Here is a 72,089-nt window from a genome sequence, read left to right on the forward strand (position 1 = left end):
TGGTATTCTTGATTATTGTGTTTTGTATTTTTATTCCACTTTGAATACTGGGAGATTATGATTATATTCATTGCACTTCTACATAAGTTCTAGCATTTTTTGGATCTCACGTATTCCCTTTCTTGATTTTGACCAAGTTTGCTTGTTTCAATATGTTCTCAAGTAACTCAGAAGCAGTCTTGGCAAGAATACTTATAAGTCTTTAGGCATGTGACAATGCCTTTGCTCTCAGATTTGGTTGATAGTATAACTGGTCTGAAAATCTAGTTCAAAATAATTTTCCTTGGATCTTTGAAAGTACTGCCCCATTGTCTTCTTGCATAAAGTTTTCTGGATAAGGAATCTAATACCACCCTAAGTATTGGTTTGGTTGTTAATTTGTTTTGTATACAATCTCTTCTCCCAAATTCTACCCTGGAAACTTTTAAGATCTCTTATTTCTTTACCTTTGAATTTTGACTTTTAAAACAAAATATCTAATTCATTGCTTAAGAGCTGCTGTTTATAATTAGATAATTGTCATGAAACTATTTTTTTTATCTTTGCTTGAAAACTTACTTTTATATGAGCTAGAATTCATTATCACCTGGATCCTATGTACTCTTGATTTAAATTCCATCTTACAAACGACAGAGCTAAGGGAATTTCTGGACTTGGTGCTGTGAACTCAGCATAGTCCTTGTCAGACTATTGGAATGGCTTTGTCAGTTGAAGACTGGATAATTTTTATCCTTAAATTAGTTATTTTTTGGGTACTTTCACACAACATATGGATATTACAGTGCAACATCAGAGAAGGCAAGCCTGGCATTATGCTGTCAATGTGCAGAATGAACCTTCAACTTGACTCAGCTACAAGAGCCAGAATCAGTGGCTATCCATAATTAGGTGTATAGTCAGGTCTCAAATGTATCATAATTTTATTTATTCTTCTCAAACTTGGAATAAATTTTAGTTTTCAATCATCTAAAATGTGTGTGTCTGTCTTTGCTGAATCTGCTTGGTACTCAGAAGGCCCCTTTTGTCTAAAGATTTATGATATTCAAGGGTTCTGGGACATTTTCTTCTTTATCATAAAAATATGATGTAGAATCAACACTCAAACTCAAAGTCTTAATTTTTCTAGTCATTTTATTCAACCTGTTTAAAGAAGATTTCTCTGATATATTTGCTTGGATTGCAAATTACCACCATGGGTTGCTGTCGCTCTGCACATGGTGGGAAAAGGAAAATGATGTGGGTTTTTCCTCTTTAGCCTACATTTTTTTTTAAAATTTTATTTTATTTTTAAACCTCAAACACTGTATTAGTTTTGCCAAACATCAAAACGAATCCGCCACAGGTATACATGTGCTCCCCATCCTGAACCCTCCTCCCTCCTCCCTCCCCACACCATCCCTCTAGGTCGTCCCAGTGCACCAGCCCCAAGCATCCAGTATCGTGCATCGAACCTGGACTGGCAACTCGTTTCATACATGATATTACACATGTTTCAATGCCATTCTCCCAAATCTTCCCACCCTCTCCCTCTCCCACAGAGTCCATAAGACTGTTCTATACATCAGTGTCTCTTTTGCTGTCTTGTACACAGGGTTATTGTTACCATCTTTCTAAATTCCATATATATGCGTTAGTATACTGTATTGGTGTTTTTCTTTCTGGCTTACTTCACTCTGTATAATAGGCTCCAGTTTCATCCACCTCATTAGAACTGATTCAAACGTGTTCTTTTTAATGGCTGAGTAGTATTCCATTGTGTATATGTACCACAGCTTTCTTATCCATTCATCTGCTGATGGACATCTAGGTTGCTTCCATGTCCTGGCTATTATAAACAGTGCTGCAATGAACATTGGGGTACATGTGTCTCTTTCCCTTCTGGTTTCCTCAGTGTGTATGCCCAGCAGTGGGATTGCTGGATCATAAGGCAGTTCTATTTTCAGTTTTTTAAGGAATCTCCACACTGTTCTCCATAGTTAGCCTACATATTTTAATATCTGCTTCTCACTCCCCCTTCTGAGCTTGGGGACCCTAGAGAAAAGAAAGGAGACTAAATCCTACTCTTATTGCAGCCTCCACCTAGGCATATTCCTAACTTCATTATCTTTTTAGCAGTTAACATGCTTTTCTTCAATTTCTATTTTCCAGAAATTTGTTGAACTCTCTAGAATGTTATGGCTTCTCCCCCAAGCTAATCTCCTCTTGCTTTGGTTTGATTCCTTTGAGGTTATTTTTATGGCCTCTCCTAAGAAAGCTTAAATGATATCTATTTTTATTTTGTTTAAATTTCTTAATATAAAGTGAATGCCTTTTTCCCCTGCACTTAATTTTATCCTGGAAAACACTAATTTCATATGAGTTTTCACTGTAGTCTTGATAATGGAGATATTGGTATTCACTCCTGAGAGAGATATAGATGCTATGCTTATGAAAACAACCAGTACCTAATTGCTTCTTTTTTATGCAATTAGTAACAAAATACTTTTCACACCTCCTTCAAAAGTTTTGATATTCTTTTAATGCACAGGAATATTTTTAATTTATGAGCTCCGTGTAAAAGGAGAGAAAAATGTAAAATTAATGGTAATGTTTTACAAAAGTTATTGCTATGTGCTAAGCCTGTTTTTCTGTTGGCTGGGAGTATTGTGTAGATAATAAATCCCCATCAGTGATTTAGCATGTATAAAACACATCAATCCTTTTTATTATAATTTTTTGAACCTTGACATTTATGATAATTTCCTCATATCTACTTAAACCTCTTTCTCTTATGATTGAATTATAAAGTGGATTTTTTGCCCTTGTTGGCTTATCTCATTAGCATATGTTTATCATATATTTTGAAGGTAATCACCATTTTGGAATTTGCACGCAACATTGAATGGATTCCCTAGTCTTAAAAGGTGTGAAGATAAAGGCAACAGTGTCACCCCTCCCCAGTCTAATCCTTAACACCTTGAAAGATTACAAAAGACATTTTGTCACTTGGGTCAATTGGCAAGGATAACATGCCCCCCATCACGTGTCCACAGTTAGTCCGGGAAGGGAGAAGAAATGATGGGAACAGATTTTTACAGGCTCCTCATTTTCAGTGCCTCTGTTTGTTGTCCATCAATCTGTGTCCTGACTTCTAGACTTAAGAAAGCATAGTATCCTAATTGATATTTATAACTGGAAAATCTAGTGATTTACCATTCTCAGAATGACAGCTTGATGTGAAAAAATAATTTAAAAGGAATCATTTTTGAGATTCTAATTATTAAGTAAATTGATAAGGGAGACTCATATTTGGTTAGTGTCCAAGTAATTAAAGTGGCTGCCTCCTTCTTCATTCATGAACTTATACATATGAAGCAGGAGCTAATACTCTTGCTATCATTAAAGATGAATGTGAATCTCCAGAAGATGTTGACATGACTTCTGAATTCTCAAAAAATTGCTACTGAACAGGTACATGATTTTACCATTTATTTGTGTTGTAGAGTACTACACTATTTGCTGTCCTTTGTCAATTTTCAGTATGCTCAGAATGTATTAGTTTACAGAATGTAACAAATCAGAAGTAAATTGTAATACATTTTCTTTGTTTCTTCTATACAGTGTTTTTGCTGTTAGTGGTTTTTGTTGTTCCACTAGAAATCTTGGATTAGTTTATTAAGGAACACAAATTATAGAAAATAATTTTGACACATTACATATATTTGAACTATAATCCTATTAGAGTATTTGAAGAATAGGATTTAAAAATAATGATCTATATGCTGCATAAGGATGAGAATAACTCCAATTTAAGATATCAGCCATACTGGTTTGATAATGTTTAATAATTATTTTCCTCATGGTATTTCTAATTCTTGTAAAAGTCACAGCATATGTAAAACTTTCTAATTTGCTAGTCTTAAAAGCAAGATAGAAAGAATGAGAGAGTCAGACAAAGTGGTCATTGAACACCTTTCTACTGAAGGCTATTCTGTTCTAGGCACTCTGTTAGGTACTGGAAATATAATGCCAAAAACTGTATCTTGCTTCCAAAAACTTACAGTTCAGTGGAGCAGCCAGATGAAATAAAAGCAGGAAAAGAAATAAGAATAATCACAAAATGGTAAATGAAATAAAGAAACCAACAATGTTAATAGTTACCAAAGTAGTGATGGTACAAACTGATTTTTAAATAGACTCTTTGGGGAAAGACTGTCTAAAGAAATTACATTAATGCTGAGACACCAAGACTGACAAGGAGTTAACCATGCCAGTGGCATGTGTAGAGACTGGGAGGTAGGGCTGAGTTTGTAATATCAGTGGACTTATCAGAAGCTGTTGTGGCCAATATCCATGAGCAAAGGAAGAGAGGAGGACATAGAACCATAGCAGAGGGCAGGGAATTCATGAAAAGGCTGAATATTCAATGGCCAGATCATATATAAAAATAAATCTTTGACCTCAAAACCTGCAGCAATCTACCCAGAAAACCAACCCCTTATCTATAATAAACAACCCAGGAAGCCAGCCTGGTATAAATTAGACTTGTAGGAAGCCAGATTGTTATCTCCAGTGACAGTCCAGGAAGCTAAATGATGGCTCCTGTAATAATAGGCTCCAAATGGCCAGGACTTGATTAATAACTTAATAACTGACAGGTTTCTTTCTAATCCCCCCTCCAATTAAGCACCAAGCAGAGAAAGCCAAATATGCATCCATAACCAATTGCATGGGATGCTTCTCTTTTAGTAAGACTGTAGTTTTCCCATTCTCACAGCCTTCATCAAAGACTTCCTTTTTTCCATTACAAAACCTTTCCACTACTCTTCCTGTTTGAGTCTCTGCTCAAATGCAGCTGACTTACTTGCAATAGCATGTTCAGAATAAATAGCCTGATTTGTCTCATAAGAGATGACATAATTTAAGGTAACTCTGTCTGGAATAAGATACTGGAGAGAAATTATGTAAGGTGGGTAGGGAAGACCTAGCTAAGAAGGTGAATATAGTTGTATCCACAACACAGAATAACTCAGCCACTGAAAATATGTTTATAGGACACTAAAAGAAGTTAACATCATTACTCTTCAGTGAAATGCAAATCAAAAATAGAATGAGATACCATTTCACGTCCAAAAGAATGGATAATGGATAAAACAAAAAATTCTGAAAATGATGGTGAGGACCTGAGAATAATTGGAACTAACCCACTCTGTTGGTGAGGATGTAAGATGCTATAACCACTTTGAAAAACGTGATTTCTATAAAGGTAAATACACTCAGTGACTCAGTAATGAAAACGTATGTCCACAATATGGCTTGTACAAGAGTTTTCATATAGCATCCTTACAAGCTGGAAACTACTGCATGTTCTTCAATAGGAGAAAGTGCAAATTAGCTATAGTATATTCTCTTTGCAGTGCCATGGACTGTAGTCTACCAGGCCCATCTGTCCATGGAATTCTCCAGGCAACAATACTGGAGTGGGTAGCCATTCCCTTCTCCAGAGGATCTTTCCAATCCAGGGATTGAACACAGGTCTCCCACGCTGCAGGCACATTCTTTACTATCTGAACCACCAGGGAAGCCCCATACAAAAGAATACTACTCATTAATGAAAAGGAACAAACTACCATATCCAACACCATGATCAAATCTTAAAAATGTTAGATTGAACTAAAGAAGCCAGACTCAAAAGAATCCATGCGGTACAATAAATATTCCATTTATATGAAATTCAAGTCCAGCCAAAAACATTCTATGGTAATAAAAATCAGCAAGTTGATACCTCTGAAGTGGTGGTGGTTCTAATTGTCTAGAGAGAAGGATAAGAGAAATTTCTAAGGGTGCTGATGGTTATGTTTTATATTTTGATTTAAGCTTTTGGTATGTGGATGTATACACATGGCAAGTCATTGAGCTGTGCATTTTTATTGTATATGAGATAGACTATTATAATAATCAGATCAGATCAGATCAGTCGCTCAGTCGTGTCCGACTCTTTGCGACCCCATGAATCGCAGTACGCCAGGCCTCCCTGTCCATCACCAACTCCCGGAGTTCACTCAGACTCACGTCCATTGAATCAGTGATGCCGTCCAGCCATCTCATCCTCTGTCGTCCCCTTCTCCTCCTCTGTCGTCCCCTTCTCCTCTTGCCCCCAATCCCTCCCAGCATCAGAGTCTTTTCCAATGAGTCAACTCTTTGCATGAGGTGGCCAAAGTACTGGAGTTTCAGCTTTAGCATCATTCCTTCCAAAGAAATCCCAGGGCTGATCTCCTTCAGAATGGACTGGTTGGATCTCCTTGCAGTCCAAGGGACCCTCAAGAGTCTTCTCCAACACCACAGTTCAAAGGCATCGATTCTTCGGCACTCAGCCTTCTTCACAGTCCAACTCTCACATCCATACATGACCACAGGAAAAACCATAGCCTTGACTAGACGAACCTTTGTTGGCAAAGTAATGTCTCTGCTTTTGAATATGCTATCTAGGTTGGTCATAACTTTCCTTCCAAGGAGTAAGCGTCTTGTAATTTCATGGCTGCAGTCACCATCTGCAGTGATTTTGGAGCCCAGAAAAATAAAGTCTGACACTGTTTCCACTGTTTCCCCATCTATTTCCCATGAAGTGATGGGACTGGATGCCATGATCTTCGTTTTCTGAATGTTGAGCTTTAAGCCAACTTTTCACTCTCCACTTTCACTTTCATCAAGAGGCTTTTGAGTTCCTCTTCACTTTCTGCCATAAGGGTGGTGTCATCTGCATATCTGAGGTTATTGATATTTCTCCCGGCAATCTTGATTCCAGCTTGTGTTTCTTCCAGTCCAGCGTTTCTCATGATGTACTCTGCATATAAGTTAAATAAGCAGGGTGACAATATACAGCCTTGATGTACTCCTTTTCCTATTTGAAACCAGTCTGTTGTTCCATTTCCAGTTTTAACTGTTGCTTCCTGACCTGCATACAAATTTCTCAAGAGGCAGATCAGGTGGTCTGGTATTCCCATCTCTGTCAGAATTTTCCACAGTTTATTGTGATCCACACAGTCAAAGGCTTTGGCATAGTCAATAAAGCAGAAATAGATGTCTTTCTGCAACTTTCTGCTTTTTCCATGATCCAGCGGATGTTGGCAATTTGATCTCTGGTTCCTCTGCCTTTTCTAAAACCAGCTTGAACATCAGGAAGTTCACGGTTCACATATTGCTGAAGCCTGGCTTGGAGAATTTTGAGCATTACTTTACTAGTGTGTGAGATGAGTGCAATTGTGCACTGGTTTGAGCATTCTTTGGCATTGGCTTTCTTTGGGATTGGAATGAAAACTGACCTTTTCCAGTCCTGTGGCCACTGCTGAGTTTTCCAAATTTGCTGATGTATTGAGTGCAGCACTTTCACAGCATCATCTTTCAGGATTTGGAATAGCTCAACTGGAATTCTATCACCTCCACTAGCTGTTCGTAGTGATGCTTTCTAAGGCCCACTTGACTTCACATTCCAGGATATCTGGCTCTAGGTCAGTGATCACACCATCGTGATTATCTGGGTAGGACACTATAAACTAAAAGTTAATTTGGAAAAGAAAAAAATGATTTTTATAGGGGAAAATGTTTGCTATAAACTTGTCAGTAAATGAGAGAGCTACAAACTTGAATGTACAGTAGGAACTGATATTTTACTGTGCTGTGCTTAGTTGCTCAGTCATGTCTGACTCTTTGTGACCCTGTGGATTGTAGCCTGCCAAGCTCCTTTATCCATAGGATTCTCTAGGCAAGAATACTGGAGTGGGTTGCCATGCTCTCCTCCGAGGGATCTTCCCAACTCAGGGATCAAACCCAAGTCTCCTACACTGCAGTCAGATTCTTTACCATCTGAGCCACCAGGGAAGCCTAAGAATACTGAAGTGGGTAGCCTATCCCTTTTCCAGGGGATTTTCCCAACCCAGGAATCTAACTGGGGTCGCCTGCATTGCAGGCAGATTCTTATCAATTTAGCTACCAGGGAAGCCCCATGACCTAATCCTAATCCATGTGGAATGAATGGAAATAACAGAATTTGAGGAAATGTGCTGTGATGCTAATTGTGATTAACATTGTTGCTGGTAGGATTATTGGTGATTTTTATTAAACATGATTATTTTAGGTAGCTGATCAACTATTAATAATTTAAAGGAGAGTATCAAAAGAAAAAATACATGTAATAAATATTATATTTTATTTAAACTTTCAACCTATAAATATGTATTTATTTCCTAGATTTTTCTTGAAAAGTACAGCTTTTTTTTTTTTTAAGTTCTGCTAATAGGAGTTTTTTTTTTTTTTTTCTTGTCATAAAAACTATTTTGCTTTGGCTTCTTTAGTAAGGATTTAAAGAGGTTTGGAAACAATCAGTACAGATTATTATGATTAAAAAAGTGATTATACCCACACTTAACTCAATAGCAAATTTTAATTACTTGTCTTTATCAAGTCTTTCCAAAGAATTCAAATTATTTTTATAGACTCAATAGCTCTCCTTTCATACTCATATTTTCTTGGTTTATGTGACATGTAATTATACTCCATAAACACATTAATAGGTACAACTGGCATAAATGAGTTTGTGAATAAATAACCTTATTCTGGTGAGCATACAAATCAACCAGTGAGAGGAGACTTTGTAAATATGTCAGAGAAAGGTTTGCCAGCCACGAGCAAGCTCAGTATCCTCTGGCTTTAGTCAGTATGCTTTACAGAGAAAATGAAGAGTGCTGATTAATCCAGCAAGTCTGTTAAGTGGGTATCAGTTAAGAAAACTTCTATTTCCAGCAATGATTATAATTTTCTAATCAGGAAAAGCAGGCATTTACATTATTTAAAGCTTACATTATTAGTGTCAAAGTTATTAATACAAGTAAAAACCATTTAAAAATGATTTTTGAATGAACTCTGTAAATTCTGAAACTTTGTGAGACTACTGCATGTTCTTAGGACTCATTTGACATACGTTTACCTCTGAATTTTGGGGAAGGGGGACACATAAAGGACATTGGTAAATTCTTTAGATCATGAGTTGAAATTCTTCAAGGACAGAATGTTGAGGATCTACACTGAAGAAAGCTTTGGGATGATGGCTTTCAGGAAATATGACAATATATCCTTAGCCCAGGGATAGTGTGTGAACTTCTGCCTGGCTCGGACCGTAGCAGAAGGACGGGTTGGAAGTGAGGAATAATCCATGCTAAAAAGTGTATGGCTTTGGGACGAGCCAGTTGGGGCTTGCACTCCTAGCTTTTCCAGTTTGCTTTGTCATGCACTTTGGGAACTTCACTTTATGAGCCTAAATCCTGACCTGTAAAATTTCAAGTATAATTATCCAAATTAGAGTTGCTAGTATAAGGCTAAAATGAGATAATTTATCTAAAAGTTAAGAGAAGTGTTCAGTGCACTGAAAATGCTTAAAAAATCATTCTCATCCCTCCAACCCTACTCCATCCTAAATGTCCTTCAAAAGTGTTGAGCCAAATGAGTGGCCTTATACCTTTTTTGTGAGGTTTTATTTGTACCTCTTAAGTGGTCAGTGCAAAGAAATAGAGGAAAACAATAGAATGGGAAAGACTAGAGATCTCTTCAAGAAAATGAGATACCAAGGGAACATTTCATGCAAAGATGGGCTAAATAATGGACAGATATGGTATGGACCTAACAGAAGCAGAAGATATTAAGAAGAGGTAGCAAGAATACGTAGAACAACTGTACAAAAAAGATCTTCACGACCCAGATAATCATGATGGTGTGATCACTTTCCTAGAGCCAGACATCCTGGAATGTGAAGTCAAGTGGGCCTTAGGAAGCATCACTATGAACAAAGCTAGTGGAGGTGATGGAATTCCAGTTGAGCTACTTCAAATCCTAAAAGATGATGCTGTGAAAGTGCTGCACTCCATATGCCAGCAAATTTGGAAAACTCAGCAGTGGCCACAGGACTGGAAAAGGTCAGTTTCACTCCAATCCCTAAGAAAGGCAATGCCAAAGAATGCTCAAACCAGTGCACAATTTCACTCATTTCAAATGCTAATGAAGTAATGCTCAAAATTCTCCAAGACAGACTTCAACAATACGTGAAACATGAACTTCCAGATGTTCAAGCTGGTTTTAGAAAAGGCAGAGAAACCAGAGATCAAATTGCCAACATCACTGGATCATCAAAAAAGCAAGGGAGTTCCAGAAGAAACATCTATTTCTGCTTTATTGACTATGCCAAAGCCTTTGACTGTGTGGATCACAATAAACTGTGGAAAATTCTGAAAGGGATAGGAATACCAGACCACCTGACCTGCCTCTTGAGAAATCTGTATGCAGGTCAAGAAGCAACAGTTAGAACTGGACATGGACCAACAGACTGGTTCCAAATAGGAAAAGGAGTACGTCAAGGCTGTATATGGTCACCATGCTTATTTAACTTATATGCAGAGTACATCATGAGAAACGCTGGGCTGGATGAAGCACAAGCTGGAATCAAGATTGCTGGGAGAAATATCAATAACCTCAGATATGCAGATGACACCACCCTTATGGCAGAAAGTGAAGAGGAACTAAAAAGCCTCTTGATGAAAGTGAAAGTGGAGAGTGAAAAAGTTGGCTTAAAGCTCAACATTCAGAAAACGAAGATCATGGCATCCAGTCCCATCAATTCATGGCAAATAGATAGAGAAACAGTGGAAACAGTGACAGACTATTTTTTTGGGCTCCAAAATCACTGCAGATGGTGACTTCAGTCATGAAATTAAAAGATGCTTACTCCTTGGAAGAAAAGTTATGACCAATCTAGACAGCATGTTAAAAAGCAGAGACATTACTTTACCAACAAAGGTCCATCTAGTCAAGTCTATGGTTTTTCCTGTGGTCATGTATGGCTATGAGAGTTGGACTATAAAGACCGTTGAGAGCTGAAGAATTGATGCTTTTGAACTGTGGTATTGGAGAAGACTCTTGAGCGTCCCTTGGACTGCAAGGAGATCCAACCAGTCCATCCTAAAGGAAATCAGTTCTGAATATTCATTGAAAGGAACGATGTTGAAGCTGAAACTCCAATACTTTGGCCATCTGATGCGAAGAACTGACTCATTTGAAAAGACCCTGATGCTGGGAAAGATTGAGGGTGGGAGGAGAATTGGATGACAGAGGATGAGATGGTTGGATGGCATTACCGACTCAATGGACATGAGTTTGGGTATGCTCTGGGAGTTCGTGATAGACAGGGATGCCTGGCGTGCTGCAGTCCATGCGGTAGCAAAGAATCAGACATGACTGAGCAACTGAACTGAACTGATGTGAGGCTATCCCCCATGTGTTCCTGAGATATACAGGCAAATTTTCTCATTGGTTTAACTTATGAAACAAAGATTTTTCAGGGTGAGAGAAACCAGACAGCATGCACACCTGTTTGCTTTCTCTCCTTCTGTTTACTGATCAACTCAGGGTACTGCTGAGCTTTGTGCCTCCCCCATGCCCTAGAACTCCTTCACCCAAGTAGCATTTATTGGTTTCCTATGAATAACTCCTGTGGACACTTTGAGTGCTTATTTTCCTCTAAGGATATTTGAGACTTTATCTTCTTGACACTTTCTGTTCTTTGGCTTCCATAACAAGTCTTCTGCTTTACTTCCTGCCCTCTTGTGGCTAAATTTTAATCTCTGTTTATTGACAATGCTTTCTTGACTCATTTCATTATTACTGTTATTTGCCAAGCTACTTTTCTAACTCTGACATGTCATTTTCCTGAATGATCTTACAGATTGCCATAGGTTGTACCCAAAACTTGGTGTGAACTAGAGATTATTTAGAATTTAAGATCCTTATATTTCCCTGCCTACTGAAATCAACAACATCAGATCAGATCAGTCGCTCAGTCATGTCCTACTCTTTGCGACCCCATGAATCGCAGCACGCCAGGCCTCCCTGTCCATCACCAACTCCCAGAGTTCACTCAGACTCATGTCCATCGAGTCAGTGATGCCATCCAGCCATCTCATCCTCTGTCGTCGCCTTCTCCTCCTGCCCCCAATCCCTCCCAGCATCAGAGTCTTTTCCAATGAGTCAACTCTTCGCATGAGGTGGCCAAAGTACTGGAGTTTCAGCTTTAGCATCATTCCTTCCAAAGAAATCCCAGGGCTGATCTCCTTCAGAATGGACTGGTTGGGTCTCCTTGCAGTCCAAGGGACTCTCAAGAGTCTTCTCCAACACCACAGTTCAAAAGCATCAATTCTTTGGCGCTCAGCCTTCTTCACAGTCCAACTCTCACATCCATACATGACCACAGGAAAAACCATAGCCTTGACTGGACGAACCTTTGTTGGCAAAGTAATGTCTCTGCTTTTGAATATGCTATCTAGGTTGGTCATAACTTTCCTTCCAAGGAGTAAGCGTCTTTTAATTTCATGGCTGCAGTCACCATTTTCAGTGATTTTGGAGCCCCCCAAAATAAAGTCTGACACTGTTTCCACTGTTTCCCCATCTATTTCCCATGAAGTGATGGGACCGGATGCCATGATCTTCATTTTCTGAATGTTGAGCTTTAAGCCAACCTTTTCACTCTCCACTTTCACTTTCATCAAGAGGCTTTTGAGTTCCTCTTCACTTTCTGCCATAAGGGTGGTGTCATCTGCATATCTGAGGTTATTGATATTTCTCCCGGCAATCTTGATTCCAGCTTGTGTTTCTTCCAGCCCAGCGTTTCTCATGATGTACTCTGCATAGAAGTTAAATAAACAGGGTGACAATATACAGCCTTGACGTACTCCTTTTCCTATTTGGAACTCGTCTGTTGTTTCATGTCCAGTTCTAACTGTTGCTTCCTGACCTGCATACAAATTTCTCAAGAGGCAGATCAGGTGGTCTGATATTCTCATCTCTTTAGAATTTTCCACAGTTTATTGTGATCCACACAGTCAATAAACTGAAACACATTCTTGTTTCTCAGCTCTATCTTTATTTACCCATTTTAGGAAAATAGTACTTCCTGTATTTCCTATTTTGTTGAATGACAAATCAACAAATTGTTAGGGGAAGCACACTGACTGAAACCACCCACCCTGGCCAGGCACCATAGTAACCATTTGCATGAATTGTTTTGTAACAGGAGGTCCTGGTAAGGAACACAGAACTAATAAGCCACCACCAGCAGGAAGAGTTCGAGAAAGATCGAAAGAAGACACCACATGTTTGACCACCTCCCAGAATCCTCACTGGCATCCATCTTGGCTGAACAAGGCATGAACCACTGGGAAGGACTCTGGGTCAGGTAAACTAATCCCATCACCATAAAACCTGAGAGTGCAGCCACATGGCAGAGCAGTTCTCCTGGGTTCCATTACCCTACTGCTCTCAGCCTAGGGGCCCTTTCCCAATAAAATCTCTTGCTTTGTCAGCACATATGTCTCCTTGAACAATTCACTTCTGAATATTAGACGAGAGCCCAGTTTTGGGCCCTGGAAGGGGTCCACCTTCCTGCAACAAATGGTAACTCTGGCAGGGAGTCTTCTTTGCTGCGACTGACATCCTGACCACTCGGGGTACTCAGGGACCAGCTTGCCCACCAACGGACCAGACCCAGCAGCCACACCTGGGACCCTTTAGTCCCTGGTCTCTTCCTGATGTGGGCAACTGCCAGAGTACCCTGACTGGGTAAGGAACAAGAGACTCTATTGACTTCTCTCCCCTTCCTTCTCTTTTCCCTCTCCTTAACCCTTCCTATCCTTCCCCTTTTTTCTAGTCCCCTGGTCCCAGACGCAGGAATCTGGTCGAAGGGCCTCAGCCTGAGCTGAGGATTGGAGACTGGTCATCTCCTCTTGGCAGAGAAACTGAATTCTGGTTCTGTTCTGGTCTGGTTTCTGGTAGGGCCAAGTTCCAGTCCTCCCTTCTCTGGAGGCCCAGGGTAAAGTCTCATAATGCCTGGGTATCTGCAGGTGGCAGGAGATGTCAGTAAGCCCACCCCTTTTGCCCTCCTCTCCTGCCTCCTCCCCCTTCTTCTTTCAACCTGGCTTCCTTTTCTCACTTTGAAATCTTTGAAGACTTAAGGTATTTTCATTTACTCTGTTAGATATGAAGTTCTGTGTCTCTAGGAGGTTTTCTGAGAGACTGTAATCTTGTATTTAAGGGAGGGTCTGATTAGGACTGCCAAGTCTATGTGTGTGTATTATACTCTGTGTTCCTTGTTGCGATTTGTGGTGGCCATTTTGCTTTGTCTGGCTACCGTTTGGTTTAGACCTGTTGCCGTTTTCTTAGAACTTGATTTTCTTTCCCTGTGCCTTGAGACCAGGGACACTTATCTAGACCTGTTGCCATTTTCTTAGAACTTGATTTTCTTTCCCTGTGCCTTGAGACCAGGAACACTTATCTAGACCATCTCTAACTCCTGAGACTGAGGAAAAATGGGAAAAAGCGTTTAAAAATTTTATTTATTCAACTGCTATTTATAAACTAGTAAATTTTGTATTGTAATATCTAATTCATGACTAAGCTCAGAAAATGAAGCTAGATCTTGCTTGTGTCTGTCTGAATATGTCTCAGTATGTCTTTGTCTCTGGATAATATTTTTGAGTTAATTTGTAAATGAGCTCTATTTAATTGGCTTAAAGAAAAGTAAGCACTTACAAATCAAATAATTCTAAATTAAACAATGAATTCCTGGTTCATGTGAACTGGGAAATATTCAGTATTAAATACCTGATATTAATAATGTTTGTTTGTTGATCTAACTAATATAGACATGTCTTAGAGTAATTAACATTAAGTAGAATTTTTTCATTGTACCTAAGTTTAATATAAGTTAAATATTATTATATCTGTTACAAATTTGTAAACAAGGAAATTACCTCGAGTGAAGAAACTTCTAAAAAATGTAAATGAGATATGAGCTTTTAGATAAACTCTATTAAGAATAATTATGCTTTAGAAATGTCTGTCTAAAATAGTCTCTCTGGATTGGGGTAACTTGAAAATCTAAGGGTTGTGCTAAACTAAGTTTTGGAAGTCTATTGAATAGCTAGGTCATTTCCAAATAAAATAAGATTTTGAAACATTTACTACTAAATACTAATTTCCTTTTACAGAGAAACTAAAGAGATTTGGGACGATAAATGAATAATGTTTGGTCCCATTCAAAAAATGTTCTAAGAAAGCAGAGGTTTTAGAAATTATCACTGGTATTTATGTTCACCAATAAACTGGTAATATACAAATCAGTTCTTGTTTGCTTAAGGAAAGGAGGAAGTGTGTTTTCAGTAAAAGAAGGTATGCTGCTACTAAGTCGCTTCAGTTGTGTCCTACTCTGTGCGACCCCATAGATGGCAGCCCACCAGGCTCCCCTGTCCCTGGGACTCTCCAGGCAAGAACACTGGCTGCTGCTGCTAAGTCGCTTCAGTCGTATCCGACTCTGTGCAACCCCACAGACGGCAGCCCACCAGGCTCCCCCGTCCCTGGGATTCTCCAGGCAAGAACACTGGAGCGGGTTGCCATTTCCTTCTCCAATGTGTGAAAGTGAAAAGTGAAAGTGAAGTCGCTCAGTCATTTCCGACTCTTAGTAACCCCATGGACTGCAGCCCACCAGGCTCCTCCATCCATGGGATTTTCCAGGCAAGAGTACTAGAGTGGGGTGCCATAAAAAATACTAAAAAGAGTTATGCATGATCAGGATTTTCTAAAATTGGATTATAACTAGTTAGATAAATGGATTTTGTTAGGAATGACACTGCCATAGGAAAACTGGTTAGGGCCAACTAGGTCCAAGATGGCGGAGTTGACTTTCACTAGACCTTGAGCCTTGATATATATGCCCATTTTGACATATCAACAAGCTAAATGAGAGAACAAGATGGCGGAGGAGCAGGTGGATGTGGAGTACATCTCTCTCCACGGATAGATCAGGAATACACCTTTAGACACAGAAGTGCATACAGAACACCAGCTGAGAGCAGACAGGAGTACCTGACCAGAGGAAAAGAATATATAGAACCACACAAAACTCGGTAGGATGAAGGAACTAGGGGGAAAAACAGGAGTGTTAGTAGGGCTGGAACTGCCCTCGGTGGGTGGGGGAACTGAAGCAGGGGTCCGATCCCCACATCAGGGCAATTGTCTGAGTTAGAGGAGAAACATTTAAGGCTGAGAGTGAAACAGCTGATCTGTGGCAGCCTAAATAGAATGAGAATAAGACAGTCCTTGCCGCAGTCATACATACCCCAGACAGGAATGCTGGTCCCCTGGAAGGTACAGCAGCTGGGAGCTAGAGTTTAGGGACTGTGGAGCAATCCCAGGGCGAGGGCTGCTATTGATCACAGAAAGACAGATTGAGGGGATGTGAGGGGGGAGATTGTAGGGGGAACTGCCTGTGGAGGAAAGCCAGGCAGCAAGGTGATACTGCTGAGTCACGTGTAGGGGGTGGAGCCATCACCGTAGCCTCTCTCCCCCCACAGGCCAGCATCTGCAGCTGAACAATAGAGAGGTTGGCCCATCAAACGCCTGAACTACAGAGTAGGACCCCACTCAGGGTGCCCCTTTAAGTGCCTGATAAGTCCATTTACAGACTAGGACACCAGCCAGGGGGGCCCCCTCTATGTGCCTGATGTGACGAACAACAGAGAAGGACCCCAGGCAAGGGAGCCCTCTTAAGTGCCTTCATGGGCAGAGCTACGGAGAAAGACTGGCCAAAGAGGCCTTCTGATCACCAGCTATAAGAGGCTTGGAAAATGACTCCAATAGGGCCATTAACTCCTGCAGCAGAGAGTGTCCCTCCACACTTGGATCTCCTTGCAGTCCAAGGGACTCTCAAGAGTCTTCTCCAACACCACAGTTCAAAAGCATCAATTCTTTAGCACTAACTTTCTTTATAGTCCAACTCTCACATCCATGTCTCACAACATGACTACTAGAAAAACCATAGCTTTGACTGGGTGGACCTTGTCAGCAAAGTAATGTCTCTGCTCTTGAGTATGCTGTCTAGGTTGATCATAGCTTTTCTTCCAAGGAGCAAGCGTCTTTTAATTTCATGGCTGCAGCCATCATCTGCAGTGATTTTGGAGCTCAGAAAAGTCTTTCACGGTTTCCTTTGTTTCCCCATCTGTTTGCTGTGAAGTGATGGGACCAGATGCCATGATCTTCGTTTTTTGAATGTTGAGTTTTAAGCCAGCTTTTTCACTCTCATCCTTCACTTTCATCAAGGGGCTCTTCATTTCTTCTTCACTTTCTGCCATAAGGGTGGTGTCATCTGCATATCTGAGGTTATTGATATTTCTCCCAGCAATCTTGATTCCAGCTTGTGCTTCATCCATCCTGGCATTTCACACGATGTACTCTGCATATAAGTTAAATAAGCAGGGTGACAATACACAGCCTTAATGTACTGTATTCCTTTCCCAATTTGGAACCAGTCTGTTGTTCCATGTCTTGTTTTAACTGTTTCTTCTTGGCCTGCATACAGATTTTTATATGGTACTAAATATGCTCTGAACCACTGACAAACATGTATCCTGCATCCCATTTACTGAATACATAGATCTGTGGCTACTATGGGCTGCATTTTGTCTCCCCTAAATTCATATATTGATATTCTAAAACCCAGTACCTCAGAATGTAATTGTATTTGGAGATAGAGCCTTTAAAGAAGTAATTAAGGTAAAATAAGATCATATGGGAGGGTCTTAATCCAAGTGACTGATTTCCTTATAAGAAGAGATTAGGATATAGATACTCAATGAGAGTGGAGAAGGGAATGGCAACCCACTCCAGTGTTCTTACCTGGAGAATTCCAGGGACGGGGGAGCCTGATGGGCTGCTGTCTATGGGGTCGCATGGAGTCGGACACAACTGAAGTGACTTAGCAGCAGCAGCAGCAGCACACAAGGAGAGAAGGCCATATGAAGACACTGAATGAAGATGGCCTTCTACAAGCCAAGGAGAGAGAAACTTCAGAAGGAATCATCCAAGCTGTCACTTTGATATTGGAGCTCCAGTATGAGAAAATTAATTTAAAGTCACCCAGTCAGTACTTTGCTGTGGCAGATGATGAGTCACATCTCTATTACATTTAATGACACAAAAATCTCCATGAATCTTGACTTTGCTGGGGAAAAGGAACAGAATTTGCAACCCAAAGATATGTCTCCTAGGCAAAAGATCATTTTAGGCTGATCAGTTTTAAGGAATGGTACAGGAGGAACCCTGAAAACTGAGTACAAGAAATACTTTGTAAGAGACACTTGCATGTATAATGAAAATCTTCATTTATAAAGGAAGAGCTTCTCCCTCACAATGGCAGAAAGAGGAGGGTATTCAAATCCCTAGAAACTCATCAATGGAGAAGGCTAGGACTTAAACCTACATAACAGCTTTGCCCTTGTTCACTGTGCTTTTCCTGGTAGCCTCCCATAAATGACTCTCCACCTCCCACATCTTCATTTGTCTTTAGCTGAATATAGTATTTAAAGTGATGACTTCTGCCATTTCAGAGAGTTATTCAGTTTTCCTGTGTGCCTCCCACGCATACAAGAGGTATACATGTTATTCAACTTTTAGGTTTTTTCCTCCTCTTAATCTGTCTTATATCAACTTAATTACTACACCCTCCAAAGAACCTAGAAGAGAAGGAGGAAAAAAAATTTCCCCTCCAATACTGGTTAATGAACCTCAGTAGTCAGAAGGTTGGCAATCTCAAGCTGCTGTCCTCCCATAACACGGCCTACATTCTCCATCCCCCATGGGGTCATCTGGCAGAATGGTTAGGGGAGGGCAAAAGTCAAAGAAATCTGAGACACATAGCTTTTTTAAAGAGACTAAAATAACCAAAGAGACTTGTTAAATTATTATATTTAAGGTTAATAACAGATACAACATTGTTATGTATTTTCCTGCTCATGAGCAGGAGAAGGTTGATGGGGAAGATTGACAACAAATACACAAAATAGAAATGTATATTATCTCTGAATATATAACTTGTTCTTGGAGTCACATTTTGCAATCCTTACTACAGCAGTATTGTGAGGGAATAAAATTTGCCACCCCAAAATGTGTCTCTTTGGCATGCAGATTATTTCAAGCTAAAAATAGTCAAAGCCCAGAAGACTAAAGAAAGCCTGTGTGTGCTAAGTCACTTTAGTCATGTCCTACACTTTGTGACTCCATGGACTATAGCCCTCTAGGCTTCTCTGTCCATGGGATTCTCCAGGCAAGAATACTGGAGTGGGCTGTCCTGCCCTCCTCCAGGGGATCTTCCCAACCCAGGGATCAAACCAGTGTCTCTTATGTTCAACCTGCATTGGCAGGCAGGTTCTTTACCACTAGTGCCATGTGGGAAGCTATGACAAACCTAGACAGCATATTAAAAGGCAGAGATATTACTTAGCTGACAAAGGTCCATATAGTCAAAGCTATGGTTTTTCTAGTAGTCATGTACGGATGTGAGAGTTGGACTATATAGAAGACGGATTGTCGATGAACTGATGCTTTTGAACTGTGGTGCTGGAGAAGACACTTGAGAGTCCCTTAGACAGCAAGGAGATCAAACCAACCCATCCTAAAGCAAGTCAACCCTGAATACTCATTGGAAGGACTGATGCTGAAGTTGAAGCTCCAATACTTTGGCCACCTGATGCGAAGAGCCAACTCATTGTAAAAGACTCTGATGCTGGGAAGGATTGAGGGCAGGAGGAGAAGAGGGAGACAGAGGATGAGATAGTTGAATGGCATCATCAACTCAATGGAAATGAGTTTGAGCAAACTCCGGGAGGCAGTGAAGGACAGGGAAGCCTGGTGTGCTGCCATTCATGGGGTTCCAAAAAGTCTGACACGACTGAGTGACTGAACGACAGTAATGGGTATTTTATAACTAATTTGATCAGCTTTCTATTATTCAAGCTTTAGATCATTTCCAAATTTTTAAAACTATAAATCATATTATCTTTAAGTTCTAATACATGATTTTTTTTAATATTTCTGGTTATTGACTTAGGCTAAATTCTAGAAGTGGGGTTTCTAGGTTAAAAGACTTGAACAATCTTATGACTTTTGGTATTTATGATATTTCTACAAAAATAGTGTACTAATGTGTGCTTCCACCAGGAACATAGAATATGTCCATTTATTTAAATCCTATCAAATAGTGGATTTTATATTGTATATCTTAATAATTTGATGGAAGGCTATATTATTTCAGTTTGTATTATTATTATTCCATAGGTAAACACTTGAAATGTTTACGTTAACCACTGAAATCTCTTTGATGATCTCAAGCACTAGAGTTTAACTGAACTGGTCCAAGTCTAGTTTCAATAACAAAGTCAACAGAGAGCTGCATAGTAATGATGAATATCATCCATTTTAAATAATTGAGCATGTTACGTGGGTGAAATGTGCCACATAATTAGCATACTAATATGTGTGGAGTAAGGATAGGTTACCTGACAGTGAACAAAACAACAACATTGAAGTGTCAGCTTGATACTTGAGGATAATTACACTTTTTTTTAAACAGCTAAGCCTGACATCTTTTTTAAAATGGAAAATTAGATGTGATATTCTTTGTTGAGATATTTTTAATATTAGTTAAAAATAATCTTCAAAACAATATCACTTTTGTCATATGAAAAGCAAGTGAGTAACTTGAGGAGAAAATTATGTTTTAATTTAATTTTCAGGAAAAAAAGTTTATTTTTTTTCTTGTTTTCCTAAAGCTCTCTTTAAAAACTGAATGGTTAACAATGAGATACAGATAGACTTTTCTTCCCACGTCAAAAACACTTAAAATGAAAGACAAATATTCTTTTCATATTTCCCTCTTTTGTCTGTAATATAAGCTTCTTCATTTCAATAATTTAAATACTTTCCCATCTCTGAGTCAGTCTTTGGTCACACCTTTCAAGTCTCCAGAACTTTTAGTTAGCTTGAATTGTCTTTGGATATCACAGAGCTAGTTGCCAGGCTCTTTATTCTAAAGCAGAAAACTTCACACATATTCATAGTCTTTGATATAGCTGTGTTTGTTTTGCAAATTAGTTCTTGTTCTAATCAAATAAAGTATTATTTGGGACAAGTAGGCTCTAAACTACCAAAGTAACATGCATATTAATTAATACTCTGCAGGCAAGCCCATCATACTGTAACTATCAGAATTCACAAAACTTTCATCACAATTAGAAATTATTTTACTGATTGATTGAGGACCTTTAAGAACATTGCTGGGTTTAGCTACACAATTATAAGATTTATGAACTTGAAATGTAGACAGGACAGAGTTTAGAGATCAACTATATTGCTAAAAATCCTAATAAGCTCTCATAGAGAAATTTACAGTGTAAATAGCTCAAATAACAATACTAAGTTCTTAAAAAAAAAAATCTTGTTAATTTGACTACAAGAAAAAAAAAGTCAATGTCTTCAACAGAAAGGCTTATATACTTTGAATGCACCTGCTCAAACAGGAAACTAAAATGAAGTTGTATAGATTTGGGAATGAGGAGATGATTGGCTTATGCCAATCAGAATATACTCCTGAGTTACACTGAGGTGATACCTGAAAGAGTGAACTAATGTAGCTGTAAAAGTAAATCAATTTTACCCTTTGATCATTTGTATCAGTTCAGTTCAGTCGCTCAGTCGTGTCCAACTGACTCTTTGCGACCCCATGAATCGCAGCACGCCAGGCCTCCCTGTCCATCACCATCTCCTGGAGTTCACTCAAACTCATGTCCATCGAGTCGGTGATGCCATCCAGCCATCTCATCCTCTGTCATCCCCTTCTCCTCCTGCCCCCAATCCCTCCCAGCATCAGAGTCTTTTCCAATGAGTCAACTCTTCGCATGAGGTGGCCAAAGTATTGGAGTTTCAGCTTTAGCATCATTCCTTCCAAAGAACACCCAGGGCTGATCTCCTTCAGAATGGACTGGTTGGATCTCCTTGCAGTCCATAGGAGTCTCTAATTTTTGTCTTGGATAGTCATTTTGTTGTAGAAAGGAACCCCTTCCAGGGCCCGAAACTGAATTGTCCAAGGAGACATATGTGCTGGCAAAGCAAGAGATTTTTTTAGGAAAGGGCCCCTGGGCTGAGAGCAGTAGGGTAATGGAACCCAGGAGAACTGCTCTGCCATGTGGCTGGCACTCTCAGGTTTTATGGTGATGGGATTAGTTTACCTGACCTAGAGTCCTTCCCGGTGGTTCATGCCTTGTTCAGCCAAGATGGATGCCAGTGAGGATTTTGGGAGGTGGTCGGACATGTGGTGTCTTCTTTCGATCTTTCTCAAACTCTTCCAGCTGGTGCTGGCTTATTAGTTCTGTGTTCCTTACCAGGACCTCCTGTCATAAAACAACTCATGCAAATGGTTACTATGATGCCTGGCCAGGGTGGGCGGTTTCAGTCAGTGTGCTTCCACTAACAACTGTCCTCCCAGAGACTTCAAACTCAAGATACTTCATGGGAATTGGGGTGGAGGTCTCTTTTTTTCTGTAACTTCTTGCTGTGCATGGGTATAGGCCTACCTAGCAGAGCAGAAGTCTCTCTCTACCTGATCTAAGTTGAGGTATTTCTTGCCTGAAACCAGCATTCACCCTTGTAATTACAGCAATTTAGCTGAAACTGTTGGCTCCTCTCAGAGATGGAATAGACAGGGACCAAACAGGAGACCTATTTCTTAGGGATGGTCTTGATCACTGCCTCCTGTACAATGCCACAAATCTCCATCCATAATTCTTCAGGCACTCTATCAGATCTAATCCCTTGAATCTACTTGTCACTTCCACTATATAATTGTAAGGGATTTGATTTAGGTCATACCTGAATGGTCTAGTGGTTTTGCCTATTGTCTTCAATTTAAGTCTGAATTTGGCAATAAGGAGTTCATGGTCAGAGCCACAGTCAGATCCCAGTCTTGTTTTTGCTGACTGTATAGAGCTTCTCCATCTTTGGCTGCAAAGAACATAATCAATCTGATTTTGGTTACACTGACCATCTGGTGATGCCCACGTGTAGAGTCCTCTCTTGTGTTGTTGGAAAATGGTGTTTGCTATAAACAGTGCTTTCTCTTGGCAGAACTCTGTTAGCCTTTGACCTGCCTCATTTTGTACTCCAAGGACAAATTTGCATCTTACTCCAGGTATCAAGAAAAAGAAAGGCAAAAAGGCAAAATGGTTGTCTGAGGAGGCCTTACAAATAGCTGAGAAAAGAAGATAAGCTAATGGCAAAGGAGAAAAGGAAAGATACCCATTTGAATGCAGAGTTCCAAAGAATAACAAGGAGAGATATGAAAGCCTTCCTCAATGATCAATGCAAAGAAATAGAGGAAAACAATAGAATGAGAAAGACTAGAGATTTCTTCAAGAAAATTAGAGATACCAAGGGAACATTTCATGCAAAGATGGGCACAATAAAGGACAGAAATGGTATGAACCTAACAGAAGCAGAAGATATTAAAAAGAGGTGGCAAGAATACACAGAAAAACTATACAAAATAGATCTTCATGCAGCAGATAACCACAATGGTGTGATCATTCACCTGAGCCAGACATCCTGGAATGCAAAGTCAAGTGGGCCTTAGGAAACATCACTACGAACAAAGCTAGTGGAGGTAATGGAATTCCAGTTGAGCTATTTTAAATCCTAAAAGATGATGCTGTGAAAGTGGAGTACTCAATATGCCAGCAAATTTGGGAAACTCAGCAGAGGCCACTGGAAAAGGTCAGTTTTCATTCCAATCCCTAAGAAAGACAATGCCAAAGACAATGTTCAAACTACCGCACAATTGCACTCATCTCACATGCGAGCAAAGTAATGCTCAAAATTTTCCAAGCCAGGCTTCAACAGTATGTGAACCATGAACTTCCACATGTTCAAGCTGGATTTAGAAAAGGCAGAGGAACCAGAGATCAAATTGCCAACATCCACTGGATCATCGAAAAAGCAAGAGAGTTCCAGGAAAACATCTACTTCTGCCTTATTGATGACACCAAAGCCTTTGACTGTGTGGATCACGACAAACCATGGAAAATTCTTAAAGAGATGGGAATACCAGACCACCCGACCTGCCTCTTGAGAAACCTATATGCAGGTCAGGAAGCAACAGTTAGAACTAGACCTGGAAGAACAGACTGATTCCAAACAGGGAAAGGAGTACATCAAGGCTGTATACTGTCACCCTGCTTATTTAACTTATATGCAGAATATGTCATGCTTTTGAACTGTGGTGTTGGATAAGACTCTTGAGAGTCCCTTGGACTGAAAGGAGATCCAACCAGTTCATCCTAAAGGAAATCAGTCCTGAATATTCATTGCAAGAACTGATGCTGAAGCTGAAACTCCAATACTCTGGCTATCTGATGTGAAGATCTGACTCATTTGAAAAGACCGTGATGCTGGGAAAGATTGTAGTTGGGAGGAGAAGGGGACAACAGAGGATGAGGTGGTTGGATAGCATCACCAACTCAATGGGCATAAGTTTGAGTAAACCCCAGGTGTTGGTGATGGACAGGGAGGCCTGGCATGCTGCAGTCCATGGGGTCGCAAAGAGTCAGACATGACTGAATGACTGAACTGAACTGAACTGATAGAGGCCAACTTTTATCTGCCTGTTCATTGGGAGCATATTCTTTAGTGAGGATGTTGTGGTGAGTGATCAATACCTAAGAATCAATTTTCTCACACTCCAAACCCTTTCACATCCTTCTCCAAATATCCTTCCATCTGTTTTCTATCTTTTTTTAAAAGACTCTGGCTATAATTATTTCCTGAATTTAGAACATAAGTGTTAATACAAGGTATATAGAGTACTTGCTACCTCCTTTCCAAGTCCAAGCAATGTGATGCCATTACTATAGTGGAACAATATAATACCCTATGAGAAATGAGATGACTGAAATTTTTGAAAATTGAATTATGACATACAGTCAGAGAATTGATCAGTCTTGACACAAGATTATAATCACATACCATTGTTCCTCTATGTATTTTCTCTTCTGGTTCTAGATCAATAGCTGTATACCATATTCTAGGGCTTGTGCTCATTTCTCCCCATAAAGAGGCCTCACTTTTGTTTTTAATATTTATTTTTATTTATTTATTTTGACTGTGCAGGGTCTAGGTTGCAGCACTCAGGATTTGTGATCTTTATTGCATGTCTTTGTTGTAGCCTTCAGGATCTTTTAGTTGTGGCATGTGGGATCTAGTTCCTGAGCAGGGATCAGACCTGTGCTCCCTGCACTGGGAGCACAGAGTCTCAGCTACTGGACCACCAGGGAAGTCCCAAGGCCTCATTTTGATTTTTAGCAGATAGAGTTTACACGATGATCCACCATAATTTTCTACATTTTTTTCCACAGTGGCCATGTATTGGTTTAACACTTGGGATTTCCTGTGCCTCTGTCCTGAGGCCAATAGGAGAGGCTACTCTTGAGATTCAGGAGGCTGGCAGGTGACTAGAGTGGCCACTGTACCAATGACAACATTGTACCAATGACCAGTGTATGTTCTGTATCTCTATATCCAGAACACATAGAAACATGATCCAAGTGGTGTGAGTGTAAACAGTAGCCTTCATGGATAAGTGAAACTTGAACTTTAATGAGTGAGTGAAGTCAGATTTGAAGCAGATGAACAGAATGAAAATGAAAGGGGTTGGGGAGATGCTGATAAGTTTAAATGATGTACTGGGACCAATGTATCTTTAGACATGTTGGAGCAGAGGATTGAAAAATAAAAATGGAAGAGCAAATTGGGTCTGTGTTACTGAGGCTCTGAAAGATTAAAAAATACATACATAATGTCTAATTCTTGGCAACACTATAGTGTTCTAAACAGAGCAAGGGTAAGATGGAAAGTTATTTCAGTAAGATTCATTGACTCTGATGTGTTGTTGGACTTGGTGAAGATGGGGTATGGTGTTCTCTCTTGTAAGAGTACTCCAGTAGATCAGGTATGGCTGGAGAAGGCTGTGAGTTTCAGAAATAAGTTGGAAAAGAAAAGAGTTGTTTTCCAAATAAAGAACTGGAAGGTCTTGCTCACTGCTCCTTATTTTGGAGGAAAAATAGTTCCTGGAGTCATTGATGCCTCAGAATTTGGAGTCTCCTTGGCTGTGGGAGAGAGAAGACTGGAAAGAAGCCAATTTTAAGGAGAATATTAGGATCTCAGCTTCAGTTTGAAGTGGGCATACATTATCTGAAGAAGCAACGTCAAGAAATAAATTGAGGGTCTAGCGCTGGAGATGTGTAGGATATGTGAAAACAATAACTCCATCATTAGTCAGGTGAAATGAGAATAGTTATTCTAAACAAAAGGCTGGACTAGAAGGAGAGTGGGCAACTCTCTTGATAAGTTCTTGCGACCAGGGACAGGAACTTGAAAGAATGATGTCTATGCATAGCAGGGAAGAAGGAAATTACATTTAAACATAAAAGAGGCAGGATCCTGAAGGCAATTAGTGTGGAGAAAGAAGGTAGCAAGCTGATGCTGTCCATCATTTCTTTTCAAGCTTCCTCACTTGCACTTGAATGATAATGGAATCTTAATTTAGGAGTAGTGCTGCTCTCCCTGAGATACTGATCAGGGAAGAGCAGTGGAAGAAAAGCCATCTTCCCAGCCTCATTCACTCCGGCTTTGGCAAGTTCTTGGCTAAGAAACTTTGAATAAAGCATAAATATCATCCACTCACAGCACTTCCTCCCCTTGACACATATATCTTAAACTTGGAACAGCTTGTGCTACAGAGAAATGTTGTAGAAGCAGTTCTTGATCATCCCAGTCCACAATTGATAACAGAAACATTTACGGTAAAATCTACAATTACTTTATTCTTGGTTCTTATACAAAAAGAGCTAAAAAATCAAACTTCACGGTAGAAATTACACTTTGTTAATAAATAGCCATCCAAGTCCCACATATCTGATAGATGTACAACACTATGTTTTGACCCTTCCATCTTGAGGATTTTCGAGGAAGAATTGTAGACTTTTAGGTTTCACCTGTATCATCACAATTTATTAGTGTCATAAGGGGATAATAGACATATAATCTACCATATTCAAAAGGCCAATTTATGTATATGTATTTATATAATTATTTATTTATTTTCATTCCTCCTGTTGAACTGTAGCTTTGGTTTGGCCTCACTGAGAGGAGGGAATTCAGCAAACCCATTCCTGAAGTTCATTCTTTTAGTTCCTTGTGAAACCTGCTAGAATCTTCAGAGACATTCACAATGCATAGCATTCAACCAAAGAATAAGCTACAGGGTCTGCAGAAAGGAATTCAGGATCATAGAGGATCCATGAGATGCACATTTCTCTACCTTACTTCTCTCTTTATAATTACTCTCTACTTGGGTGTTTTCTCTCCTCCCCCAAGCATCCTCCATGCAGTGTGTTATATGTAGGCTTCATGTGTCCTCCTTCTCACCTGCTCTCAAGGATAGAATTTTATCAACCTGTTTATATGGCTGAAAATGACTGGTAAGGCTAAACTGATATTTATTTTAAAATTTACATGCCATCAGTAAATAAACTGGAGAAGGAAATGGCAACCCACTCCAGTGTTCTTCCCTGGAGAATCCCAGGGACAGAGGAGCCTGGTGGGCTGCCATCTATGGGGTCACACAGAGTCGGACATGACTGACGTGACTTAGCAGCAGCAGTAAATAAACATTTGACAAAGCAGTTAATTACTGATTGTGGCATTTCAGGAATTAGTCAGCTGGCTGGAGGAATTTTGGAGGGGGTGTGCTAAGCACTTTCCCTATGTCCCTGAAACCACAACACTATTAGGACTCTTTTGCTCATAAGAACAGATCAGAGGAAAATGAGTACTGCTCTGAATATTAATTTGAGAAATGGACGAAACTTAGTGGGTCAGGAAGTAACTTAGGCATAGTTCAGGATTCTGATTATAAAGCAACAGCAAGAGTAATTTTAATGTTTCTCTCTCTCCACATACATATTTAGTCTTTTGTGTTTTTGCTTTGTTTTCTCTGAAAAGCAGCTCTAAAGAGTATGTGTAATGTCTGGGTACTTGCCAACACCATAAGCAGCAAGTGAGTACACAGAACTTTCAGGTTCTCGTTTTCTGTAACTCTCTACGGGAATGAAACGGCACACCCACTAGTCTGTCAGATACCTCTCACCTTTCAGCAGCACTGCAAGACTACCCTCCAAATCCTGTTATTGCACTGGAATAACCAAAATGTGGCCACGCCAGCTTTCTGCACCTGGGCCAGTTTGGAGCGATGAGTTGAAATATCTGAGAAAAACATGTCCCCAATTGGACAAAGGTTTGGGCTTCACACAGAACAAGCAAACATTTATCCTAGATCACTAACAGTTCTGTTAACAGTTTTGCAAATGTGTACGCAGCACAACACCCTGCTTCCTGGACCACTTTCACCAGGAATTGTGTCCCACATCATGTGAAGTGAATTTAGTGGGTGTGTTAGGAGCGCGCCCTCAACCTGGTGGTAGTCAGGAATGTGGTGTGCTAGGATCCTGTGGCCCCGTGCAGACACCATTCATTGTTTCATCTGTCACTATGCTGCGGGGATTACAGCACATTTCATAAGCACTGTAACACTTACACTGCAGACCCGGATGATGACTTTTTATTGTTCCTATTACTTCAAGTCCAAATTTATGCCTTTGCTACTTTATGAAATACTCTGTTTGCTTCATCTCTGGCATGTGCCTCCCTTCACATTCAAGGCAATATATTATGACCAATCACCGTGAGTCGTTAAGTTATCTGACATTCTGGTAAAAAAGGCTTTTTTATCCACTTGTTTTCTGGAGCCAGTCTGTGGAAGGCTTTGGGTTGGGAATGAGGGGAAGAGAAAGATTCTATCAAGGATTTAATTAATCAGTGCCTTAGTATAATGGTTTTGGTCAAAAATGTGTTCCTTTTTATTTTCTAGTTTCATGATTAGTTGCATTGTGCACTGATGAGTAAGTGAAATTCTTGTGTTTATTTGATTTGACCATGAAACAAACACATGAAAAGATGCTCAACATCACTCATTATCAGAGAAATGCAAATCAAAACCACTATGAGGTACCATTTCACACCAGTCAGAATGGCTGCGATCCAAAAGTCTACAAGTAATAAATGCTGGAGAGGGTGTGGAGAAAAGGGAACCCTCTTACACTGTTGGTGGGAATGCAAACTAGTACAGCCACTATGGAGAACAGTGTGGAGATGCCTTAAAAAACTGGAAATAGACCTGCCTTATGATCCAGCAATCCCACTGCTGGGCATACACACTGAGGAAACCAGAAGGGAAAGAGACACGAGTACCCCAATGTTCATCGCAGCACTGTTTATAATAGCCAGGACATGGAAGCAACCTAGATGTCCATCAGCAGATGAATGGATAAGAAAGCTGTGGTACATATACACAATGGAGTATTATTCAGCCATTAAAAAGGATACATTTGAATCAGTTCTAATGAGGTGGATGAAACTGGAGCCTATTATACAGAGTGAAGTAAGCCAGAAAGAAAAACACCAATACAGTATACTAATGCATATATATGGAATTTAGAAAGATGGTAACAATAACCCTGTGTATGAGACAGCAAAAGAGACACTGATGTATAGAACAGTCTTATGGACTCTGTGGGAGAGGGAGAGGGTGGGAAGATTTGGGAAAATGGCATTGAAACATGTAAAATATCATGTATGAAATGAGTTGCCAGTCCAGGTTTGATGCACGATACTGGATGCTTGGGGCTGGTGCACTGGGACGACCCAGAGGGAAGGAATGGGGAGGGAGGAGGGTTCAGGATGGGGAACACATGTATACCTGTGGCGGATTCATTTTGATATTTGGCAAAACTAATACAGTTATGTAAAGTTTAAAAATAAAATTAAAAAAAAAAAGAGAAAAAAATGCAAAAAATTATCATTTAAAATGATGTTATGATTGAAATATCAATATGGTTCTTGTTCAAAGAAACTTGCTATTGTTTTCTGCTTTCTTTTTTCGTCTAAGTGAAGTGAAGTGAAGTGAAAGTCGCTCAGTCATGTCTGACTCTTTGTGACCCCATGGACTATACAGTCCATGGAATTCTTCAGGCCGGAATACTGGAGTGGGTAGCCTTTCCCTTCTCCAGAGTATCTTCCCGACCCAGGGATCAAACCCAGGTCTCCTGCATTGTGGGAGGATTCTATCCCACTCCAATATTCTGGCCTGGAGAATTCCATGGACTGTATAATCCATGGGGTCACAAAGAGTCAGATATGACTGAGCGACTTTTTCGTCTAAACGGACTAATTATTTGAAATAGAAACACATTTTAAATGGAAAAAATTCACTAATGTTTATTTATTTATTTATTTTTTTCACTAATGTTTAATTTAGTTCAGGTGTACAACTAGCCTTTAAAATTTTGGTGGCCATAACATTAAAATCTAATGCAAAGAGAATTCTAAAGTATCTTTCCTAATAATCGTTAGGGCCTTCTGAGTTTGAGCACTGTTGGTTCTATAAATCCCTAAAAATGTTGATGAATGAATGTGGCTTTGTGACTGACAAGTTTCTTAGTTCACTTTACAGCAAATTTAAGTGTTTAGCATTTTGTGGAAAATATGTAAAAGAAAATGTGTCACTTTGATTTAATAGTTTCTTGGGGTACTGCTATTTATATCTTTTATAATTACTCTTACAAGTGTTTCATATAATCCAAACAGCGTGGTAGGAGGCATCAAGAAATTGAGGGAAAAAGATAAAGTGCCTATGAATTGAGCTTCCTCAGTGGATCAGTTGGAGAAGGCAAAGGCACCCCACTCCAGTACTCTTGCCTGGAAAATCCCATGGATGGAGGAGCCTGGAAGGCTGCAGTCCATGGGGTCGCTAGGAGTCGGACACCACTGAGCAACTTCACTTTCACTTTTCACTTTCATGCATTGGAGAAGGAAATGGCAACCCACTCCGGTGTTCTTGCCTGGAGAATCCCAGGGATGGGGGAGCCTGGTGGGCTGCCGTCTCTGGGGTCACACAGAGTCGGACACGACTGAAGCGACTTAGCAGCAGCAGCAGCAGCAGTGGATCAGTGGTAAAGAATCTGCCTGCAGTGCAGGAACTACAGGATGTGGGTTCAATCTCTGGGTGGGGAAGATCCCCTGGAGGAGGGCATGGCAACGCTCTCCCATATTCTTGCCTGGAGAATCCCATGGACAGAGGAGCCTGACAGGGTACAGTTCATGGGGTTGCAAAGAGTTGGACATGACTGCAGCGATTTAGCACACATGCACACCTGTGAATTGGTGCATATCTGTGAATTGGTTATCCTTCATAGCATCTTGTTGTTTTGTAAGAAGATGCATTCTAAAGATTCATTTGTTTAGCTATTTCTGATTTATGGGCACAAGATTTATTTTGTTCTATGTTGGTCCTGTATGATACCAAACAACCAATTTAATTAATTTAAGAAAACTAACAGATTGAGCTAACTTTTTGGCCTACAAATTAACTGATTTAATTGGCAAACCAGAGATTTTTTTAGGATTGAAGGGTAACTGGACAGTGCAGCAAGGATTGGGCATTTTTCCAATACTTGAGGAATTGTAAACTTTATAAGGTATTCAAAAGAAGATAGGCATCAAAACATTAAAGGACACACTGCTGCTACTGCTGCTAAGTCGCTTCAGTCGTGTCCGACTCTGTGCGACCCCAGAGACTGCAGCCCACCAGGCTTCCCCATCCCTGGGATTCTCCAGGCAAGAACACTGGAGTGGGTCGCCATTTCCTTCTCCAATGCATGAAAGTGAAAAGCGAAAGTGAAGTCGCTCAGTCGTGTCCGACTCTTCGTGACCCCATGGATCGCAGCCTACCAGGCTCCTCTGTCCATGGGATTTTCCAGGCAAGATTACTGGAGTGGGGTGCCATTGCCTTCTCCAAAGGACACACTAGAGTGTTTTTATTTCACAAGCAGTGTGACTGAGTTGAATTTGGGCCAACTAACTGTCCCTTAAAGATTCCTGAGAGAAACAAGTGTGCCATAAATCAAAGTGAGGAAGTCAGAGTTTAGTACAGGATGAAGGTTGGATGGAAGTTGCTGTGTAATTTATACTTTCTTAAATTTACATTGAGCCTTGTTTTTAAAGAAGGGGAAGACATTATTGTTTTGCTTTTTTTGTTTTAAAAGTTTGTATGGTTCTGTTGCTGCTGCTGCTGCTGCTGTGTAGCTTCAGTCGTGTCTGACTCTGTGCGACCCCATAGACGGCAGCCCACCAGGCTCCCCTGTCCCTGGGATTCTCCAGGCAAGAACACTGGAGTGGGTTGCCATTTCCTTCTCCAATGCATGAAAATGAAAAGTGAAAAGTGAAAGTGAAGTCGCTCAGTCGTGTCCGACTCTTAGCGACTGCATGGACTGCAGCCCACCAGGCTCCTCCGGTTCTGTTAGTGAAGTTTAAATAGAATTTAGTGAGTTTTATCCAGAAGAACAGAGTATGGAGTCAGATCTTCAGAGAAAATACTGAATTTTCAGGCCAATAGAATGACAATTCATTAAGAAACACTTCTTTGCTTATGATAGGATTATGTCTTAGAATCTCAGTGATAAGAATGAAGATAGAACATTGAATCACAAGATTTCTATCATAAGTACTATAGCTCCTACAAACTAGAATAGATGTTCTTTGCCTCTTCCTCTCTTAATCATTGTCTTTTGTTTTTTTCCACTGGGTTATTTATTTTGAGTAATTTTAGGTTATTTTTTCCACACTATAAAGTCTGAATTCTCTCTTCACTATCATTTTGACACTTTGAATCAGGCTTTCTCCTAATGTCTAATCATTTTGCTCTCATTTTTTTCTCTGTGCTTAATCTTCCTAGATGGTTGTTTTCATTAGCGTACCTCTCTTAAACTGTTTTGCTTTGAGGTTGAAGACACAATTCAGGAACCTTGGATTCTAGAGCTTTCTCTGCAACTCATTGACTTTGTTTCCAGCACATGGCCTGACCTTTACAGAAGTTGTTTTGTTATCAGAAAATTGGGTATAAAAAAAGCCAATTATCTATTACTCATAACAGCTGTGGAATTGAAAAATGAGTATATATATAAAAACATGACTTGCAAATAGGGACAAATTTTTAGTTCATTATAGTTGAGAAACTGTGGGCTTGGGGAATTTAAGAGATGTGTGCAAAATCCCAGAGTAGTCAGTAAATGAGATAATGACTAACCTCATATCTTTTTAAAAATCTCAAATCCAATATTTTTATTTAATTTGAAAAAATTAATTGCCTCATTCATCTATTTTAAAGTTAAAATTTTTAGGTGAACATTTTATTGAAGCATAATACCTATAAAGTGTTCATATTTTAATGTATTTGTACATTTTACCTTTTATACATATATTTATTTTTACCTTCAATCAAAGTATAACATATATATAGATAAATGCCAAAATTATAATTGTGTAGTTTGATGAAACTTCAAAGTTAAACAGATCTCAGAAACAGAATGTCACCAGCATCACAGAAGCCTGCCTCCCTCCAGGCAGAGTCCCCTCCATCTGCAACCCAAGGATAATCACTATCCTGATTTCTAATACCATAGATCAGCTTGACCTGTTCTGACATCATATGCTGCAGAGAGAGAAATAGAGCTGGGGTGTAGACTTGCCAGCCTCAGGCTCCTCCTCCATGAGCTCTGAACCTAACATGGCTGTCCAGCATTACCCAACACTGGGCCCAAATTTCCAGGCATTTATTTATATCTTTGCCTCCATCAGTTATTGAATGTGGGTAAGGCAATTCTCTGCAACTGAAGTGTTTCCTGAAGGGTCTGACAGCTGAAAACTGTCTTCTCACCTCAGCATAATCTCCACTGGGGTATCTGGGTGGTGCAGCTCTATGTCTACACTATTATAAAAGAGAAACTATACAGTATTTACTCTTTGTTGTTTGATCTCTTTTGATCAACATTATGTTTGTGATATTTGTCTGTGTCTGTGTGTAGCTGTGGTTTGCTCATCCTTATTGCTGTGTAGGATTTCATTATGTGACTATACTACCAATTATTATTCTATTAAATTGATGCTGAATACTAAGAAATTTTCTCAGTTTTTGGCTATTAAAAATACTGCTTTTATGAAAGTTATATATGTCTCTTGTAGTGAGTATTTGCATGCATTTTTTTGGTAACTGAATATTGGAGTGAAGCATAGATACCTGGGGGGAAGAATTGATGGGTAACTGGTAAAGAATCCACCTGCTAATGCAGGAGTTACAAAAGACATGGGTTTGATCCTTGGGTTGGGAAGATCCCTGGAGTAGGAACTAGCAACCCACTCTAGTGCTGTTGCCTAGAAAATTACATGGGCAGAGGAGCCTGGCAGGCTACAGTTCATGGGGTTGCAAAGAGTTGGATAGGACTGAGCCACTGAGCATGCACACACACACTGTATTCACGTGTTCCATTTTGGTGGATACTGCCAAACAATTTTCCAAATTGTATGTTAGTTCCAGGGCTCGATAAAGGACAGAAATGGTATGGACCTAACAGAAGCAGAATATTAAGAAGAGATGGCAAGAATACACAGAAGAACTGTACAAAAAAGATCTTCATGACACAGATAATCATGACGGTGTGATCACTGACCTAGAGCCAGACATCCTGGAATGTGAAGTCAAGTAGGCCTTAGAAAGCATCACTACGAACAAAGCTAGTGGAGGTGATAGAATTCCAGTTGAGCTATTTCAAATCCTGAAAGATGATGGTGTGAAAGTGCTGCACTCAATATGACAGCAAATTTGGAAAACTCAGCAGTGGCCACAGGACTGGAAAAGGTCAGTTTTCATTCCAATCCCAAAGAAAGGCAATGCCAAAGAATGCTCAAACTACCGCACAATTGCACTCATCTTACACGCTAGTAAAGTAATGCTCAAAATTCTCCAAGCCAGGCTTCAGCAATATGTGAACCGTGAACTTCCAGATGTTCAAGCTGGTTTTAGAAAAGGCAGAGAAACCAGAGATCAAATTGCCAACATCTGCTGGATCATGGAAAAAGCAAGAGAGTTCCAGAAAAACATCTATTTCTGCTTTATTGACTATGCCAAAGCCTTTGACTGTGTGGATCACAATAAACTGTGGAAAATTCTTCAAGAGATGGGAATTCCAGACCACCTTATCTGCCTCTTGAGAAATTTGTATGCAGGTCAGGAAGCAACAGTTAGAACTGGACATGGAACAACAGACTGGTTCCAAATAGGAAAAGGAGTTCGTCAAGGCTGTATATTGTCACCCTGTTTATTTAACTTATATGCAGAGTACATCATGAGAAACGCTGGGCTGGAAGAAACACAAGCTGGAATCAAGATTGCCGGGAGAAATATCAAATAACCTCAGATATGCAGATGACACCACCCTTATGGCAGAAAGTGAAGAGGAACTCAAAAGCCTCTTGAGAAAAGTGAGAGTGGAGAGTTAAAAAGTTGGCTTAAAGCTCAACATTCAGAAAACGAAGATCATGGCATCCAGTCCCATCACTTCATGGGAAATAGATGGGGAAACAGTGGAAACAGTGTCAGACTTTATTTTGGGGGGCTCCAAAATCACTGCAGATGGTGACTGCAGCCATGAAATTACAAGACGCTTACTCCTTGGAAGGAAAGTTATGACCAACCTAGATAGCATATTCAAAAGCAGAGACATTACTTTGCCAACAAAGGTTCGTCTAGCCAAAGCTATGGTTTTTCCTGTGGTCATGTATGGATGTGAGAGTTGGACTGTGAAGAAGGCTGAGCGCCAAAGAATTGATGCTTTTGAACTGTGGTGTTGGAGAAGACCCTTGAGAGTCCCTTGGACTGCAAGGATATCCAACCAGTCCATTCTGAAGGAGATCAGCCCTGGGATTTCTTTGGAAGGAATGATGCTAAAGCTGAAACTCCAGTACTTTGGCCACCTCATGGGAAGAGTTGACTCATTGGAAAAGACTCTGATGCTGGGAGGGATTGGGGGCAAGAGGAGAAGGCGACGACAGAAGATGAGATGGCTGGATGGCATCACTGACTCGATGGGCGTGAGCCTGAGTGAACTCTGGGAGTTGGTGATGGACAGGGAGGCCTGGCGTGCTGCGATTCATGGGGTTGCAAAGAGTCGGACATGACTGAGCGACTGATCTGATCTGATCTGATCCAATTGTTCCACACACTTCCTTACCAACACTTGGCATTGGCTATCTTTTTCATTTTAGTCATTTTGGTATGTATGTAGACATACTTCATTAAAGTTTTAATTTGCATTTCCCAAATGACTAATGTTCTGAACTTTTTTCTTATGTTTATTAGCCATTGGAATATCCTCTTATGTGTAGTGTCTTTTAAAGGAGCCTAAAACACTGAAAGAAAAATTCATATGAAAGTTATTCTGAAAACAAATGTAAGTGTCATTGCTAGGTGCTATTCAACATATCTCGAATTGGTCAATTTTGTTAATTGTGGTTGATGTTAATTCACATATCCTTATGAATTATTTTTTGTTTGCCTGTTCTATCAGCTATTACAAGAAGTAAGTTAATGTTTACTCAAGTATGAATGTATCTATTGCTCCTCATAATATTCTGTCAGTTTTTTCTTTATATATTTTTACAGTGTTTTGTTGTGAACATATTGATATCTTACTGTTGTGCTTGCCACTTTATCATGATGAAATATTTGTTTCTGTAGTTATTCTTTTTGCTAAAGTCTACTCTGTCTGATTAGTATGGCTGACCCAAAGCTCAGCATCTAAAGTTTTCCTCTTGCACAAAACTTTAGCCCTCTGATTCATATTTCTTCACTCCCTGTCTGAAGGATCTTTTAACAGATCTATAGATATAGATCTATAGATATAGCCAGCTTTATTAATTGTTTTTGTGGAGTGCTTTTCTACTGGAAACTACTCCATCTTCTCTCAGACTTTTCACATAGACCAAAATAATATCTCCAGATTATATTTATTTGAATATCAAAGAAGTTACCTGATTACTATACTAAAATTTAAGAATATAAGATAAAAAAGAAAAGACTCTTTAACTCTACCTTTTTAGTTGATAGCCTTGTAACAAACTACCTCAAATCTCAGAGGTTTAAAAACGCCATTTTAATTTTTACTCACAGTTTTTTGGGTCTGATAATGTTTGGTTGGGGAGTTTGTCTCTGATTTATCAGGTGTCATTTCCAGAGGATCCATTTTCAAAATGACTTCCTCAGTCACATACCTGATGTTTAAGGTGATGTCAGGTAATTTCTCTGTGCAATTGTTGTTGTTGTTCAGTCACTCAGTCATGTCCAACTCTCTGCAACCTCATGGACTGCAGCATCCAGGCTTCCCTGTCCATCACCATCTCCTGGAGCTTGTTCAAACTCATGTCCATCGAGTCAGTGATGCCATCCAACCATCTTGTACTCTGTTGTCCCCTTCTCCTCCTGCCTTCACTCTTTCCCAGCATCAGGGTCTATCCAGATGAGGCAGTTCTTCACATCAGGTGGCCGAAGTATTGGAGTTTCAGCTTCAGCATAGTCCTTCCAATGAATATTCAGGACTGATTTGCTTTAGGTTGGACTGGTTTGATCTCCTTGCAGTCCAAGGGATTCTCAAGAATCTTTCCAAAACCACAGTTCAGAAGCATCAATTCTTTGTTGCTCAGCCTTCTTTGTGGTCCAACTCTCACATCCATACATGACTACTGGAAAAACCATAGCCTTGACTATATGGACCTTTGTCAGCAAAGTAATGTCTCTGCTTTTTAATATGCTGTCTAGGTTTGTCATAGCTTTTCTTCTAAGGAACAGGCGTCTTTTAATTTCATAGCTGCAGTCACCATCTGCAGTGACTTTGGAGCCCCAGAAAATAAAGTCTGTCACTGTTTCCACTGTTTCCCCATCTATTTGCCATGAAGTGATGTGACCAGATGCCACGATCTTCATTTTTTGAATGTTGAGTTTTAAGCCAGCTTTTTCACTCTCTCTTAAATTGTGTTGCTCAGTGCAATACAATTAATTGAACTATAGTTTTTACTGGAGTTTTACTGCTTTTCACATGTGTTCATTTTTTACATGTCTTTGTATATAATTCTATGATATTTATCATATATGGATTCATATGACTGTTATGAGAATCATGATACAGAACTCTTCTTTCATCACCAAGGTACTTCCTTGTGCTGCCTCTCCATAGTCATAGAAACTCTTTTCTCACCACACAGTGTCTCCTCTAGTACTTCTCCAGGTAGCCTAGGTTTCTTACAGTTCAGTAGCTTAAGGGCGTCTGTCCTTACTGAGTGACTCAGGGCTCCATGAGACTGCAAAAGAGGCTGCCAGTTCCCTTAAAGTTTGGCCTCAGAACCAGTAGGATATCACTTATATCACACACATATTTTTAAAATTTCCATATTTTATTGACCAAGGTAGCTATGGGCTAGGCCAGATTCAATAGCAGGGGAAATACACACTATCTCTCAATGGGAAGAGTGTCCATTTGCAACTTTTAATCTTTATCTGCCATATGCATTCAGAGAATCATTATCATTATCTTGGCAAAGTAGTATAATAACAGCTAACTTGCCTTGAGCATTCCCTACATCATGTATATTCATTATTATATGCTGAGATAGGACCTACGTATATATCAAATATTTTCTTTAAATTTTTAAACATATGCTTATTTAATAACAGAAATAAACACAAATATATTTATTAGAGAAAAAAGCTAAAATGATACAGGAATATATGGAATAAAAATAAAGTTTCTTCTAAGACCCTTCCTTCAGTTTCTCTATTTTCAAAGATAACTGTGTTTAGCAGGATAGTGAGTATTCTTCTAGGATTTTCATATGAATTTTCATGCCTGTGTATTTGCTACCCTATCATATTTGATCCTGGTAATATTTTGTGCTATGTATATGCACTCATAATCAGTCTGATTTTGGTGTTGACCATCTGGTGATGTCCATGTGTAGAGTCTTCTCTTGTGTTGTTGGAAGAGGGTGTTTGCTATGACCAGTGGTTTCTCTTGGCAAAACCCTATTAGCCTTTGCCCTGCTTCATTCCGTACTCCAAGGCCAAATTCGCCTGTTACTCCAGGTGTTTCTTGACTTCTACTTTTGCATTCCAGTCCCCTATAATGAAAGGGACATCTTTTTTGGGTGTTAGTTCTAAAAGGTCTTGTAGGCCTTTATAGAACCGTTCAACTTCAACTTCTTCAGCGTTACTGGTTGGGGCATAGGCTTGGATTACCGTGATATTGAATGGTTTGCCTTGGAAATGAACAGAGATCATTCTGTCGTTTTTGAGATGGCATCCAAGTACTGCATTTTGGACTCTTTTGTTGACCATGATGGCTACTCCATTTCTTCTAAGGGATTCCTGCCCACAGTAGTAGATATGATGGTCATGTGAGTTAAATTCACCCATTCCAGTCCATTTTAGTTCGCTGATTCCTAGAATGTCGACGTTCACTGTTGCCATCTCCTGTTTGACCACTTCCAATTTGCCTTGATTCATGGACCTAACATTCCAGGTTCCTATGCAATATTGCTCTTTACAGCATTGGACCTTGCTTCTATCACCAGTCACACCGACAGATGGGTATTGTTTTTGCTTTGGCTCCATCCCTTCATTCTTTCTGGAGTTATTTCTCCACTGCTCTCCAGTGGCATATTGGGCACCTACCGACCCGGGGAGTTCCCCTTTCAGTATCTCATCATTTTGCCTTTTCATGATGTTCATGGAGTTCTCAAGGCAAGAATACTGAAGTGGTTTGCCATTCCCTTCTCCAGTGGACCACATTCTGTCAGACCTCTCCACCATGCCACCTATCTTGGGTAGCCCCACGTGGCATGGTTTAGTTTCATTGAGTTAGACAAGGCTGTGATCCATGTGATCAGATTTGCTAGTTTTCTGTGATTATGGTTTCAGTGTGTCTGCCCTCTGATGCCCTCTCACAACACCTACCATCTTACTTGGGTTTCTCTTACCTTGGACATGGGGTAGCTCTTTACGGCTGCTCCAGCAAAGCACAGCCACTGCTTCTTACTTTGGACGAGGGGTATCTCCTCATGGCCACCCCTCCTGATGCCTCCTGACCTACACATGGACATTACCAGATGGTCAACACCAAAATCAGATTGATTATATTCTTTGCAGCCAAAGATGGAGAAGCTCTATACAGTCAGCAAAAATAAGACCGGGAGCTGACTGTGGCTCAGATCATGAACTCCTTATTGCCAAATTCAGACTTAAATTGAAGAAAGTGGGGAAAACCACTAGACCATTCAGGTATGACCTAAATCAAATCCCTATGATTATACAGTGGAAGTGAGAAATAGATTTAAGGGACTAGATCTGATAGAGTACCTGATGAACTATGGACAGAGGTTCATGACATTGTACAGGAGACAGGGATCAAGACCATCCCCATGGAAAAGACATGCAAAGAAGCAAAATGGCTGTCTGAGGAGGCCATACATGGAGCTGTGAAAAGAAGAGAAGGAAAAAGCAAAGGGGAAAAGGTAAGATATAAGCATCTGAATGCAGAGTTCCAAAGAATAGCAAGGAGAGATAAGAAAGCCTTCCTCAGCGATCAATGCAAAGAAATAGAGGAAAACAACAGAATGGGAAAGAGTAGAGATCTTTCAAGAAAATTAGAGATACCAAGGAAACATTTCATGCAAAGATGGGCTTGATAAAGGACAGAAATGGTATGGGCCTAACAGAAGCAGAAGATATTAAGAAGAGGTGGCAAGAATATACAGAAGAACTATACAAAATAGATCTTCACGACACAGATAATCACGATGGTGTGATCACTGACCTAGAGCCAGACATCCTGGAATGTGAAGTGAAGTGGGCCTTAGAAAGTATCACTACGAACAAAGCTAGTGGAGGTGATGGAATTCCAGTTGAGCTATTTCAAATCCTGAAAGATGATGCTGTGAACATGCTGCACTCAATATACCAGCAAATTTGGAAAACTCAGCAGTGGCCACAGGACTGGAAAAGGTCAGTTTTCATTCCAATCCAAAAAAAAGAAATGCCAAAGAATGCTCAAACTACCGCACAATTGCACTCATCTCACATGCTAGTAAAGTAATGCTCAAAATTCTCCAAGCCAGGCTTTAGCAATACGTGAACTGTGAACTTCCAGATGTTCAAGCTGGTTTTAGAAAAGGCAGAGGAACCACAGGTCAAATTGCCAGCATCCGCTGGATCATGGAAAAAGCGAGAGAGTTCCAGAAAAACATCTATTTCTGCTTTATTGACTATGCCAAAGTTTTTGACTGTGTGGATCACAATAAACTGTGGAAAATTCTGAAAGAGATGGGAATACCAGACCACCTGACCTGCCTCTTGAGAAACCTATATGCAGGTCAGGAAGCAACAGTTAGAACTGGACATGGAACAACAGACTGGTTCTAAATAGGAAAAGGAGTTCGTCAAGGCTGTATATTGTCACCCTGCTTTTTTAACTTATATGCAGAGTACATCATGAGAAACGTTTTGCTGGAGAAAGCACAAGCTGAAATCAAGATTGCTGGGAGAAATATCAATAACCTCAGATATGCAGATGACACCACCCTTGTGGCAGAAAGTGAAGAGGAACTAAAAAGCCTCTTGATTAAAGTGAAAGAGGAGAGTGGAAAGGTTGGCTTAAAGCTCAACATTCAGAAAACTAAGATCATGCCACTGGTCCCATCACTTCATGGGAAATAGATGGGGAAACAGTGGAAACAGTGTCAGACTTTATTTTTTTGGGCTTCAAAATCACTGCAGATGGTGACTGTGGCCATGAAATTAAAAGAAGCTTACTCCTTGGAAGGAAAGTTATGACCAACCTAGATAGCATATTGAAAAGTAGAGATATTACTTTGCCAACAAAGGTCCATCTAGTCAAGGCTATGGTTTTTCTAGTGGTCATGTATGGATATGAGAGTTGGACTGTGAAGAAGGCTGAGCACCGAAGAATTGATGCTTTTGAACTGTGTTGTTGGAGAAGACTCTTGGGAGTCCCTTGGACTGCAAGGAGATCCAACCAGTCCATCCTAAAGGAGATCAGTCCTGGGTGTTCATTGGAAGGACTGATATTGAAGTTGAAACTCCAATACTTTGGCTACTTTATGCAAAGAGTTGACTCATTGAAAAGACCCTGATTCTGAGAGGGATTGGGGGCAGGAGGAGAAGGGGACGACAGAGGATGAGATGGCTGGATGGCATCACCGAGTCTATGGACGTGAGTCTGAGTGAACTCCAGGAGCTGGTGATGGACAGGGAGGCCTGGTGTGCTGTGAGTCATGGGGCGCGAAGAGTCGGGCACGAATGAGCGACTGAACTGAACTGATATTCACTCATGCAGAAAATATGGTTCAAGGCTATGATCCAAACAAATAAAAATAAGAAAGCCTTACTCTGTTATTCAAGTTTCTTTTCTTTATTCTTGTTAATAAAATATTGTTAGCTATTTTCAAGAACTTTGATAACTTTCAAACTCTTCAAGTAATAGCTTCCATTCCCTGAAGATTATTTTGTTTTATCACCAGATGTTGGTCTATAATGCATGTCAGAAATGTATGTGACCAATGTATTTCAAATAAGGCTAATATCAACAAGCTTGGCATCACATGTAAGGGTGGTTTATCATCATTTAATTATAGAGCAAGTCTTAGTGTTAAATGTCTCCTTTAGAAAAGACTGATTCTTAGCTTTAAAATAATTTAGTACATAAGCTATTAAATATTTATTTTTAATGTGACACATATAAAATATGTTTTGCTATAAAATTCTTATGTACATACGTTTTTAAAAACTTCAGACAAACAAAGCGTGTATAAGAAAGTAAAATTATCCATAGCATTTAGTTTTAGGATTATAAGTCAGTACCTGTTCAACAAGCCTCTGTCATTATGAACCATGGGGAATTGCCTGCAAGCCTTCAGGCATAGCAGCATTACAATGGTCAGTTTCAGTTTTGATTCATTATATCTAGGCTTGCATTATTTTGTAAAATATGTTATAATTCATAAAACCTAATAGCAGTCATTCATATTATGATGCTTTTCAAATTTAAAATACTTGTCTCTCTGATTTGGTCACATTTAGTTATATTCTAGAAGGCTGATGTTTCTATATGAACAGTTGATCCCATCTCCTTTTTTAAGCATCTCCCTGTCATTTATTTTCTCCTGTTCTTGAAGGTTCAAATACTTCCCCTCCTTACAGGACTCCTCATTTTTTTTTTAAATTTAATTTAATTTAATTTTTAAACCTGAAACACTGTATTAGTTTTGCCAAACATCAAAACGAATCCGCCACAGGTATACATAACGCTCCCATACTTAAAAATGTATTCCTTTGTCCTATGACAAGTTGAATCTCTTTGCTTTATATCTTCTTAGTCTGTTGTGTGGCTTGTTCTTTCTCCTGTCTGTTAATTTTCTTGGAAGAGTTCACTTGCTGCTTCCATTTCCTCTTGTCCCTGTACTTCTAGTTCAGCAGTCATTTTCAACACCAGGCTACCCCATTCCTTCCTCTTTAGCAGTGGATGCTATTGATCACCACATGTGTGTGTGTGTGTGTGTGTGTGTGTGTGTGTGAAAACCTATTTCCTTTGACTTTCATACTCATACTCTCCTTAGATGTTCCTTTGTGACATTTTTGCTAGCCATGTATATTGACTTCCTAGGAGTTTATTCTCAGAACTCTTCTTATATAAATTCTTCTCTCTGGGGCTAGACTCATCTGATCTTAGTGTTCCCACTTAAAAACTAGACATTAAAAAAGTTTTTATTTTGAAAAAAAGTATGAACTCATGAGAAGTTGCAAAACTAGACAGTCTCCATGTACCCATCATCCAGCTTTCCCAATATGTCATATATTACATGCCATTAGGGGAGAGTATCTCAGTGTTGACACAATTGGCATTTTGGGCTAAAAAGTTCTTTGTTGTAGAGGTTTCCCTGGGATTATAGGATGTTTAGCAAAATTCCTGGATTCTACACATTAGGTGCTGGTAGAAACCTATTATCCCCAATTGTGATGACCTACAAAATTTTTCTCCTCAAGTCATGGTAACTAAAGTTTCACCAGAGGTTGGCAAATATCCCTGGGAAGCAAAATTTCTGCCTTGCACCGCTCCTCCCCACTTTTAAGAACTACTGAATTAGAGAGTCAGTAAGCATTTATCAGTATATGTGAGGCTCTAAGCTATTGCATGTGAAGTCTTGCTTTTTTCTGGTTTTCTGCACCTGGTGCTTTTTCAGCTCCTGAAGGAACAAGGTAAAGTGGCTTTTTTTCTGATAGTTTTCTATCCATGAGGAAAAAAGAATTGTATCCTTTGATAGAAATAGCCACTCTCCTAGATATTTGGTCCTCTATTGAATAGCTATTTGATTTTTTTAAATAATAAAATTTTCTAAGGAAACTCACCACCATATTGCTGAAAATAATTTTACTTTACAGCATATATCAAATTTATGTGCCCATCTTTGAGAAGAATAAATCTAGTTGCCATCTCTTTGGAGATTTAAAATATAGTTCTTGTAATCTGAAGCTTGAAACACTTCTCTAAATATTATGCAAATAATTTATTTCCACATCTTCATCTAAGTATAGAACATGCATTCTTGTCTTGCTTTGGAAACATACATTCCAAGACTCTGATAGGGTTGTGCCTTGGAATCTAAATTAAGTCTTAGAATATATAGATTTCAGTTCTCCAAGATAAGTTATTAAGTTGGAAGGGTATATCTTTTTGTTAAATTTGGAAGAAATGTAATTGTTAACTTTTTCACTTATAATTTATTGCTACACATAGTATCTTATATATCTAAAGCAATAAATGGTTTTCTAGATTGCTTCATATATATCATTTGAGATGATTTTAGGACGTATATGGAATATGAGATTTGTTTAGTAAGTATTAATTACCTGGGCTACCTTATTTAAATCAACAAGGAAAGCAACCTAAATTTTTCTACTTTAAGGGAAATAAATTCTCAGTTGCAAACTTATCTTTATTTTTGTGTCATTAGTTATTATTTTCAACTCATTTCATGTTTATCACAAATTTTAGTAAACATTTTGCCAGTTTTCTCTTCATTTCATTGGAAACACTGGCGGTCAACTGTCAACTCCCTTTCACACCAGAAAACCTGAAGAGAGAAGGCATTATCCTATGTACTGAGTTCAAATGGACTAATGGCAAGTTTATAAGAGGAAACAGGAAAACATTCAGTCCTCTGCACCATAGGATTTATATCCTTCAAAATAACTTAATTCTGATTTCATTTGATTTGATATAGGTCCAAGAATACAGGATCATACCATCTGGTTTAGTTTTGATAGTCTTTGTAGTGTTTGCCTTTTAGCCTCCTAAAAAAATACAACTGACGTGATAGTTTATAAACAATATGACATAGATCCAACCCTGATTTTTCAAGAAGGCATATTGTCACCAATTGTTTTGAGCCAAGTGAAATAGGAGGATCTTATTTCCCTTTGGTTCAAACAAGACAGAACTTGTCTAGCCTGAGTTCTGCATTTTACCTGTACACCCATTGTTTCCAGGCAGTCACATGAAGACCCTCAAATGTTTTAAGTACAGTAGCAACATGAAACAGCAGTGAACAGAGAGTGCTAGATGAACTTGGCTTTAAGATGATGCATGTACTAGGGATATTATTTTTCACTGGCTGCTTTGATTTTTACTAGAAGACTTCTTGAAAGATACTATTTTTGTTGTCAATGGTGAATTTAAAAAAAATAATTTTAGATAGGTTAGAATGATTAATCTGAGATACTAATAAAAATTAGGTATTAGTTCAAATTTAGACTTCAGAATCATTTTTTTCCTGTTTAATAAACAACAAAACTCAGCCTTGTACATATAAGTCATTCATTATGACATCTAGAGATTTCTAAGGCTTGAATTTGAGTTGATAGTGATCTAGAGGAAATATTTTATCCCCAAAGGAAATTTGCCACCCCTAAAGCTATACTGTACATGCTTTTCAAAATAAATGCCAACCAGTTCCAGTCAGAGATACATTTCATGTGAAAGTCACTGTTTGAACTAGAACACTGGTTTTACATTTCAAATTAAAAATAAAATGAGCCCCCAAAGGTGCTGATTTGTTTCATCTTTTGTAAACCGGAAGTCTTATTAAAAAAGATTTATTTGATAACATGCTCCATTAAGCTGCATTTTCAAATGTGTGGTTAATTCTCATGACTGTTAGATCAATGGTATCGTTTTTTTTTTTCTTTAAAAAAAAAATACTTGAGGCATCCCAAAATGCCTTCTGAAGTGATTGGCAGAGCAGCATCTGTGAAAGCAAATAGACCTGCCTTTATGTTCTTAGCAATACCCAGAGGCAGCCTCATCCATTAGTGTTAGTTTTATTAAAGGGAGATAGATGTATTGGCTAAGACATCAGCTTGTTTCTCTTTTGAAAAGACATTACAGAATTTTATCATCAACCTTGACCATTTCTAGAGAGCAGATCCTTGGTTTTCCCAATACCACCTGCAAAAACTGGACTTGTTAAATCTCTATGAGATTAGATGTCCTTTTTCATCAGTTACCAGCTTTTTTTAAGCTTTGTTAATGAAGGAAATTCTCCTTGTTTTGAATACCCTCATTACATACAAATTAGAGTTAAAACAGTGGCTTCTCAACCCCAGGAATGTAAGAGCTAATGAACAGAAAAAGGGTCGCCAATGAAAAATAGCTCAGGCAAGCTACAGCTCCGCAACACTGTTTGCAGCACTTGGGAAAAGGTTCTAATATTAATGCTTCTTGTCAGAAAACCCTTACAACCTCTATTAAATCATCTTCTCTATCGAAAGTGCTGTAGTTATAAATAGGCTCACAATGAATTCTGAATTCTCTGCATGTAAATCATGCCACATACCATTATCTGATATCCTTGAATTAGGTATGCGTGGCCTTGGGGGCAGTAAAGGATAGGTCGATTCAGCCAGCTGTCTCTTTTCGTAATAACGGCTGCATGTTAAAGACTAACAGCCAGACAATAAATAACATTTTCAAATCTGCATCTAGACTTTGAGTGGGAGAGAAATGAATAATGATTTCCTTGTGTTAGATTGGACTTAAGAAAAAGGTCAAAGCTTTCAGTAAAAGGAACAACAGCCATACAATCCAGTTAATCATAGACAATAGACAAAAGTGTGTGTGTGTAAACCTGTAAGCAGGATAATTAACGGGTCTTCTTACTTTTAGTGTATACCATCATGCCATTTTATTCTTGCAAACTCCATTTTCTTTCATGTCTATTGCTCATTCTGTCTCTCTTTAAAGAAAGGTGAGAGGTTAACAGATTAAATCTAGTTAAGAACAAGAAGCTGGGAGTAATTGATATTATATTTGAGCATTGGATTTAAATAAGTCGAGTGCTTCTTTTCCATACTGATAAAGTCTTTATGTATGGATTACACTGAGTTAGAATTATGTATTTTCTGAAAAAAGTGAAGGTTTTTCAGTCCTATCCAACTCCTTGCAACCTCATGGACTATAACCCACCAGACTCCTCTGTCTGTGGGATTTCCCAGGCAAGAATACTGGAGTGGGTAGCCATTCTCTTCTCCAGGGGCTGTTCCTGACCCAGGGATTTAACTTGGGTCTCTTGCATTGCAGGCAGATTTTACCATCTGAGCCAACAAGGATCAGAGCCTATTTGCATATCTTCTGTGAGAATATAAATAGTTCTGATATTGACTGAGTTTACTAGATAAGCAATATGCAAGAAGAAGCAATGATCTTAAATTTAAACAACAACAACAAAACCAGGGATAAATTACTTCTGTGAAAAACCTGCTGTGAGATTTTAATTTTCTTCCTCCATATTGTTCTAGAAATATCACCTATGTCAAAAGGTTGAAGTCATATTAATGTTTCTTTTATAAGAGGAAACATCTGATGGACTGGTTTATTTGGAAATAATTTTTATTTTATTATTTTGTTTCCATGATTGTGTGTGTATGTGTGTGTGTGTGTGTGTCCAAATTGTGCTTTAATTAGTCATGGTACAGAAGCTCAGCTACTAAAATGTATTCTGTTTAACTGCAAATAATGAACTACAGACTCTTAACCGTTTACTTCCTTAACCTCTTGTATTTCTGTGTTTCTGCATGAAGAGCGCAAGAAAACTCCTGCTACACCTCCTTTTCAGGAGGCAGTTTTTCAGTAGTGATACAAATATTGTTGTTTTTTGCTGGCAAGGAATTCACCAGTGGCTCATTTCCATCAGCTTTTATTTCACAGCAATTGTAAAATAAACCATTCGTAGCACTTGCTGTTAATATCTGGTCCCTGGGGTGTAACTGATGGGCATGGTATGGGTCATGTGCTAGCTAAAGTGTGCATTAAACAGGGAGAAATTAATAGTACTACCGCTGATTCAAGCTAAGTGATATTCAATGGGCAATGTCATCCCTTTAATGGTGTCAGGGTATGTCATTTTGTTGGTTTCTTTTAGAGTCTGATTTTAATGGAAAAATAAGCAAGAAAAAAAAATCAGAATGTTATGAATTCTTCAGAGGCACACTAGAAACATTCTGAAGTTTCACTTATACGTTTTATTTTTGACCTTCATTTTATATTTGATGAGACAATGAAACTAGAAGTGCAATCACTTGATTCTCTGCTTCTGCATAACTTGATACAAATAACGATGCTCTTGTGTGCTTGACTATTTGTGTATTCCAGTTATATATTCTAAAAGTAAAAAAGGTAAGCCCTTTTTCCCTTTAATTATATGTTCTTAGAGATATAAGCCATATAACTGATTTTGAAGATGGAATTTGTGTAATGTGTTATGTGCTAATTTTCACCGAACCTTATTTTATTGTGTTTTATTTGGCAATAATTAACAAGTTCATCCTTAACACTTTCTAGATATTTTCACTTTTATGCTGACAACATTCCCTCAAGATTGATAGATGGGATGCTGTTCATTTTCCAAAGAGAGATGTTGTCATACTGAGGAGGTTATTTGAGCACACGAAATTGTGTTTTAACTGCTTGTCAGTATCCAGTCTTGGCCTAGTTACTTTCCTGTTCATACAGAACTGATGCTATTCAAGCATCACACCACCATGAGATACAGTCCTTGGAAGCAACAGCATAATTTCAACTGCATCTTCTTCCCTCTTCTAAATTTATACCCCTGCTTCTATTCAAACACATATAAAGTTCCTCTCAAAAGATCCTTGTATGCAGCTGACTTTATTAGATACAATCTCTTCTTATTTGCAATAGTGATTTTGTAGGCAAGGCTTCCCTGGAGGCTCAGATGGTAAAGAATCTGCCTGCAATGCAGGAGACCCAAGTTCAATACCTGGGTCAGGAAGATCCCCTGGAGAAGGGAATGGCAACCCACTCCCGTATTCTTGCCTGGAGAATTCCAAGGACAGAGGAGCCTGGTGGGCTACAGTCCATGGAGTTGCAAAGAGTTGGAAATGACTGAGCAACTAATACACACACACCTGTTGTAGACCGTCACTGTGAGCGATGAGTTAGCAAATGCTGAACGATTGCTTCTAGTGGAAAGATAGGATAAAGTTCTGGCAAACCTTTTAGTCACATTTTCATCAACTGATTGATACATAACATGATGTGTGTTTGCGTTTAAAGGCATATTATTTCATATATGTTTTGATTCATTAACACTGAACTCATAGTCAACAGCCATGCCTAAAGAAAGCTTTCTTTCTCTGTAAGTCATATCACACCTTTCCTATGCTAAGGGACACCAGACAGCTTCAGACTATGCCTAGGGGCTAAAGATTTCAGCACATTCACAGGCAGAAGGACCTTAATATGTTGAAATGGCAACCTTTTGAGAAGACGAGATTCTGGAACAATGAGCTCCTATATGGAGATGAGACTTCAAACTTTTTTTTCCCTGTCTACACATGCTCTCCTCTCAAACAGATGTCCCCAGATTCTGCTCTATCATAGAATAAGTGGGCTGCACTGTCCTTCCCCGCCCAAACCCATGTAGAACAGACACCATTGCTTCCCCAAAGGTGAAAGGACGTTGGGGCCATTTAAACAGTGGATTTACCAGTGAAAAGCACAAAAATGAGAAAACAGTATGTTAAATAGATCAGTACGTTAAAGAGATGACCAAAAGGACATTTGTTTACAAAATGAGAGCCTAAACAAGAAGGCAGAAAATCGTCTTATTCAGTCAAGTTGGGAATGAGTACTTTGTTCAACTCAAATTTCTCACTATTCTGCATGTCTGCAATTGACTGTGAAAATGACTCTATGAATGATTTTCCAGTTACAAATATATTTTAGCAAGTTAAGTGACTGACAAGTGTGGAAATTTCAGAGAACAAAAATCAGCTGTATTCAGTGATGTGGAAGCTAGTATGATCAAAGCAATGAAAATCGTTTAAAATTAGATTTACCCATTCCTATATCTTTACATATAACATATTAGTTTTAGGTGAATAACATGTTGATTTGATATGTGTATATATTGTGAAATAATCATCACAGTAAATTTAGTTAGCCTCTATCACCACATACCTATATTATAGGTATTTTTTCTTGTGACGAGAACTTTTAGAAGTTACCCTCTTTCTTGTTGTTTCTGTTGTTGTTGAGTCACTAAGTCCTGTCTGACTCTTTGCAACCTCATGGACTGCAGCACACTAGCTCCTCTGTCCTCCTCTATCACCCGAGTTTGCTCAAATTCATGTCCATGAGTCAGTGATGCTATGGAACCATCTGATCCTCTGCTGCCCCCTTCTCCTTTCGCTTCAATCTTTCCCAGAATCAGGGTCTTTTCCATTGAGTCCATTCTTTGCATCAGGTGGCCGAAGTATTTGAGCTTCAGCTTCAGCAACAGTTCTTCCAATGAATATTCAGAGTTGCTTTCCTGTAGAATTGACTGGTTTGATCTCCTTGTAGTCCAAGGGACTCTCAAGAGTCTTCTCCAGTACCACAGTTTGAAAGCATCAATTCTTTGGTGCTCAGTTTTCTTTATGGTCCAACTCTCACATCCATACATGACTACTAGAAAAACCATAGATTTGACTTTGTGGACCTTTGTCAGCAAAGCGGCATCTCTGCTTTTTAATATGCTGTTTAGATTTGTCATAGCTTTCCTTTCAAGAAGCAAGCGTCTTTTAATTTCATGGCTGCAGTCCCAGTCTGCAGTGATTTTGGAGCCCAAGAAAATAAAATCTGTCATTGCTTCCACTTTTTACCCTTCTGTTTGCCATGAAGTGATGGGACTGATGCCAAGATTTAAATTTTTTTAATCTTGAGTTTCAAACATTCAAATATACATGTACTGTATTATTAACTATGGTTACTATTCTGTACTTTCCTTCTCAGGACTTATAACTGGAAGTTTGTATCTTTTGATCCCCTTCAACTATATAAGTTTCTATTTTTTAAAAAAGTTGTATTTGCTATCTCATCACTTGCTGAGTCATTCCTCTTCCCTTTCCAAATTTTCTGCTCCAACTTCCTTCCTAGACCTCGCTTATTTCCCTTGCATCCATTCCATCTTCTCTCTTTCCACATTTTATTGGACAATTGAAATTCTTCAATAGTTCTTTTCAGGTCCTTCTGACTGTTACCTCTCTTTGATTCTAGGCTTCTAGTTTATATCCTGCTATGCTTCCCTTGTGGCTCAGCTGGTAAAGAATCTGCCTGCAGTGCGGCAGACTTGGGTTTGATCTCTGGGTTGGGAAGATACTCTGGAGAAGGGAAAGGCTACCCACTCTAGTATTCTAGCCTGGAGAATTCCATGGACTATACAGTCCATGAGGTCACAAAGAGTCGGACACAACTGAGCGACTTTCACTTCACATGCACAATGATGGTTACTCTTGCCATTCTTCACTGGAAAGTATGGTTTTCGCCAGTATCTTCCAGTGCCTTTCAATTGTCTATACTCGCACTTCATTGAAACATGAGACTCTAGCTCTCAGTCCAGGCAGCTAGGACATTCCACCCACACTGTCTTTGACATTTCAAAAGTGCTGAATAAATCAGTCAGTCAAACTTCAGCTTTGAATTTTAAAACAGATTTTTGGTGCACTGGTGGAAGCAAGACCTTTGGGGGAAAAGGTAATTCATTTATTTTTTGATTCTTAGGAGACCAGTTTTGGGGAAGATTCCATATTTTGAAGTCTGCAGCAACATTATGAGTGTCAGTTTCCAAACTGGATACAACCCTAATTGTGTTATATTTGTTTACTAGACTCCTATCCAGCAAGGAAAATAATCAAATTACATGTAAAAATATGGATAAAACTCATAATCATACTGGAGAGTGGGAGAAGCCAGATACAGAAGCTTGCATACTGATGATGATTTTCTTCATATAATTTTTAAATTAATTTTTATTGGAGTATAGTTGCTTTACAATGATGTGTTAGTTTCTGCTGTATAGGAAAGTGAATCAGCTGTATATTTACAAACATCCTTTCAGGTTTCCCTGGTGGGTCAGTGGTAAACAATCTGCCTGCACTGTGGGAGACCTGGTTTCGATCCCTGAGTCAGGAAAATCTCCTGGAGAAGGGAATGGTAACCCACTGCAGTATTCTTGCCTGGAGAACTCCATGGTCAGAGGAGCCTTGAGGACTACATCCATGGGGTTGCAAAGAGCTAGACATCACTGAGTGACTAACACACACCTCTTTTTTGGATTTCCTTCCCATTTAGGTTACCACAGGGCATTGAGTAGACTTCCCTGTGCTATACAGTAGATCCTTATTATCTCTTTTATACATAGTAGTGTATATACATCGATTATCTAATCTCCCAACTCATCCCACTTCCCTTCTTCTCCACCTTGGTATACATACATTTGTTCTCTACATCTGTATATAATTGTTTAAAAAGACAAAATCATGATGTTGAAGTCAGGATAGTAAACACTGGGCAGAGGAGAATAGTGACTTTGAGGGGTTGAGGAGCTTCTAGGTACTGCTAGCTTTCTTTTTCTTGTTTGTTTTGGTGGAATTTAGTGCAGTGTTTTGGTGTTCACTGTGAGAAAACACATTACGCTACAGACATTTGTAATGGGAGCTCTTTTCTGAATATATAGTCAATAAAATAGTTCTAAATTCACCATGAATGGTGTGAACCTATGTATATAAAATGTATGATATGGTGCATGAATAGATTAAAAAAATGGATTTAGATCTATATCTGTGATTTGTAAGGATATCCAAATTATGTTAAATGAAGGAAGGAAGTTTCAAAATATGTATATACTTAATCTTCTAGTAAAACAAACAAATGAATAAATTACATACATATGTGTATATTTTACACATGTATGAGCCAGGGGAAAGGGTGAATAATACACACCAGATGTTGATGTTGGGTACCCCAATGGGAGTGAGATTAGCGATTTGGAGTTTGTACAGGGGGTAATGTGCACTGCCTTCTTACATCTTTTGTTGTATTATTTGACTTGTTACAAGAAGCACATATTAATCTTACAATTTCAAAGACATCAAGAAATGGAAATATTTTATAAAGAAAAAAAATGAGTTACGGTCTGAGCTAAACAAAATGTACATAAGAATACATAGATCCATCAGAGGGAAATATTCCCACCTACCAAAAATATATGAAAATCTCAAGAAGAAATAAAAGTCAGAAAGGAAGCAAGAAAGTGAGATTCTAGGGCATGAAGAAGTAGAGAGATGATGTGTAGTTCAACATTATTAGTCATGTCACAATGTACCCCAATTTCATCAGTTCTCACCAGCCTTGTACATAAAACCAAGCCACATGGACATAAATAACTCATGTTCCTATCACTTATCATTAATGCAACTTTTATGTTCCTTGCAAATACACCCTACTGTTTCTGGGGATCCCACCATTGAGTAATAGAGACTCACAAACCTGTTGGCACCACTCAGTTTCCACAAAACACTCTCATGGAAACAACTCCTTCAGCCCTGCCCCTGAGTTTTTTTCTCTACCAACTACAACACAGGTGAAGGCCCACAGTGCCCTTCCTCTCTGTGCGTCCTTTCCATGGTCCTCATGTCAGGCCTCATGCTTCTGGAATGAAAGTCAAAGTGTTAGTCGCTCAGTCATGTCTGCCCCTTCGCGACCCCATGGACTGCAGCCTACCAGGCTCCTCCGTCCACGGGATTTTCCAGGCAAGAGTGCTGGAGTGGGGTGCCATTGCCTTCTCCGCTTGCAGGCCACAGTGGCAGGCTAATTTAGAGTTCCCCTGCCTATTGTCTCACCATATCATGAAGTGTGTGCATCTCCCAGGCTTTCTTTAATGGGTTCTTTAGAATGTGTGTCCTCAGCCTAAGCTCTAGGCAGTGCTGCTGCTTCATTTTTCTTATTCCCAGGATCTCATATTTTTATTTGTTTGTTTACTAATTTATTTGTTTCTGAGGTAAAGCTGTTCAAATGTTCCATTAGTTCTTTTATTTTTGCTTTTCTTTTTGGGCTAGCATTGTCTGGACACAGAGCCAAATAAAAGGTTCTTTTTTAACTCATCTCAATCATTGCATCAACTTACAGTTAGCCCAGGAGAGATAAGGAAGGGAAGACAAACTAGATGCCCCCCTCTGGCCTGTACAACCCTTATGCTGTATGAGAACATTAGAAGTGAGCTAGTGCAGAGCTTTTGCAATTGCCCATCAGCTCAGATTCACCCCCTTTGAATTATGAGCTCTCTGAAGGCAGGGTTTGGTTGGATCTGTGAAGCTACCATACCCAGAGCAATGTGTGAAATAGTGGGCACACTAGGTATAAATTTAACTCATTAAGTATACCACTATGTCTGAAACATTGTGCTGCATTTTGAGGAAGTAAAGATGAATAGACCAGAATAAGATATCTCAAGATGGTCACAGTCTAGAAATAAGATAAGTAAACAGTTGTAACGGAGTGGGAAAAGTCTATAATACAGATGCACACAATTGCTAGGGGAGCAAATATGAGGGGATGATTAGCCAGACACACTTTTAAATGTTTATAATCCTGAATATTCACTATAACACTGAATCCCTTTCTCTTATCTATAGGCTAACCCTGCTGCAAAGCTCTCAGTCACTCTTTGGAAGAGGGTTGTGTTTTGTCTGTAGACAAATCTGTAGAACTGATTGCCTGGCACAAACCTTACTGTTAAATAAATCAGTGTCTATATGTGCCTCTACTCAGTCTCTAGTTTGGTATATAGGCCTTGAATTATTCACTCAATTCATACTACAACTTGATTCATTTTATTCTGCATATGCTTTCCAGAGGAAGACAAATGACATGGGGATCAGTGTGCACTTAGGAATGGTCCCATTTTCACATCTGATCTCATTCAAACTCATTCTTTCTGTCCCTTTTTTTTAGCTAAAATTATCTAGAAGAACATCTCTTTAAAGTTTTGCCATTCCAACTATTTAGGTTAAAAACAAAGGACAGAAACCAGAGCTTGAGCCTCACAGAATATTCTATTAATGGATTATAAAGCTCTGTTATCTCTTAGAAGAATTTAGCTATCCCATAACATGTGCAAAGAGTAACCACTAAGCTTACATGTATTAGAAACTGATATCACTTGAAAGGATGGTAAATGTTCATAATCCTTTTACTCTCTAAGATAGGAGGAGATATCTTTTCCATTCCCAATCATGCCAGGTCCTAAAGCGTAAGGGGGAAAAAACCACAATAAATTGCCAACTTAATCAATTATTAAGGCAGATTAATCCTGCATCACACAATGTTGTCAAAAAACCCAGATGTGTCATATTTGAGTTGCATTTTCATTATGTGCACATACTTGGCCTTAAGCAGAATTGTATGAGTTGGATTAATTTTTTACATGGCCCTCCAGCAGTTCTATGCAGAGCCATATGGGAGACGTTTGGTTTTCATCAGCTCCCTTTTACCCTTCCTTCCACTCCACTGCTTTAAACAGAACTTTCATTCTCTTTAACTATCTGCAGGTTTTATTCTGTACAGAGAGAAGAGTCACAAAATATTATGACCTCTAAGTGATGGGCTGTGAGACAGGGTCTCTCTCCAAAGCCAGCCCACAGCTGTGCAGTGATCGCACGTGTCCATGGCCTGTTGTAGGCTGTGTGTGGGGCTGATTATGCTCTGTTCTCTTTCATCTCACTGGGAGAATAACTTACAGCTTGATTTGCTTTTCTCTTGTGGTCTATAAGGAAGTGGAAGGATTCAGTTTTCAGCCCTGTTATTATGGTGATTTTTTGCTAAGCCTGAAATTCACTTTTCAAAGAGGGTGGATGTTTTATACAGGGAATGGTTGTTAGGAGATTTTCTGAGATTTACTTCAACGATAACCCTTTATAGTAATATCAAGGCTTCCCTGAAAAGATCTCAGACACATTGGTGTGATTATTTGCTAACCACTCTGCAGGGAAGGGACGTGGCAAGTATCAGTGACTTTCTAAAATGAAGGAGTTCAAGACTGGCAAGGTGGTAGAGTGCCAACCGGCATTTGAACTTGTTTTTCTTCCTACTCAGAATCTTTCTCCTTTCATTGTCTGGTCCATCTGGTTTCCTTCATTTCTCTGGCCAAAGACTGAAAGAAATAATACAAAAACTGTCCTTCTCTGCACATCGTAGGTAAATGCATTGTGATGGAAACCTGCATCCATAGCATTTCTGAGGTCAATTATCAGTTAACAAAAGATTGTGAAATAACTTGGCATCAGTGATGTTTTATACTAGATAGAAGCAGAGTTTGTGTTAAGTGAATGGAATTTTAATTCCAGTCAACATTCATTTTTTTGAAAAATGGTATTATGAATAAGCGCATTCTTAAAAGATAGTTGCCACTTCAAGTGTCTTATGGGATGTAGGTAAATTCTATCAAAAGATAGCTTCCCTCACAATGAAGTAAAAGTACTTTGATGTTAACTGTCACTTAGTATTTTTATTTCAAATCCATATTCGGCATATTAAGTGGCAGATACTTCATACAATACATTTAATTTCTTGATGGAATTTGAGGACAGGCTAGAAAATTCTTTTCAGTTTTTTTGATAAGTCCATATCTTGGTCAGGTTTAACATTTATTCATGATGGCACCTCATCCCTTGCCTTCTTATTTAAATGCCAGAGGTTAACATTTCTTATGGAAATTCTACTTAACAGAAAGCTTTATTTTGCATAATTACAATCTGGCTCAACCTCAATTCATCCAATATTTATTATAACATTTAAAGGTCTAGAAATACCTCTGAGATATTTTTTCCTCTTTTTTTAAACAAATGGATTGATTTTCATAAGTAGTATTGGCCAAGTTTGTTCCCACCTCCCCGTTTGCTTTCTCTCTCTCTTTTCCTGTTTCTATCATGGCAGCGGGCAATTCTCCTCTGTTTAGCTAGATTCTCACTCATCATTTCCCTTCATCCCTGACCTGACCTAAGCTTCTTTCAAACTTACTGCCATCAGTCCAGCACTTTGCTCAGAACCCTTGGGCTGAAACTTGCATGTATTTCATGATCTACAATGTAGTAATTTATTAGTAGTAATTCTATTACTTGTCCCTATCCATTAAACAGCATGATGTCTAGCCATACAATTCAGTTAAATGAAAATTTGAACATTTATATAGTCACAACTTATAGCAAAGATAATATAACTGACATGTTCTGAATTATGGTTCTGGATGATTATGGATTTTCTGTAAAGTAGTTGCTCACTGACCAGAGTAATCTCAGAAACTGGAAATAGGAGAATGTCAATTAAAACTGAAAAAATAAAGAGCCAAGCGATTCTTTTTTCTTTTTTTCTTCATATCGTGGTATTCAGGATAAATAATTTGATTAAATATAAATAAGTTGTTTGAACTTAAGAATTATCTTGAAAGTTGCTACATCACTGAGATATGTCTGGCACAAATAATTAACTGTTGTTAGGGACTGTGACTTCCTTTATTAGAACATTTTATTTCCATTCCAACTTCTCTAAGAAAAATATACTGTTCTCAGGAATTAAAAAAAAAAAAATCATTGCTATCCCATCAGTAACACAATTGGTGCCTAAGAACATCAAATGGTAAATCCAAGCATATTAATTACATCATTAAAGTAGCATTTGGTGCACTGCTGAGATACATTACAATAACAATAACCTTTCTGTTAATAGGATTCACTACCAGCATGTAATGCAGAAGTTGCATACAATGAAGATATCCCATTCCACCACCTCATGGCATAAATCAATATAGTCAGAGCAACAAAGAGTGAGTATTTCCACAAAAATGACATTAAACCATTTGTGTGTGTGTGCATGCGTATGTGCGTGTGTGTCTTTATGGAATGCCACAATTTGAAAGCCAGATAAACTGCTCAAGAGAAAGCAGAGTTGCTTGGTTACATCTGCTGAAAACAATCTGTGCTGTGTGTGAGAGCTCATGTCAGCCCTGTAATTACCACAACTGAGATAAAGCCTGGGCTAAATGTCACCTGCCGCTGACACGCACAGGAAGCCAAGCACCGCTAAATGAGTCAGTTACTCTGAGAGTGCTTTGCTCTGCTTGTGAGCTAAATGCATTTGTCGTGCATATAAAAGGAGATAGATATATGTTAAAAGAAAAAAATCAGAGACACACGTAATGAAAACCTCGCCCTAAATCCTCACTGCCTACTCAGAAGTACATTAAGTAAGAAGGTTAACAGATGTAATCAGGTTGAAGGAGAAAGATTAAAGCATTAATGAGCATTTCTATGAGACAGGCAAAGTCTTCCACTTTCTACCACAAATTGGTCATTAGTCAGTGCAATGCAATTTCCCACGTCTACAATGAGCCCCCAAAGACAGCTGAGGTTCATGTTGACAACAGCCATCCAGTAACATATTGGAACAGTTTGCCTGTATCCGTGTATAAAGCCTGTGGACACAATGTGTATTTTTAAAGACCTTAAGGAGCAGGGGGTTTGCTGGTATTTAATAAATATTTATGACGAAAGCAGAATTAATAGCATTGGTAGGAAGTAAACATCTTCTATCTCCTCTATTTAATTTTGTCACTTCTTTAAAATATCATCCTCTCCAGTCATAGTATTACTTTGTCTGCTTTGTAATGTGATGTGATTACTAAAAGACTTTCCTTACCTGACCACCTAACACTTAAATGGAAACCTCAGTATCTAGGCAGAGGAACAGGAATGTGGTCAGCACCAACACCCAGGGGAATAGTACTGCTGGAACAGCTATTTAGCACCCATGTGGATTCGATGATATCAGGATGATGTTGTGAATGTTGGAAGGGGCCTTTGTGATCAGCTCTCATTACCCTGGTGAATTTATCAAGGTTCAGGATCTAACACTTAGTCTTCAGCCTCAAAAATCTTATTTTTAGCATACTACAAGTGGATTCAAATTCTGGCATACACTCTCATGAACTCAGTTCCCATGTTCGGCTGCAAAAATGAATATTTGCAATAATATATTAGTACTATAGAGCCTGAGATGATCTGAAAATAGATTACGTGAGTGGTTAAATTTTGTTGGAAGTTGTTTCCTGATAGTATAGAACCAGAATCAGGGGAGTTAGATGAATTGATGTTTAATTGCATCCTTCTCCCTACTGGGGTGGTCTTGCCAACAGGATGAAATTATTAGAAATCTTACTATAGCTACCAGAGTCTTTTTTCACATTAAGGATGAATTTGCCCATGCAACCCAGAGATTTGGAGCCTATTATTAATTTATCATTTATTGAACTCTTAGTCTGTACCAGGCACCAGTCCTAAATGATTTTGACGTTCTGCCTTACTTATTCATCAAAAAGTCCTGTGGGGGGAAATACTGTAAATATCCTAATTTTACAAATAAACTTACCTAAGGTCAGACAGTTCAAGCAGCATTTATTTTCATGTTTTACTAACCAGTTCTTAATTGGCCCACCCAGTAATCACTAATTTTAGCCAAATTGAAAAATTTTATCATAATGTAATAAATGGAATTAAACCATAGTTTAAATATTAGTAATCATGTTCTATACTTTAGAATAAGAGTGAGCAAACTATGGCCCAAGGCCAAATAAAACCTTTTGCCTGATTTTGTAGGACCTGTGAGCAAAGAATGTCTTTTACATTTTTAAGTAGTTGCAAAAGAAATAAAAAGAATACTACTTCATGATACATGAAAATTATTGGAAATTCAAATTTCCATGTCTGTGAATAAAGTTTTCTTGAAACACAGCCACGTATATGCTGCTTTTGTGCTATGATAACAGAATTGAGTAGATGTGACAGAAACCATATGCACCATAAAACCTCAGCCAACTATCCGTTTTTATTTCTATACCTTTATAATTATTTTTAGCATCTGTAGTGTGAGTCCCTTGCCACTATTTTATCTTTCAAAATAGTCTAGACTGCCTGTGCTCGCACACTCCCTTGATACAATGATAAAGTCAGCTTACTAAAGTCAATGAAAAGAACTAAAAATTTTATTGTGATTTACTGGAGTTTAATGATAAAATTTATTGAGTTTAAATATTTTTATACCACTGATTTTCCCTTCTAAGAAAATAGTGTATCTTATTTATTCAGATTGTATTTTGTGTTATTCAGTAAAATTTTGTGGTTTTCCTCATAAAAAACCTGTCATTTTATTCAAACATTTTTTTAATTGTGTACAGAATAAGACATTTTATACTATATTTTGTTTCTGCTTATTGCTAGTGTTAATACAAATTTGACTTTTCATGTTAAATCCAAATACCTTTGTGTTTAAGGGATGATTAGTTTCAGCTTTAGCAGGAGACACAGACACAGGCTTGTCTAATTGAGTGTGTTTACCCAGGACTTTGATTCTTTTTTTTTTTTAATTTTATTTTATTTTTAAACTTTACATAATTGTATTAGTTTTGCCAAATATCAAAATGAATCTGCCACAGGTATACATGTGTTCCCCATCCTGAACCCTCCTCCCTCCTCCCTCCCCATTCCATCCCTCTGGGTCGTCCCAGTGCACCAGCCCCAAGCATCCAGTATCGTGCATCGAACCTGGACTGGCAACTCGTTTCATACTTGATATTTTACATGTTTCAATGCCATTCTCCCAAATCTTCCCACCCTCTCCCTCTCTCACAGACTCCATAAGACTGTTCTATACATCAGTGTCTCTTTTGCTGTCTCGTACACAGGGTTATTGTTACCATCTTTCTAAATTCCATATATATGCGTTAGTATACTGTATCGGTGTTTTTCTTTCTGGCTTACTTCACTCTGTATAATAGGCTCCAGTTTCATCCACCTCATTAGAACTGATTCAAATGTATTCTTTTTAATGGCTGAGTAATACTCCATTGTGTATATGTACCACAGCTTTCTTATCCATTCATCTGCTGATGGACATCTAGGTTGCTTCCATGTCCTGGCTATTATAAACAGTGCTGCGATGAACATTGGGGTACATGTGTCTCTTTCCCTTCTGGTTTCCTCAGTGTGTATGCCCAGCAGTGGGATTGCTGGATCATAAGGCAGGTCTATTTCCAGTTTTTTAAGGAATCTCCACACTGTTCTCCATAGTGGCTGTACTAGTTTGTATTCCCACCAACAGTGTAAGAGGGTTCCCTTTTCTCCACACCCTCTCCAGCATTTATTACTTGTAGACTTTTGGATCGCAGCCATTCTGACTGGTGTGAAATGGTACTTCATAGTGGTTTTGATTTGCATTTCTCTGATAATGAGTGATATTGAGCATCTTTTCATATGTTTGTTAGCCATCTGTATGTCTTCTTTGGAGAAATGTCTATTTAGTTCTTTGGCCCATTTTTTGATTGGGTCATTTATTTTTCTGGAGTTGAGCTGTAGGAGTTGCTTATATATTTTTGAGATTAGTTGTTTGTCAGTTGCTTCATTTGCTATTATCTTCTCCCATTCTGAAGGCTGTCTTTTCACCTTGCTAATAGTTTCCTTTGATGTGCAGAAGCTTTTAAGGTTAATTAGGTCCCATTTGTTTATTTTTGCTTTTATTTCCAATATACTGGGAGGTGGGTCATAGAGGATCCTGCTGTGATGTATGTCAGAGAGTGTTTTGCCTATGTTCTCCTCTAGGAGTTTTAGAGTTTCTGGTCTTACGTTGAGATCTTTAATCCATTTTGAGTTTATTTTTGTGTATGGTGTTAGAAAGTGTTCTAGTTTCATTCTTTTACAAGTGGTTGACCAGATTTCCCAGCACCACTTGTTAAAGAGATTGTCTATAATCCATTGTATATTCTTGCCTCCTTTGTCAAAGATAAGGTGTCCATATGTGCGTGGATTTATCTCTGGGCTTTCTATTTTGTTCCATTGATCTATATTTCTGTCTTTGTGCCAGTACCATACTGTCTTGATAACTGTGGCTTTGTAGTAGAGCCTGAAGTCAGGTAGGTTGATTCCTCCAGTTCCATTCTTCTTTCTCAAGATTGCTTTGGCTATTCGAGGTTTTTTGTATTTCCATACAAATTGTGAAATTATTTGTTCTAGCTCTGTGAAGAATGCTGTTGGTAGCTTGATAGGGATTGCATTGAATCTATAGATTGCTTTGGGTAGTCTACTCATTTTCACTATATTGATTCTTCCAATCCATGAACATGGTATATTTCTCCATCTGTTAGTGTCCTCTTTGATTTCTTTCACCAGTGTTTTATAGTTTTCTATATATAGGTCTTTAGATTCTTTAGGTAGATATATTCCTAAGTATTTTATTCTTTCCGTTGCAATGGCGAATGGAATTGTTTCCTTAATTTCTCTTTCTGTTTTCTCATTATTAGTGTATAGGAATGCAAGGGATTTCTGTGTGTTGATTTTATATCCTGCAACTTTACTATAGTCATTGATTAGTTCTAGTAATTTTCTGGTGGAGTCTTTAGGGTTTTCTATGTAGAGGATCATGTCATCTGCAAACAGTGAGAGCTTTACTTCTTCTTTTCCAATTTGGATTCCTTTTATTTCTTTTTCTGCTCTGATTGCTGTGGCCAAAACTTCCAAAACTATGTCGAATAGTAATGGTGAAAGTGGGCACCCTTGTCTTGTTCCTGACTTTAGAGGAAATGCTTTCAATTTTTCACCATTGAGGATAATGTTTGCTGTGGGTTTGTCATATATAGCTTTGATTATGTTGAGATATGTTCCTTCTATTCCTGCTTTCTGCAGAGTTTTGATCATAAATGGATGTTGAATTTTGTCAAAGGCTTTCTCTGCATCTATTGAGATAATCATATGGTTTTTATTTTTCAATTTGTTAATGTGGTGTATTACATTGATTGATTTGCGGATATTGAAGAATCCTTGCATCCCTGGGATAAAGCCCACTTGGTCATGGTGTATGATCTTTTTAATGTGTTGTTGGATTCTGATTGCTAGAATTTTGTTAAGGATTTTTGCGTCTATGTTCATCAGTGATATTGGCCTGTAGTTTTCTTTTTGTGTGGGATCTTTGTCAGGTTTTGGTATTAGGGTGATGGTGGCCTCATAGAATGAGTTTGGAAGTTTACCATCCTCTGCAATTTTCTGGAAGCGTTTGAGCAGGATAGGTGTTAGCTCTTCTCTAAATTTTTGGTAGAATTCAGCTGTGAAACTGTCTGGACCTGGGCTTTTGTTTGCTGGAAGATTTTTGATTACAGTTTCAATTTCCGTGCTTGTGATGGGTCTGTTAAGATTTTCTATTTCTTCCTGATCGAGTTTTGGAAAGTTGTACTTTCCTAAGAATTTGTCCATTTCTTCCACATTGTCCATTTTATTGGCATATAATTGTTGATAGTACTCTCTTATGATCCTTTGTATTTCTGTGTTGTCTGTTGTGATCTCTCCATTTTCATTTCTAATTTTATTGATTTGATTTTTCTCCCTTTGTTTCTTGATGAGTCTGGCTAATGGTTTGTCAATTTTATTTATCCTTTCAAAAAACCAGCTTTTGGTTTTGTTGATTTTTGCTATGGTCTCTTTTGTTTCTTTTGCATTTATTTCTGCTCTAAGTTTTAAGATTTCTTTCCTTCTACTAACCCTGGGGTTCTTCATTTCTTCCTTTTCTAGTTGCTTTAGGTGTAGAGTTAGGTTATTTATTTGACTTTTTTCTTGTTTCTTGAGGTGTGCCTGTATTGCTATGAACTTTCCCCTTAGGACTGCTTTTACCATGTCCCACAGGTTTTGGGTTGTTGTGTTTTCATTTTCATTCGTTTCTATGCAAATTTTGATTTCTTTTTTGATTTCTTCTGTGATTTGTTGGTTATTCAGCAGTGTGTTGTTCAGCCTCCATATGTTGGATTCTTTAATAGTTTTTCTCTTGTAATTGAGATCTAATCTTACTGCATTGTGGTCAGAAAAGATGCTTGGAATGATTTCTATTTTTTTGAATTTACCAAGCCTAGCTTTATGGCCCAGGATGTGATCTATCCTGGAGAAGGTTCCATGTGAGCTTGAGAAAAAGGTGAAATTCATTGTTTTGGGATGAAATGTCCTATAGATATCAATCAGGTCAAACTGGTCTATTGTATCATTTAAAGTTTGTGTTTCCTTGTTAATTTTCTGTTTAGTTGATCTATCCATAGGTGTGAGTGGGGTATTAAAGTCTCCCACTATTATTGTGTTATTGTTAATTTCTCCTTTCATACTTGTTAGCATTTGTCTTACGTACTACGGTGCTCCCATGTTGGGTGCATGTATATTTATAATTGTTATATCTTCTTCTTGGATTGATCCTTTGATCATTATGTAGTGACCATCTTTGTCTCTTTTCACAGCCTTTGTTTTAAAGTCTATTTTATCTGATATGAGTATTGCTACTCCTGCTTTCTTTTGGTCCCTATTTGCATGGAAAATCTTTTTCCAGCCCTTCACTTTCAGTCTGTATGTGTCCCCTGTTTTGAGGTGGGTCTCTTGTAGACAACATATGTAGGGGTTTTGTTTTTGTATCCATTCAGCCAGTCTTTGTCTTTTGGTTGGGGCATTCAACCCATTTACGTTTAAGGTAATTACTGATAAGTATGATCCCGTTGCCATTTACTTTATTGTTTTGGGTTCGAATTTATACACCATTTTTGTGTTTCCTGTCTAGAGAATATCCTTTAGTATTTGTTGGAGAGCTGGTTTGGTGGTGCAGAATTCTCTCAGCTTTTGCTTGTCTGAAAAGCTTTTGATTTCTCCTTTATACTTGAATGAGATCCTTGCTGGGTACAATAATCTGGGCTGTAGGTTATTTTCTTTCATCATTTTAAGTATGTCTTGCCATTCCCTCCTGGCTTGAAGAGTTTCTATTGAAAGATCAGCTGTTATCCTTATGGGGATTCCCTTGTGTGTTCTTTGTTGTTTTTCCCTTGCTGCTTTTAATATTTGTTCTTTGTGTTTGATCTTTGTTAATTTGATTACTATGTGTCTTGGGGTGTTTCGCCTTGGGTTTATCCTGTTTGGGACTCTCTGGGTTTCTTGGACTTGGGTGATTATTTCCTTCCCCATTTTAGGGAAGTTTTCAACTATTATCTCCTCAAGTATTTTCTCATGGTCTTTCTTTTTGTCTTCTTCTTCTGGGACCCCTATGATTCGAATGTTGTAGCGTTTAATATTGTCCTGGAGGTCTCTGAGATTGTCGTCATTTATTTTAATTCGTTTTTCTTTTATCCTCTCTGTTTCATTTATTTCTACCATTCTATCTTCTAATTCACTAATCCTATCTTCTGCCTCTGTTATTCTACTATTTGTTGCCTCCAGAGTGTTTTTAATTTCACTTATTGCATTATTCATTATATATTGACTCTTTTTTATTTCTTCTAAGTCCTTGTTAAACCTTTCTTGCATCTTCTCAATCCTTGCCTCCAGGCTATTTATCTGTGATTCCATTTTAATTTCAAGATTTTGGATCAATTTCACTATCATTATTCGGAATTCTTTATCAGGTGGATTCCCTATCTCTTCCTCTTTTGTTTGGTTTGGTGGGCATTTATCCTGTTCCTTTATCTGCTGGGTATTCCTCTGTCTCTTCATCTTGTTTAAATTGCTGAGTTTGGGGTGTCCTTTCTGTATTCTGGCAGTTTGTGGAGTTCTCTTTATTGTGGCGTTTCCTCGCTGTGTGTGGGTTTGTACAGGTGGCTTGTCACGGTTTCCTGGTTAGGGAAGCTTGTGACGATGTTCTGGAAGATGGAGCTGTATTTCTTCTCTCTCCTTTCGAAGAGTTGGGTTGCTTTTCTGGGTGCCTGATGTCCTCTGCTAGCATTCAGAAGTTGTTTTGTGGAATTTACTTGACGTTTAAATGCTCTTTTGATGAATTTGTGGGGGAGAAAGTGTTCTCCCCATCCTACTCCTCCGCCATCTTGGCTCTTCCCCCCAGGACTTTGATTCTTAAGGAAATGATCTAAACATTTAGGGGAAGTCCAGGAGTTTGTAAAAGAAGCATCAAGTTCAAGGAACTATGGTGCTATGTGTCAAGCATTGACTCTGCCAAAAGCCTTGGTGTGATTATTTTGTATGTTACCTTGTCTATGCTTTCCCATCTAACCTAGCCTGCCATTTAAGCCTGTTGTTTTCAAGCATCTCACTGATCCCATGATCTACTTATTACCCTTGCTGCTGCTAAGTCGCTTCAGTCGTGACTGATTCTGTGCGACCCCATAGACAGCAGCCCACCAGGCTCCCCCATCCCTGGGATTCTCCAGGCAAGAACACTGGAGTGGGTTGCCATTTCCTTCTCCAATGCATGAAAATGAAAAGTGAAAGTGAAGTCGCTCAGTAGTGTCCGACTCTGTGTGACCCCATAGACAGCAGCCCACCAGGCTCCTCCATCCATGGGATTTTCCAGGCAAGAGTACTGGAGTGGGTTGCCATTACCCTTAACTCCTTTTTTATTTAAATTTTCCATAGTTTTTTCTCTTTCTTGCAATCCATAATAATGCATGGATAGATTTTGGCACAAAGGAATGGGTTTTCAGTGAAAGACTCTCAGGAAAATGAAGCTTTAGAGGATGTGGGATTGGTCTTCTTTCTGGGTTGGGTCAGGGTCATGAGAACTCCATTAACATCCTGTGATGATACTGTGGAATCCCTTCTTAGTTGTAGCTAAGAAGTTAATTAAATTATCATCCACAGCCACCTTGAGTGAAGTGCTTATTGAGGTTAAGATTTGGAGTAACCATATTGCTGTTTCTAGCTAGTGGAGGTGATGGAATTCCAGTTGAGCTATTTCAAATCCTGAAAGATGATGCTGTGAAAGTGCTGCAGTCAATATGCCAGCAAATTTGGAAAATTCAGCAGTGGCCACAGGACTGGAAAAGGTCAGTTTTCATTCCAATCGCAAAGAAAGGCAATGCCAAAGAATGCTCAAACTACCACACAGTTGTACTCATCTCACACGCTAGTAAAGTAATGCTTAAAATTCTCCAAGCCAGGCTTTAGCAATACGTGAACTGTGAACTTCCAGATGTTCAAGCTGGCTTTAGAAAAGGCAGAGGAACCAGAGATCAAATTGCCAACATCTGCTGGATCATGGAAAAAGCAAGAGAGTTCCAGAAGAAACATCTATTTCTGCTTTATTGACTATACCAAAGCCTTTGATTGTGTGGATCACAATAAACTGTGGAAAATTCTGAAAGAGATGGGAATACCAGACCACCTGACCTGCCTCTTGAGAAACCTATATGCATGTCAGGAAGCAACAGTTAGAACTGGACATGGAACAACAGGCTGGTTCCAAATAGGAAAAGGAGTACGTCAAGGCTATATATTGTCACCCTGCTTATTTAACATATATGCAGAGTACATCATGAGAAACGCTGGGCTGGAAGAAGCACAAGCTGGAATCAAGATTGCCGGGAGAAATATCAATAACCTCAGATATGCAGATGACACCACCCTTGTGGCAGAAAGTGAAGAAGAACTAAAAAGCTTTTTTGATGAAAGTGAAAGTGGAGAGTGAAAAAGTTGGCTTAAAGCTCAACATTCAGAAAATGAAGATCATGGCATCTGGTCCCATTACTTCATGGGAAATAGATGGGGAAACAGTGGAAACGGTGTCAGACTTTATTTTCTGGGGCTCCAAAATCACTGCAGATGGTTTTTGCAGCCATGAAATTAAAAGATGTACTCCTTGGAAGGAAAGTTATGACCAACCTAGATAGCATATTGAAAAGCAGAGATATTACTTTGCCAAGAAAGGTCTGTCTAGTCAAGGCTATGGTTTTTCCAGTGGTTATGTATGGATGAAAGAGTTGGACTGTGAAGAAAGCTGAGTGCCGAAGAATTGATGCTTTTGAACTGTGGTGTTGGAGAAGACTCTTGAGAGTCCCTTGGACTGCAAGGAGATCCAACCAGTCCATCCTAAAGGAGATCAGTCCTGGGTGTTCATTTGAAGGATTGATGCTGAAGCTGAAACACCAATACTTTGGCGACCTCATGCGAAGAGTTGACTCATTGGAATAGACCCTGATGCTGGGAGGGATTGGAGGCAGGAGGAGAAGGGGATGACAGAGGATGAGATGGCTGGATGGCATCATCGACTCGATGGACAGGAGTTTGAGTGCATTCCGGGAGTTGGTGATGGACAGGGAGGCTTGGCGTGCTGTGATTTTTGGGGTCGTAAAGAGTTGGACATGACTGAGTGACTGAACTGAACTGATATAGTGCTATAAACCGTATTAGCTCATTCTAACAATGCTGCACAGCTTAAATGAGAATAACAAAACTCAAATCCATAAATTCTTGTCAGAGGGATGCACTGAAAATGAGACTTTCCATGACTCTATCAATAGGAATTTCCTATCTTTTAGGTACAGGGCTAAGGTGACTAAACTAAATCAAACTAAAAATATGATGCAGAATATTGCTGAAATACATTGTTATTTGAATTACAGGCTTACCAGGTCCTTTCTATGAACGCGAGGGTATTGATTAGGTAAGAATAGTCTTCCACAATTTAAATGAGAATGAATAGGGTAACTGAAGGACTCTCATCCCCCACTGGGCCTTTATTGATTGTTTAAGCACATTTCCCCTATTTTATTAGGATATCTTCCCTTCTTGAAGATATTAAATCTCCAGCCTCTATGAGAGTTATGTTATGAAAACAAGTACAATTTCCTGTATGCCTGTTTCCCTCTAAACAGTCAGTCATAACAGTGGAGTCAGATCCCAGTAGGACCCAGGGGGCCAACTGTAAAGTCAAATCTAGAGAGAAGTGAGAAACAGAAGAATTTCACTACTTAGGTAATTTATAGGAACAAAAATCTAAGGAATATATGTGGCAACAATTCTTCAAATTTCACACCCAGGAAGAGAGAAACATTTTAGGTCAGGCAGAATTTAACTATGTGTATACACATACCAGAATACTGATTCAAGGACCCTCTGCTTTGCGGACTGATGACTGGACACTGGACTCAACGGTGTCCCACTCTAAAAGAAATGATCAGAAATTAGGTTTTATAAAACAAAATATTTAAAACCATGGATCATTACTATTTAGCCATGATGAAAATTCTAATTAAAGTCTATCACTATACATTTCAAGGATACTGAATGAAAAACATTTAGTGAGGTTATTGACATGAGTGCTTTTGACAAAGGAAAAACCATTTGTTTTGGAGAAATTGAGAGATTATTTACCAACCATTCATTAGAAATTTAAGTTAAATTCACACATTATTTTTCTCGTCATCATGAAATTGAATTTCTATACTAAAAGTAGGTAAATAATTTTTCAGTAATGTTTGGAAGTTAGTTTAATGTTTACCTTCCAAGGACTACTAGCTTATTAATTTATAAAAACTTTATTTCTTATAAAAACTATATATCACAAAATTTATGTTGTAAAGAATTGTATTTTCACTCCTCTATCAGAATAGGTAAAATTTGCTCATGGCCTTTGTAAAAATTAATCCACTAGGTATGACCTCCCTGACTTATGATAATTAATTCAACTAGTGTATGCTAATAATGCATTCTTTATGCATTCTTCCGAGGTGGCACTAGTGGTAAAGAACCCACCTGCCAATGCAGGAGACATAAGAGATGCGTGTTTGATCCCTGGGTCGGGAAGATCCCCTGGAAAGGTCATGGGAACCCACTCCAGTATTCTTGCCTGGAGAATCCTATAGATAGAGGAGCCCCTTTGGCAGGCTACAGTTCATAGGATTGCAAAGAGTCAGACGCAACTGAAGAGATTTAACACACACACACACACATATAGATTTTTTAAAATAAAGTTGACACATGATTAAGTTTATAAAACCATGTAAAATTTTGTTCTACTTTGACATGTTTTGGAAGAGAGACTTACTGGGGTGGGTTTATCATGTACCACCTGTGCACTGCTAAGTAGATTTTGCAAACTTTCCTCTTCTTGAAGCCTATCTTGGTAAGTACAGAGATGATGACAACAAAGAGCCGTGTTGACTCTTCTCTGTACTGTGGGAATGCTGATGGGAAAACCGCAATCAAATGGGCTCCATGATTTTCATGGGAAGGAAATACCCAGGGGATGGCAAAGGCTGAGAAGCAGTTTAGTTAATAGCTAAGTTTATTAAAAGCAAAGAGGACCAGCTACCATAATAGACAGCAAAACCAGCCTGGTAAATTGAGTAATCTAAACCACATGAATCTTTAGTAGTATTTAATTGTTTATGGGAAACCTAGATGAAAACAAGTAAGCAATAAAATAGCTGATTACCATGGCCTAGTAGTCAGACTTTCAGATTATATGAGGCATATTTTTGGCCTGAGTCTATCTGTAGTCTATCCAGCTGGACCCCATATCCATCTTGTGAGTATTTCTATAGTTTCTGAATATAGAGTTGAAATCATTTCTGATGCTTTTGGTGACTTATATAACTTTCTCTTGGTCCATCTCCTATTTCTTGAATTTTTTTTTTCTTCTTTCTGTCTTTTCTCTTCCTAGGAGGACAGGTGAGATCTGTTGTGATGGGTCAGTGGATGAGATATAGTGGTAATAGAAGGAGTTGTCCTTTGCTAGAGCTTTTACAGTTAAAAAGAGAAATAGGAGGGTATTTGAACCCAAATGCAGGGGGCACAATGATGTGTTGGAGGGTCTTGTGGAAATTCACTTTTGATTGCTTCCCTTCTTTCATTGAAATAGGAAGCAAGTTGATGAGCAGAGAGAGGATGAGGGAGGAGAATTTAAAATTTTGAGTATAAGGGAAACTACAGGGAATCATCCAGGTAAGTGGGAGAGTGAATGGTCTAGGGAAATAGAGTAAAACTGACAGGTAGCATTATGGGCCCATTTAAAGTGATCACAAATTAAAGTAAGTAAAATCAACATGGTTACTTATAATAGTTGATGTGGGAATGTGTGCGTGCCTCTGAGTATACATATACATCTATTTTCAATCTCATTCAACTACCTGGGTGCAAGTGTGAAGTCGGCAGAAAATTTAAACTTTCTTAAGATTTTGGTTTAGCCAAGGGACTAAGATTAGAGAAACTATAGAACTGAAGGTTTATGCAATGGGAAGATTTTAATAACTGGTTAGGATAAACTGCTTGTATTAAGAAATGAGGACACATAGGAGTAAAGGAAAAGGGAGAGGTCATAGAAGCAGTGTAAGTAAGGATGGGGAGAAAGGATTGTTGGGGTTGGGTAATAATGTGTGTGATTTAAAAAGATAGAAGAGATCAGAGAGTGGGAAGACTGAAATTTAGATTTTGGAAGAGGGGGTTTAGTGTTTGATTTAGGGTAGAGTCATGGGGATGAATAATCTAGGTAGGCTATAGGGCAATATCACTGGATAAGAAGGAATGAGAGATTAGGAGATCAGAGATCTAAAGGATCATTTGTTAGCCTCTTGTACATATCACTAATTATGACCACGGTGACTAAATAATTTATTGACCAAATGGGAACACTTTTGAAAGTAAAATGTGTATATATTCAAAATTATCACAGATCAAGTGACATAGAAACCACAGTTATATAAGGAGTAGTGCCTGTGAACACTAGATAAAATCTTCAGGTAATAAGAAGAGTGATCTTGTGTTTATCAGAAGAGTGAAGGACAGTGGATAGTCTGATGGAATGGGTTTTAAATTGGTGGGGTTTGGTTACTGGCATGAACAGTGATAAAGTATTTGATGAGTATAATGATGAAAAGGATTTGGCATTGAGCTGTGGAAGGAGTTTGGTAGGAACCTGTTTCCTTTTTGACTTTTGATCATG

At 38.7% G+C, this 72,089-nt stretch overlaps 1 long non-coding RNA gene across 1 annotated transcript; it reads left to right on the forward strand.

Annotated features, from left to right (window-relative positions):
* The first annotated feature begins 3,042 nt into the window (after positions 1-3,042).
* LOC129642109 (uncharacterized) lies at positions 3,043-58,846 on the forward strand. The gene is made up of 3 exons (XR_008709539.1): positions 3,043-3,450; positions 13,091-13,252; positions 58,086-58,846. It is a non-coding gene; the product is annotated as an uncharacterized LOC129642109 (long non-coding RNA).
* The last annotated feature ends 13,243 nt before the right edge of the window (positions 58,847-72,089 follow it).

Source organism: Bubalus kerabau, chromosome 1 (genome assembly GCF_029407905.1).
Source record: "Bubalus kerabau isolate K-KA32 ecotype Philippines breed swamp buffalo chromosome 1, PCC_UOA_SB_1v2, whole genome shotgun sequence".
In the NCBI taxonomy this organism is placed as follows: Eukaryota; Metazoa; Chordata; class Mammalia; order Artiodactyla; family Bovidae; genus Bubalus; species Bubalus kerabau.